The sequence below is a fragment of the Chrysochloris asiatica genome, unplaced genomic scaffold (genome assembly GCF_000296735.1).
Source record: "Chrysochloris asiatica unplaced genomic scaffold, ChrAsi1.0 scaffold00113, whole genome shotgun sequence".
Lineage (NCBI taxonomy): Eukaryota > Metazoa > Chordata > Mammalia > Afrosoricida > Chrysochloridae > Chrysochloris > Chrysochloris asiatica.
The window spans coordinates 1,972,113-2,043,570 of NW_006408631.1; the positions used below are offsets into that span (position 1 = coordinate 1,972,113).

Sequence of the window (71,458 nt, forward strand, 5' to 3'; positions counted from 1 at the left end):
TTGTATCAGATTACTCTTTTTTTCCTCTTCTTTCTTCTTCTAGTTGCGCTCTTATCATTCAATCATTGAAGCTAGGTCAAGTGGGTAGCCCCTTTAATTTTGAATGACCATTCCATCATTCACAGTAAGCATACCTTACTCGCATAAGTGTTCCCTTAATATACCTATCGACTGCTTAGCTGGAAGTTGTTCCCCCAGCATAGTAGGGATGGGTTGATCTTCAACTGGAGGGTATCAGTCCAATGGTGGCAGCCTTCTCACGGTGGCTTCATGGCCCATCTCTGGCCCCAGAGTGAAAAATATAAGTATTGTAGTATGATTTCACAAATCATGTTTTGATCATGAAATCATGACCATCCTAAAGTCTTTTCAAGAAGGAATTCCTTGGGTTCTAGGTGGTGATCAACAAATATGTTTCTAAATAGCTCTGTAGTTTTTCCTACATTAACAACAAAAGATCACTCCAAGGACATTTAGATCTGTCGAGTAAATCCAGTATTAGAAAATCTGAACACTAAAATCTCCCATCCCTATATCTTTGTATTCCAACATGTCAAAACTACGTTTTATTCACAGGTTGATCCCAATTTTTAAATGGAGCAATCTATGTTAGTTATTGGTGCCATTAGAAAAAAAAAAAAAAAGTGGCCAATAACTTATATGATTGCACCATTTCTATCAAGTCCTCCTGATCAGAGTCTGAAACACCTCAACACATGCAAAGTAACTTTTACTATTTACAGTAAGAAGCAGACAATATACAACAGACAAGCTTAGTCCCCACTGGCTTAAAAACTGTCCAGGTCAAGATGCCGACTTCTACTCAGATATGTATGACCTTGTGTTGTGGGTGAGAGACTTCAATGGCTTCTGGAAACTGTCCAGCGGATATAAAGAACTCTTTCATGCAAGCACAATGGCTTAGGGACACAATGGGAACCTACCTACTGCTGGTCTCCTTTGGCCAGGCAGGTTCATTTAAGTGGGCATGTAAGCTTTATACTATGGAGCTCTGGTAACATAGTGGTTATGAGTTGGGCTGATAACCTCAAGGTCAGCAGTTCAAAACTACTGGCCTTTACAGGAGAAAGAAGAGATTTACAGCCCTCAAAACCTTATACAGGGTCACTATGAGTCGGAATATGCCAACTCCATGGCATGGTATTTTTGATAACTTCATATGCATGTGAAAGCTGGACAGTGAATAAGGAAAACCATAGAAGAATTGATGCTTTTGCGTTGTGGTGTTGGAGAATATTGATGGGCTGCCATAAGAACCACCAGATATGTGTTGGAAGAAGTGCAGAGTGCTCCTTGGAGGCTAGGATGGCCAAACATAGTCTCTCATACTTTGCACATAACGTCAGGAGGGACCAGTCACTGGAGAAGGATATCATGTTTGGTAGGGTGGAGGGTCAGAGAAAAAGAGGAAGACACCCAACAAGATGGATTGGACAGGCTGCAGCATTGATGGATTCAAGTGTGGCAACAGTAGTGAGGTTGGCCCAGGAACGGGCAGTGTTTCATTCTGCTGTGCATAAGGTTGCTATGGGTCGGTACCAACTCGATGGCACTTAACAACAAGAACAAATGGCATATTAATGCTGGGAGTGCTGTGATTCTGTATGGTTAGCACTGGCCTGCGAACCACGTGGTCCGCTATTGGGAGTTTACCATCTGCTCTGTGGGGGAAAGATGAAGCTTTCTGCTCCTGCAAAAGATTTACAGCCTCGGAAACCCTTTACAGGATCGCTATGGGTTGGAACTGGCTTGATAGCACACAAGAAGCCCATGCAAAGTGGACTTTTATATATTTCCAAAGCCCATGGAGACGTTGTCATGCCTCCTCCCTTCCTGACACTTGTCAAGGAAATGAATTGGGCCCTTTCAATTCATTTATGGAGTCCAGGTGTGGTGCTGTGGGTTAATGCACTGGTGTGCAAAGTCAGTTTGAACCACAAGGGCAGTTTAAGCTCACCAGCTGCTCCTTGGAAACCCTATACAGGTCACTATGGGTCAGAATTGACTTGATGTCACGTAACAACAATTCATTTATGGACTCCTGGTGTGCTACTGCAGAATCAATGTTGGCATTTCAAACCCACCAGTTGTTCCTTGGAAACCCTATACGGGGTCACTATGAGTCAGAACCAACTCAACAGCACTTAACAACACAACAAATTCATTTGTATATGTTTAAGTATGGCCTAGAATCCTGATGTGGCGTTGTAGGGTAAGCACTGGATTGCTAATCACAAGGTCAGCAGTTCAAACCCACCAGCTGCTCCTTGGAAACCCTATACAGGGTTGCATGAGTTAGAACTGACTCAGTGGCACTCGATAATCAGTATGGCCTGGCTGTTTTATAATAGCAAAATGTACCTTGACTACTCAGATATTTTCAGAACCAGATGTCGCTGTTAAGTGCTGTTGACTTAGTTCCGACTCCTAGCAACCCTATATAGGATTTCCAAAGAGCAGCTGGTGGGTTTGAACTGCTGGCCTTGTGGTTCGCAATCCAGTCCTGTTCCTGAAGCCACACCAGGAGTCCCATTAACAGTATTTGTTTTTGTTGTTAAGTGATGTCAAGTCAGTTTCGACTAATAGCGACCCTATATAGGGTTTCCGAGGAGCAGCTAGTGGATTTGAACTGCTGACCTTGCAGTTCAATCTGACCTTGGAGTCCAGTGCATTACCTGCAGCACCACACCAGGACTCCATTAAAAACAAAGGGCCAGACGTAAAAAGCTAAATTTAAGTCTTTGTCCCACAATCTTTTCCATCTATTCTGTAAAGCAATTTGCCTTCTCCTCATGTCTCCTATTAGATCTAAAGAACTGGCTATTCTAACTATGGTGTTTGTCTTTATTCAGTATTTAAAACCCCTTTTTAAAAAAGCAAAAGCAGTTGCTGTTGAAGAGATTCTGACTCATGGTGATACACTGTGCATCACAGGATACTCAGTGGCTGATTTGGGGGAAGTAAGTAAATCATAAGACCTTTCTTCTGTAATGTCTCTGGGTGCTTGAACCCCAGCCTTTCAATGAGCAGATTAGAGTATTAACCATTTACACCACCCCCCTCAAATCTAAGTCGATTTCTACTCCTAGTAACCCTATGACCCTATAGAGCAGAGTAGAACTGCGTCCCCACCTAGGGTTTCCAAAGCTGTCAATCTTTATGGAAGCAGGCGTCTCCCAATTAGCAACTGGTGGGTTCAAATAGTTGACCTTTCAGTTAGCAGCCAAGTGCTTTAAATGATGTGCTACCAGGACTCCTTTCTGTACCATGCAGGGACTCCTGATGTGATACTGTAGGATCAGCACTGGACTGCAAATCACAAGGTCGGCAGCTCAAACCCACCAGCTGCTTCTTGGAAACCCTATATAGGATCACTATAAGTTGGAACAATTGGATGGCCCTTAACAACAGGGATTCCAAATATCTCTTAGAAGACCCATGTTTTAAGTGAGGTTTGTCTTGGCATGCATGTATACAACTCTTGGTAAGCTACTGGCAGTCTACTGTCTTGGGATTTCTCATAACCTTTAAAGTTTTCTATAAGCATTGGGAGTTGTCCAGATTTGTAATGCACTTTCTAATTACTGATTCTCATTAGAGCAACTTTCTCATGATTCTCCAATATAATTACTATTATTTTTACTATTTGTATTAGTTTCCTATTGCTGTTTTAACAAAATTACCACAAACTAAGTGGCTTAAAATAATACAATTTTATTATCTTAACAGTACTGGAGGTCAGAACTTCAGAACTAAGGTAAAGTTGGTTGTTGTTGTTAAGTGCCATCGAGTCGGTTCCGACCCATAGCGACCCTGTACAGGGTTTCCGGGGGTGTAAATCTTTACAGGAGTAGAAAACCTCATCTTTCTCCCGCAGAGCAGCTGCGGACCTTAAGGTTCGCCGCCCGAGTCGTAACCACTACGCTACCAGAGCTTCCTTAAGGTAAAGTTGGTAGCAGGACCATTTTCCTCTGTACACTCTAAAGGAGACTTTGTTTCCTTGCCTTTTCTATTTTCTGTCTGCATTCTTTGGTGTGTGATCCTATCCTCCATCTTCAAAACTCTTGTTGTTAGGTGCCGTTGAGTTGGTTCCAACTCAGAGCAACCCTGTATAGGGATTCTGAGGTTGTAAATCTTTATGGAAGCAGAAAGCATCTTTCTCCCACAGAGCAGCTGGTGGGTTTGAACTGCCAACCTTGTGGTTTACATCTCATCCTAACAGCACCACACCAGAACTTCTCTTCAAAGTTGTTGTTATGTGCCGTGGAGTTGGTTCCCACTCATAGCGACCCCACACAGGGTTTCCAAGGCTGTAAATCTTTATGGGACAGAAAGCCTCATCTTTCTCCCACAGAACAGCTGGTAGTTTTGAACTGCTGACCTTACGGTTCTCAGCCCGATTCGTAACAACTACGCTACCAGAGCTCTTCAAAGTTAGTAGCCTAGAATATTCCAATTTCCTCTGGTCCTTTGACCTCATTCTTATAAAGACACACCCAGATAATTCAGATAAGCTTTCCATATCAAGATCCATAATTTCATCACACTTGCAAAGTCCCTTTTGCTGAAGAAGGTAACATATACACAAATCCCGGGAATTAGGGCATGACATTTGGGGACAGGAGCTGTCTTATCCAGTGTTGCTATCATAAAAATACTACAAGTGTCTTTAAATAAATTTATTTTCTTATAGTTTGTTGTTGTTGTTGTTAGGTGCCATTGCGTCAGTTACAACAGAATGAAATACTGCCTGATCCTGTGCCATCCTCACAGTCTTTAATAAGCTTGTGCCCATTACTGCTGCCATTGTATCAATCCATCTCATTAGGGTCTTTTTCACTGACCCTCCACTTTAACTAGCATGATGTCCTTCTCCAGGGACTGGCTCATCCTAATAATGTGTCCAAAGTATGAGACATGAAGTCTTGTCATTCTGGCTTCTAAGGAGCATTCTGGCTATACATCTTACAGTAAAGATTTTTGTTCTTATAGCAGTCCATGGTACTTTTAATATTCTTTTCAAACACCATAACTCAAATGCATCAATTGTACTACGGTCTTCCTTATTCACTGTCCAACTTTCACATGCATATGAAGCTATTGAAAATACCATGGCTTAGGTCAAGCGCACCTTAGTCTTAAAACTGACATCTTTGCTCTTGAACACTTGAAAGAGGTCTTATGTCCTTTGGTTTCTTGACTGCTACTTTCTAAGTGTTGGTAGTGGATCCAAGCAAAGTGAAGTCTTTTGATAACTTCACACTTTTCTCCGTTTATCATGATGTTATTCATTGATCTATTTGTGAGGAATTTTGCTTTCTTTACATTAAGGTGCAACCCACACCAAAGGTTGTGATCTTTGATCTTCCTCTGTAAGTAATTTAAGTCCTCTTTGCTTTCAACAACCAAGGTTGTATCATCTCCATATCATAGGTTTTTAATGAGTCTTCCTCCAAGCCTGATGCCATGTTCTTCATATAATCCAGCTTCTTGGATTCTTTGTTCAGCATACAGATTGAATAAGCATGGTGAAAGAGAACAACCCTGTTACACACCTTTCCTAATTTTAAACCATTCAGTGTCCCCTTGTTCTGTTCAAACAACTGCATCTTGTTTCTTGATCTACACCCAAATTCCTCATGAGCACAAATAAGTGTAAGTGTTCTGGAACACTCATTCTTCACAATGTTGTCCATAACTTGTCATGATCCACACAGTCAAAAGCCTTTGCATAGTCAGTAAAGCACAGGTGAACATCTTTCTGGTATTCTCTGCTTTCAGCAAGGATCCATCTGACTTCAGCAATGGTATCTCCCTCATTCTACGCCCTTGTCTGAATCTGTCTTGAGCCACTGGTGTGACTCCCAACCACGTGGCTGCAAACTCCTAGAAAGCAGGGTCTGTACTTGGGGTAGCATCTGGTCACACCTCTAGTCACCAGGGTGGGATCTGGTCACACCTCTAGTTACCAGGGGAACATGGGAAAAAGGAAGGAATGGAACCTTCCAGTCACCTGTGAGAATCTGCTCTGCTAGGCCACATTCTGTTGCCAAAACTGCTCACAAAAGTCCAAGATGACTGCGCCAGGTGTGGCCTGTTGTTTACCAGTTTCCTTCTCTTGCCATTCCTGCTCAGCTTCTCCTAGGAAGCACTCAATCCACTTTTCTAAACTTTCCCCTGAAGTTACGGTTCCAGAATTTTCACGCACCTGTTTCCTTTGGGTTCTTGTATCTTTAGAGGGCCAGTGTAGTGCATCTGTCTAGTTTGCCATCTTGCCAGAAGTCTCCATTATCTTTCAGCTTCATTTTTCCGCAATCATTTTGGAACTCTCTTATAGACTATGGACCAAGGCACTCACTGTGTGAATTGCTTTGTGTTGAGTTTATCAATGAGTCCACACTAAGACTTGTGTGAAGAACTTGTGACTAAGCCATTGTTGTTGTTGCTAAATTCCGTCGAGTAGGTTCCAACTTAGTGACCCTGTATCAGGTTTCTGAGGAGTTGCTGGTGGGTTTGAAACACTAACCTGTGGTTAGCAGTCCAGTGCTTACAGCACACCAACATTTCAACTAAGCCATTTTTCTAACAAATGATGGGAACTTACCACAAAATTGAGTAATGATTCACAAAACCTTCTTGAGTCCTGTCTAGCACTGCCTTGTGCCTACAATTTAAATAAGGCTGCAAGCTTGTGTTTGAAGAATTTAGCCATAAATGTGGTTGCAGGGGAAACTTTTGCAATGAAAAATCATTGTTTTATTGGTTGGAACTAAAGCTTCTGGACATTTGATTCAATTACCTTATTGAGAGCAATGCCAGTTATAAAAACTAAGTCCTGGTATGGTGCTCTCAGATAAGCACTGGACTAGTAACCTACCAGCTGCTCCTTGGGAAACCTATCGAGTCATTATGCATCAGAATCAACTCTATGGCACTTACCACCACCACCCTTAAAAGGAACAGTTAACTGCACCCAGTTTAGAAATTATTAAGCCCTTGAGCAAGATACTATAAAGTGTATAACCTTCATCAATTTAGGAAGGCCTTACAAAAGTGTGGATTAATGCCCAAAATCTATCACGGCTGTTCCAAATACACTTCAAATTGATGCTTGTGCAAAAATTCCGTTTTAGTATTGAAGAGTAGCACATTATCGTGTAGCTGAGGAGCATCTGTTTAAATAAGTGTACTCTTGCCACTTAGATCTGTTAAATACAGTCCGTAATGTAGTGTGAAATATTGCAAAATGCAGCTTTAATGTGTCAAACATGAGAAATACAAAATGACAATTTGGTACCAAAGACTTGCTATGTGTTGAGTTAGAGGCTCTTGAACACTAGGCTGAGCTTCTTAAGCTATCTGATTTGATTACGGCTATTCTAAGATTGGATGCAATTTAAGAGATACACCAAGCTATAGAAGTATATTAAGCTTGAATAAAGATATAAATCTAGCTGCAGTTTCCCAACTGGTTGGCTATGGAACTCCAGCAGCAAATGGGAGTTACTGTAAGGCAATCTATTCATCCATTTGAGCACCAAATATTCTATATAAACTAAATATAACCCACATAGCAAATAGATAGGGTTGTGATGAAAAATAAGTTTGCTTGACATGATCAGTAAATTCAGTTGTTTTTCGTCATTCTCTATTTTATTAATCATTGAGTTGTTGTTGTTGAGTACCATGGAGTCGGTTCTGACTCATAGCGACCCTGCACAGGGTTTCCGAGGCTGTAAATCTTTACGGGAACAGAACGCTTCATCTTTCTCCCGCGGAACTGCTGGTAGTTTCGAACTGCTGACTTTGCAGTTCACAGCCCGATTCGTAACCACTATGCTACCAGAGCTGAGTTACTTAAATTAAGTACTATCCCATGGATTCATAAAATTCTGACATCCTTACAATGGTTAGGTATCTGTTCTAGTTTGAAGAATTTAGCAAGTATTCATTTAGAAGTGAAACACTTCTACTGTAAACATTTTTATTCATGTTAAGATTAAAATTTCACAAGAATTAATGGAGGTACAGTGGGTTCAAAATTGGGCTAACCAAAAGGTTGACAGTTCAAATCCACCATCCTCTCTGTGGGAAAAAGATATGTGATAGCTTTTGATACCCTATATGAAGCAGTCTACTCTGTCCTATATGGTCAAAATGTGTTACAATAGACTATGGGAGTAACTTTGGTTGATTTTGTAGACAGGAGCCTGTCTCCCAAAAGATGTGTTGAGGAGTGAGTTAAGCAAGGCAGCAAACCCACTAGTAATGCTGAAACCTTTCCAGGGTGGTGGCTGATGTTGATTATGTGCTTGAGTTGGTTCTAACTCATAGCAACCTGCATGGTGTTTGTTTCCAAAGCCTCATCTTTCTCCTGCTGACCTTTCAGTTAGCAGCCCAGCTCATCATCTACTACACTAGCAGCACTCCTGAAGCCTTTCCACAGTTGTTTTTTTTGTTTAACCTGTGATGGTAGCTTAAGTAACTAAGGTTAGCAAGCTAAAGAAGTTAAAACAAATGAATAAAGCAGTGCTTGCTTTTGTTTCATTGTGGCTAAGTGACTACTAGGCAGTTCCAACTCATAGTGACCTTGTATTGAGTTTTCCAGGAGCAGCTGGTGGGTTTGAACTACCAAGCTTGTGGTTAAAAGTCCAATCTTATCCTACAGGGTCACACTAGGACTCTAAAAGCCTACAGCTCCCGGTATTTCCAGATAGTCTCCCATCCAAGTACTAACCAGGCCCGATGCATCTTAGCTTCTGAGATCAGACTAGATTGAGTTCAACTTGCCTTAAATGAGTCCTGGTTGCTTAATGTCCATTTGGACAACATCTGACCACATACATGTTCTTAGTCCCATAAGGATTTTTTGTTTTTAAAGGGAAAACAGCTCTTTTTTTATTTTCCCTAGTGGTTTTAAGAAATCCTGGTGTGGCACTGCAGGATAATGGACTAGACTGCAAGGTCAGTTTGAGCCGCTAGGTTGGTTCAACCCCACCAGTCACTCCTTGGAAACGCTATACAGGGTTGCTATGAGTCGGAACCAAGTCGATGGCACTTGTTAAGACCCTAAACCCAGACTCTTGCAGCACTGGACCACAGGTGGGATACAGAAAGATGAGGCCTAGGACATGGAATTGGGTGCAGGCTCTCTGCTTTATTCAGTGGTGGTGGGGGCAGCAGGGACCTGGCTAGGCTGTTCTACAGCAGCTCCTGCAGGAAGCAGCAGCAGCAACAGTAAGACCCAGAAGCAGGCTCCCATAATGTGGTGTTCACTCAACATCCAAATCACATGTCCTACTTCACAGAATGTATTGTGGACATTAAACAACACGTTGTTCTTGTTATGTGCTGTCAAGTCAGTTCTGACTCAGTGACCCTGTATAGGGTTTCTGAAGAGAGCAGCTGGTGGGTTTTAACCACCAGCCTTGTGGTTCTCTCTCCAGTTCTAGTCCTACAGACCAGGACTCCAAACAACACAGTGTTGTTGTTAGGTGTCATCAAGTCAGTACCAACTCTTAGCAACCCTATGCACAACAGAACGAAACAATGCCTGGTGCTGAGCCAACCTCACAATCTTTGCTATGCCTGAGCCCATGGCTGCTGCCACTATGCCTATTTATATCACTGGGGAGGGGTCTTCCTCTTTTTCTCCGATCCTCCACTTTACCACTAAACATGATATCCTTTCTCCTGATAATATGTCCAAAGTATGAGAGATGAAGTCTGACCATCCTGGCTTCCAAGAAGCATTCTGGCTATACTTCTTCCAACACAGACTGGTTTGTTCTTTTGGCAGTCCATGGTACTTTTAATATTCTCCAACACCATAACTAAATGGTTATTAATTCTTCTAGTCTTCCTTATTCACAGTCCAACTTTCACATGCATATGAGGTTATTAAAAAATACCATGGCTTGGGTCAGGTGCACCTTAGTCCTCATACTGACATCTTTGATCTTCAGCACTTCAAAGGCTGTGGTCTTTGATCTTCATCAGTTAAGTATTTTAAGTCCTCTTTGTTTTCAACAAGCAAGGTTGTATCCTCTACATATCGCAAGTTGTTAATGAGCCTTACCCCTCCCTATCCTGATACCACATTTTTCTTCATATAATGCAGCTTCTTGAATTATTTGCTCTATATACAGACTAAGTATGGTGAAAGAATATAACTCTGGTGCACACTTTTCCTAATTTTAAACCATATGCCGTTCCTTTGTTCTGTTCGAACAACTGCCTCTAGGTCTATGTACAGGTTCTTCATGAAAACAATTAAGGTTATGGAATACTTATTCTCCAGTGTTGTCCATAGCTTGTCATGATCCACACAATCAAAACAACACATACCAGGACTTACAATCAATAAAACAGATGGGCCTATTCTAAGAATTCAGCACTGTTAATTTCTAAGAAAAATGTATCTGGTTTTTTAGTTTGTAAACACTGTCAGTTGTTTGTTCAGCACATTACAAAGTTTTCATTGTAGGGTTTCCAAATTGGAACATTCTCATCATGTATAGTCTTTCCAAAAGATGTTCATTTAGTAAAAAAAACCCTAATTGTCTTAAAGGTTAAGTGGTTTGTCCAAGATGATAGTATGGTAATTGTTGTGTGCCATCAAGTTGGTTCTGACTCATAGTGACTCTGTATAGGGTTTCCAAGAGCAGTTGGTGGGTTTGAACTGCTGACCTTGAAGTTAGCAGTCTAGTGTTTATCCAACAGTGCTACATTAGAGCTTATAGTATGGTTTTGTTGTTGTTAAGTGCCGTTGACTCGGTTTCAATTTATAGCAACCCTGTACAGGGGTTCTGAGGAGTCTAAGACCATGAGTCCATAGTATGGTTATAATACAAGAAAAAAAAATCATTAATCAGGTCCCAATTGGCACTGCAGGTTAATGCTCTGGACCACAAAGTTGTTCTGAACTGCAAGGTTGGTGGCTTGAACTCACCCAGGCATTCCTTGGAAACCCTATACCGGGTCACTATGAGTAGGGACCAACTAGACAGTACTTAACAACAACAATTAAGAATAACTAGAAATATTCTGTGGTCACTTTACCTTCCTTAAATGAAGGGAGAAAAGTACCAAACCAAACAATAAACAAAACCCCACCTCTGATTTAAACAGTATAGTACTGTTTAGGTGTTGAATACATTCTTTTTCAAGATTAGCATTTTAGGCTCTAATGATTATTTTTCATAACTAAATAATCATTTACTCAAACAAATGGGTTTGGTGCAAAAGACACAGTTCGGTTTTAGAACTTATAATTACAAGGGACCCAGTATTTATAAACATTATACACATTTAAGGGGAAAAAAAAAACAACAAAAAAAAAAACCTTCCTAAGTAGAGGATTATAGGATACTGGAATCTTTCACGAGTCTGCAGAGTTTCTTTCCCTGGAATCATAACCATAGTTAAAATTAAAAGTAAACTCCCGCAATCTGAATTTGTGTAAATTACAGCTGTGTTGGTAAACAGAAAGAATTTCAATATGTTTTAAATCCATAACGCCATTACAATATTTAGTCTGACTCTGTAATTCTTATTTAAAACATACAATATATAGGGATTTAAAAATATTACATTGAGGGGTAAGTACTGTCAGAGCTGCTCCCAATGACCAATCAGATGATTTTAAATTGGGGAAAGTTAAGACACTTGCAAGCTGGCACAATTTTACATTCTTTTTATATTTCCGTAAGCACCTGTGGAAGGGAGCCACTTGCTCATATTTTTCTCTCTGTAGCAGTGAGCTCATATAAAACTTGTTCCCCAATGGAAAGTAAAATACTCACTCTTCTTTTGTGGTTTGCAGTCAACTGCTAAATAATGCTTATTTCCAGAGCATGTTCTGGTTAGGTCTGTTGATTCAAGACATTCAATCACACAATCAACCATTTTAATCAACATTTACAGATCACCAACTATGTGCTGAATTCAGCTGTTTCAAATGGAACCAGAACAGCAAGAAGTTTTTAACGAATTACCAGAACTTTTATTTTTGCTTAATTTTATTAAAAAAATAAATATGTCATAAAGCTTTTTTTTTTTTTTTTTTTCCTTTAGGGAGAAAAAAGGAACACGTTTCATAAAATCAAATAAGCAACGGTAAGGTGTCTTAACTTTGAAAAAGATTGGGGACACTGGTTTTACAAGGTTATAATCAAATGAAAGAACAACTGACTCATATAACAGCCATAGTTGGCCGTTTCATGCCAAAGGCAGCAAACAACAGGATCAACTAGGGCAAAATAAATAACTGTGTGGAAGCCCTGATAAGTGCTTAAACAGACTGATTCACTGAGACACCAGTATAGATATATCTTGCTTTAAACAACATAGAAATTCCTGGAAAGTTATGTGTATATGAAAAAATTGCCAACATACTAGGAGAGCTTGATATCTGAAGGAATTCTGTGGTAAACTGTTTTGAATAACCACCTCCACTTTTATAAGCCCAAGTATTTGCTTTGCTAAAAGCGAAGTATACCTAGCTGCTACTTCTCTGAACTGAGCCATCAGCATATTCACCTAACGGTGTTCCAGCTGGGCCAGTGGCACAATTCTCAAGTTTGTGTTTCTATTATGTAAGTAGTGTAAGATACAGAGGCAGCCATGGAACCTAGCAGCATCTGGCAAAGCAGGCCTAGGGGTGGGATTATCACCCTTAACAGTAACTCCAAGTCAACAAATACTTTTGAGAGTCTACTTTGTACAAAGCACAGTAATAAACGGTGTCAATTCTATTGTAGATGTACTTCCTGTCTTTAAAACCTTTTATCAGGGGCCAGACCTGGAACCCCAAAAGAAAGTAATACTTTTAAAACCTCAAAACTGGCTTAAATTAGCTGTCTAACTCCTTCAAATGGGGATGGATGATAATGGAAGAGACTGAGCTTTTCAAGGCTCATGTTTAACAACATGGGAATTGTCTCTCAAAACTAGTAAATGAAAAATTTCGCTGGTGAGGAAAACTTTTCAGTTTTTTTTTCTTTAGTACCCTAAACAGAACTCTGGGTTCTCAGGCAAACTGTGTTAGACAGTTAATGTCAGTAATGCCTTCCTATGTGATACATTTCAGTCTTACTGATAGAAAATTTCTTTCTACCCACCAGAGTTTCATGAACTCATCCTACACCATAGCAGTAATGCTTTGGATAGGGAATATGCATGGTAGTACCAGTTCCAGTCAGTTTTATCATTGTAAATAAATGTAATGCTCACTTTGCTCAGAACCTCCATTTCACCTCACCTACCTTCTACCAGGCCCAAGCCACATTTTCTAGTTAGGATGATGTTCAGTGTCTTAAGAAAAAAAAAAAAAAAAATCTCTATTAACATTGCTGACTATATGTACAAGTGTGAATGGAAACAGTATGTAATCTGTAGTCTTTTCCACACTGAGTACACTAATGACAGTAAGTAAAGGATAAGTGGACATTTAAAAACTTGTGTTTTCTTAAAAACAAAACAAAACAAAAAAAATCATTCACTTTCTAGCACTTAAAAAATGGGTCTGAAAAGTGCCCTATTAATGTCCAATGCTGTTCCCCACCCATCCCCACCCATCCAAAACCTGCTACAAATGCTGGATTGAGTTCATATCAAATAATTTAGCAGTACCAAGATTTTTCAAATGGAAACAGTGTTACTGACTTCTTCATATTGAATAACAAAATAAGGGTAACTCTGGTCATCATTAAAAATGACAAAAATCTGAGGCTCAAAGAAATTATCCACACAGGAGTCATACAGGTCGCTGGTGACACTGCCAGGGCTGAGTGGAGGGGGCCTTCTCATGCCGTGACTGCCCATTGTGTATCTGCCAGTCAGTACTTTGGCCAGAAACATGAAATGAACTCCTTTGGAGGACTTCTTAGAAAAGTTATGAGAGTAGCTTGCCTTCTTTGCAAAATAACTGCCTTGTCCAAACATGGTAGCATGCTTTCCACAGACTCGAGGATCAAAGTTGTGCTTACAGATTCCATCTACCACATCTTGGGATGTTCCATGAAATAAATGTCTCTCGTTTATTATTCTGTCACGGCCAAACATTTTCCTGTTCATATATTCTTTTTTCCTAATGCAAAGAGGAGATACGGAATTTGAGAGACGTATAGATCAATTTAACAGTTGTAGACATAAACATTGAGGCAAAATGCCATCAAAGACCACAGTCAAAGCTTAAATTTTTGCTTTCTCTTACATTTCATATCTAGATCTTTTATCTTCCTTTCCTTAAGATCTCTGTCTTGTCTAACTTCATTGATTTGAGTATCTCTTAATTCTGACATTCTTCCAACATGCACAGACACCTTCTGCATCACACTAATGTGCTGACTTGGGAGACGGCATAAAGCGGTTACGAACCAAGAACAAGGCCTCTGATGCTAGACTGCCTGTGTTTAAATTCCATATCTAGGAGCTGTGTGACCTGTAGCAAATTACCAAATTTCTCTATAAAGTAAAGATGGCATAGACCTGTTGTGAGAATTACAACAGAGTTGATGTATATTCATTCCTATGCAAGTGTTTACTGGAGCCCTGGTGTGGCGCTGTGGGCTAATGTGTCAGACTGCAAAGTCGTCTGAACTGCAAGATCAGCGGTTCAAGCTCACCAGCTGCTCCTTGGAAACCCTATACAGGGTCGAAATGGGTTAGGATCGACTCGATGGCACTAACAAGTTTTTACTATCATGTTATGTATTTGTCATTGTTGTTGTTGTTATGTGCCATTGAGTCGGTTCCGACCCATAGCGACCCTGTATAGGGTTTCCGAGGGTGTAAATCTTTACGGGAGTAGAAGGCCTCATCTTTCTCTCGCGGAGCAGCTGGTAGTTTCGAACCGCTGACCTTAAGGTTCGCAGCCCGATTCGTAACCACTACGCTACCAGAGCTCCTTGTATTTGTCATTAGCTGAGTTAAAGATAAGCTCTCCTAAACTTTTCACACTATGGACTTACCTTTTATATTTTTCCCAAAGAAACTGGTTTTGAACTCTCAATATTTGCAAAATTCTGTATTTAAACTCAGGCACAGTCTTATGAAAGAGATTGTAAATGATTCGGTAACTTTTGTCCTCTGCAGAAACAGGCACTTGGATGAAGTCCTGAGATGGATGCATATAAACCCAAGTTTCAGGGTAAAAGTTTGCAGAGGTGACCCCATCTGGGCAGATGACTTGTGATGAAGAGGTTGCTTCAAGAGGCAGAGAAGCCTGTGTGGGAACACCACCAAGTGTCCTGGAAGGGAGAGGAAGGAATGTTATAATGTTCAATACTAGTCTCTAATATTATAATCTGTATAGTTTACATGCTTCTGTCTGAAAAACAAAGAAAAAATGCTATCTATTTGAGAGAGAAAAAAAACAACTTTTAAAGCAAATACTGCCTGTACATGGATAACCTATTATTAGCTTCTTCCTGACTTCCTCCCTGTGGAGAAAACTCTGGAATGTATTGCTGCAAGGCAAGCAAGAGCCAATTTATAAATATCTTTGCTTTCTGGACCCTGTATTCCTCTTTTACCTATATATTTAAAGAAACTCTGTTTCAAGGGAGCAATGATAATTTATAAACTTTCTTCAAACTTTGCTGCTACTAAACAGAAACGGTATCATTAAAGGCTCTGTGTGAAGGGGAAGAGTGAGAAGATACAATGTTATAACCTTTTTTTTTTTAAGTTTACTTTGATTTCTCCATAAAAGCAAACAAAATCTTGGAAAATCCAATGAAAGCTGGTAAGTATTTGCTTCATTTTCCAAGATTACATAAAATATCTAGGACATCACAATCCTACTCAAACATTATAGATCTGGGTGTGCTGAAGATGGAGCTAATCACTGGAAACTCTAGACACCAGGATGCATATCATATCCTAAACCTTTAGATTAAGGTCTGGCCTTTGATGAATATAAATGAGCAGCAGCTTTCATTAGTTACTTATTTCTGCCTGATTAAATACTTAAAAATCATACTCCTTGGTCATTTTCAAAACAGAAAAAGGGAAGAAGCTGAGAGAAAGGAAATCTTAGAGTACTATAATACTCATCAATACATAGTGGTGACAATGAAGCAGTGTTGTCTGCTTAACAGGAATTTTCAAGAGCTTTATGACAAAGAGGTTTCAACAATGTGTGGACAAACTTCTATCTCAAAAGAACATATCTCACCATCACCCTCATCATAAACTTATCCATCTCCTAACTAAACACACACTTCATATGAATTAACACAACTCATCACAATAGCTTTCTTTGCAAGATGGCTTAGTTCTCCCCACTTTTCAAACAAAGAAACTGAGGTGTTCAGAGACTCAGTTAAGTAATTTGCTCTAGCATAGCTAGCAAACAGCAGAAAGGGAGTTTGTATTCAGGGCTATGTAGATACTAGCACACACGCTCTCCATTTGTCACGTTCTTCACAATTTAAACACATTTTAAGACAGCTTCAAAGTGATGGTTGTAGGTTAGAATTCCAAGCCAGGCTTGTCTGACTCTTTCTACTGCATCACCAGTCTTTTATATTTTTAAAGACATGGCTTGATTAAGAAGCTACAAATTATGGGAACATAATTGCTTTCTATAGTCCCTGAACTTTTCTTTTTCAAGTGGCTGTACTCTAAGAGTTAAAGGGGTGCTGGATTCTCTAGCCTTCACAACAGGAGACACAAAGTTCTTGTCTTCACAGATCTTTTTCGAAATCAGAGCCCTGACATTCTTCTGGAGAGGTCTTTCATTAGGTTCTCAAAGTCCACAACTCCTTAAAAATCCATCACTACTCTGGAGAAGTGGCAAAGAAAGCATAGAGTACAGGCTCTTTATTTTAGTCTCCCTCTATCTCCATTCTGAAAAAAAGAGAGTAAGATCCAGCCCACTAGGTTTTCCAATAGCAGGGCAGGGTTTCTGGATTGAGAGAGTAAAGTTAACATTCTCCCTAATAATCTTTACCCCGAACAGGTTCTATGTTGTTTCAGTCCACACTGAAAACCTGACCTTGACAACAGAAGAGACCTTGTTCCTTTCTTCTTGACACTATGCCTACCTCAAAACCAGTTCTATTAAAGCTTCAAATATACCCTTCCCCTTTTTAGGGATGCAGGCGACGCAGTGGTCTATTATTCACTTACACATGCTTGAAGATGAGACTGTAAAAAACCCTATCTATCCCATAACACCAAATTAAATTATATACAGTACACCCATTCCCACCTAAATACCTTAACTTTGAACAAGTAAACATGTGAATTGGGCTAAAGCATAAAAATGCACTTATACATCTGTCTGGTGGACATCTACAATCTGGTTGCCATGGATTAAAAAAACAGATACATTTACAAATGTGCCTTTACTTTCTGAGAATTCACATTATGGGGATTCCAGTGACATAATGTATGCTTTAAAGCACTGTACCAACCCCATTAGGAGTCAAAGCCAAAGGCTCTCTCTCTATCACACCTGTACTCAAGATCTTTTGTAGAGTTTTCAGAAGCCAAGGTCACCTTTTATCACTTATGCGCCCCCCTCCAACACCATTGAAAGATGTTTCCTAATTTCCTAAGCAAACTTCAGTGATGAAGTAAAAATTAATCATTCTTTTTTAGGAGGAGCCAAAGAAACTCTATCAGGGCTTCTCATGATCATGAGGTGATCACATGGGATGGTTGTCCTTTCAGCTGAAAGAAATGAGTCAGCAAACCCCTAAATCTGAGATGTTTGCTTATGCAGACTCAGTTCTCAATTATTCCAAAAATATGAAAGAATACCTCCTCTTTCTATCAGCCCAATTAAAAAGCAGCAGGGAAAACCTCATTTTAAAAGTGCCAAATTTGTAGGCATGTTCATGAATTAAGTCAGCCTCCCACGGCCTCATCACCCCCTCTGGCATTCCAAATTCTTAGGCATCTCTGATTCCTTGACAATTGTGACCTCTTTACCCCCTACATTTCTCTTTGACCCTTTCATTTAATAACACTTCAGAACAAAACAAAAACAAAAACCTCTCTTCTTGGCTAAGACCACAGGCCCTCTGGAATCTACTTCTGAAATCTGATTTTGGAACCAAGCCCTTTTCTCTTTCTCCCTTCTGTGACCTAAGTGCCCCACAGTACAACAAAACTCTAGGGCAGATAGGATCTGAAGTGCTGCATTTACCACTGGACCCCGATGAACTTGCTGAGCTTTTCTAGTTGAAGTGTCTGCATAAACTCTTTGATTTGCTGAGCTCTTTATACCTGATTATCACTGTTCCAGACAGGAAGACAAAAACAGAAAAGTTTTAAAAGAAAATGGAAGAGGGAGTAGAATGACATGTTTGTTCTCTTTTAAGTCTAATAAATAGCAAGGTCCTACTTGTGACATTAATTCTACTGCTGCTTATGTTATACTTTTACAAAGTAAGCCTAAGGTTAATAAAAAAGGTTAAGAGAGGTTATTTCATAATTACTTGATTTAAGTTCTAAACAAATCCATTTTCACCATTAAAACTCCCCCAACAATGCAGCGCATGAATGAACATTCTTACCCTCACACAGAAGCTACATCTAGCTTGATTGGCTCAGCACGCCAAGTTGCCTATTTCACTAATGAGTTCTACCCACCTCAGTAGGAGGACAACATGTTCCTAACTACTGGACGCTGACACTATTTCCAGCTGTGCTAGTGAAATCACAGAAACGGCATTATTAGTTCTATTTAAAAACAAAAACAAAACCAAAAAAACAACCTATGAGGCAAACATTTTCATAATCAAGTCTTTGAAGAAAATATATACCTCTGTTGTTGAAGTTATATGCCATCAAGTCGGTTCCGATTCACAGTGACCCATATAGGGTTTCCAAGGAGCAGCTAGTGGGTTTGAACTGCTGAACTTGTGGTTTGCAGTTCAGTGCTTATTGTACAATGCCTCACCAGGAGTCCAATATATCTCTAGGAATGCTTTATTACTGATTACTTACAGATGCAGAGCATTTTGGGGATTTTTGCTTATATTTTATTCATGTTTCCCTTATAATCTCAGAAGAAGATTCAAGGTTCTGTCACAACAACCAGGGAGGGAATGCAGTTTGGGCTTGAAATTAAAAAACTACTAGTAAGGATTTAAAAACATCAGCTTCACCTCAAACATCACCAGAGACTAGTCACTTTTACTTGGAACCTTTCAAGTTTATAAGGCCAAGCAAGTCTAATATTTTCAAAATCAGGCTCTAAAAATGGTGTATCAGCCTAGAGTATATGATGATTTCCCTAGAGATACTTTCAATGGTAAGCCAAGCTAATGGTAATGCATCCCACTTTCTGGCATCTATGGAGAGGAAGGAAGGACTGGCACTTAGGAAAAAGGAAAAAGAAAAAGAGGTAGCCTACTTGAACTCAGTCTGACTTTTACTAAGAAAAAGTATTCTTACTGAGTATGGTGTCTTTTTGTGACTATCACAGGCTGAAGTGCCTAGGTTATTAACAAATGAAAATGCAAAGTATTTGAAAAGGTGGATTCTTCCCCAAACCTATGGAAGAAGAATGGACATCATCACCTCCTTACTGAACTGTCCCCACTTGTCACAGAAGTTTAGCGGGGCTGGAATGTCCTGTAACATGAAGGGTCTCATCAGAAAACATAACTTTCCATGCTAATTCTATTGCATCCCAGACAGAATTACTTTTAATTGTGGAAAACGTTAATTCTACTTTGTTGTTAGTTTTAAAACAAAAAACAAAACAATACAGGACCCTCTGTATTATTCACCTAGTGAGATGGTAGAATTCATTAGAGAAATAGTCAGCCAGGTATGCTGAGACAATCAAGTGAGATGGAGATGTAACAATAACTATAGCTTAGCTGAACTCGATTTGTTGAAGCAGTAAACTGGATGACTTCAGATTTTCACATTCTAGAGGTAACCATTTGCTCTCTGGCATTCAGTAGGACATTTACATAAATGAGAGTACCAAAGCGACTTTCCATTGGACACTTACTGTAAATACGGAAGCAGTATAAAACAGGAGCGGAAGAGTGGTCTCCTTTTTATTTCTCTCCTGAAGAAAGAGTTGTGGAGGATGTAGTGATTGTTCCACATCATAAATCGAACCTCTTTCAGACCCCGAGAGTTAGCTTCTTCAATCAATCGAATAACCGACTAAAACATTAGGTAAACAAAAAACAGTTAAAAAACAAAACAAAACACTATGAAAATATGAAAAACGTTAATATAACTAATAACTAACCAAAATAGCTAATCCTACCTCTTAATATCAGAGAAATCCCAATAGAGCAAGTCAAATTCATTCCCTTTAGTAAGTAGGGTTTTTTTTTTCCGGAGGGGGAGGAAGGCATGATGATACAGAGTGGAAAGATGCACCTAGTTTGGAAGAATATGTATGGACATCTTATGAAATATGAGGGCCAGGGAACTAGTCAATTTTAGTTGAGATTTTGACAATGTCCTAGAGATTTTTTTAGTCTGTATTTCTTAAGGAACTTTCTAGAAGAGGAATTAAAGATGATAGTGTATGAAGTTCAAATAAACCAATTAAGTTCTACGTCTAAGAAATATCTCTGAAGAGAAATACAGGGATAGTTCTGAAAAGACAAATAGCTTCTTATTTTTTTTGGAAGGCTGATACTGATTATTTAAAAGTCAAAATTTTAGTTTAAGAAAGTGTTTTATAGCAACTAACATACTAGGTTCTCTTCCTCTGCTATTTCCTTAAACCAAAAAAACAAACTATAAAGAAGTAAGATAGATAGGTAAGTTAGTTCTCCCTTTTTTGTAATTCTTGAAATGAATTTAATCAGAGAAGTCAGACTTTTGGGGTATAAAATCTTGAAAGTCCATTTCATTTAAGCCTTTTGCTTTATGCTTGATGAGCTGTTATTATTATACTAGACTAAGGATGTAAGCTCAAGTAAGACAAGAGTTTTGCATGACTGATTTTACTTGACCACCACTAATAAATATGTTCAAATCCTTCTCCCAGGGGACTGAGACAGACTTGTTTTCTACTAGACTTCTGAAATGCTCAGTGTAGCACACTCATCTGTCCCCAGCCAGAGCCTGAAGTGATCCCGGTGCTCATCTCATTACAATGGCTCCACAGGTAGCACTGAGTCTGAGGAGTATTTACCACTGGAAAGACTTGATCTCTACCTACAGTGGTGACATGAGAGTAGAAATCAACTCAATGGCAACTGGTTTTATAAGATGAAATTTGGGGGGAAACATTTTGTTCCGCTGATAATAAAGATATTCTATTATGGATACCGGCAGATTAATAGGAAGATACATTTTTTGGAAAATTAAGTATTATCAACAAGACTCAATTTTAATTCATAAGCTCTACAATTATGATTTATAGTTATCTACTCATAGTTCGAAAGAAATAACAAAAAAAAGGGCAGTGAATGACAAAGAAATTTAAATGCAGTTTTTTGAAAAAGAACCTATAAATACCTCGGGATATTCTCGCCATCCAAAGTGGTCCCTACAGAAGAATTTCCAAACTGTGTGGTAAATGGAGTTGACATTGCTACTGGGTGGTGTGGACAGCCTTCGTAGTTGGTCAAATTCAGTTGTTTCATAAACATTCATGGCATTTAAATCTGCCAAAAATTCTTGTCCACTAAAAGAGTCAAAAACAAACTGTTAATATTACTTTTGCACAGATATGACTCAGCATCTCATTGGACATTAAAAATAGGATAGCTTTCAAAGTTAGCTTACTTTGAATAAAAAGCACAACGTAGTGGATTACAAACTGGACTGCTAACCACAAGGTCAGCAGTTCGAATCCATCAGCGGCTCCATGGGAGAAAGATGAGGTTTTCTGTTCCCATAGGAAATCGTAAGTCAGTATGAGTAGAAACTAACTCTGTGGCAGATCACTACCACCACCCATCATCCACTGCCTATGTTCCCTTTTGAACAAGACCACAAATTTTCTAGCCATACAGTTTTGAAAGGATTGATTTTACCCCATAAATCACTGGCCTAAACCAATCAACATAATCCCATTCTCCAGTGGGGAAAGTCTCAGTCAAACTCAGGTCTCAATCAAATATGGAAAAGTGTTAGGATGGCGCTAACACTGAAAGTCACAGTGAAACAAAAGAAACTTCTATTGAAGCTTCCTTTTTTTTTTGGTCAGATACGTCACTACCTAAGTCAACACAAGACACACAATATTGCCTGATAAAAGACAGAGGTAAAGAAAAAGCCTCCAGATGAGGCCCAGTACTATTAATCCACCCAACATCAATGAACAACAGGTTTATGGCAATGTGAAATTTGGCAACCATAATGCATGGTGGTTAAAAAACATGATTAATACAATTAATATCACTAAACTGTACATGTGGAAAATGCTGTTACATATATATATGTAACAGCATTTTCCACATATACAATAGAGAGAGAGAGAGAGTGTGTATGTGTGTGCGTGAGTACTGGTGTGGTTCTGTGGGTTAATGCCCTGGACTTCAAAGTCAGTTTGAACTGCAAGGTCAGCAGTTCAAGCTCACAGGTTGCTCCTTGGAAACCCTATACAAGGTCACTATGGGTCAGAACTGACTCAACGACATGTAACAACTATATATATACACACATATATATACATACACACACAAATAATAAAAAGGGGGAAAGTTGGCAAACTATGAAGAGAGAAATAATTTGACTATGTGGTTTTGCTCTGAGAATATTCTGTCAATGTTCTGCTACTGTACAATGAAAACATCTGAATTTCTTGGAAACGGAACTTTATCCAGTGTTTGAAATATCTGAAGAATTATGTAAAATAAGCACATTTAAAATTATTTTAAGACTGGCAAAATGTTCATTATGCTCCTCTCTTTTCTTTTAGTGTATGCTCAAAAATTCCCCTATGAAAATATAAACAAACTAAATAGTTTATAAATTAACACCACAGATATTAACAGAGTGACTAAATTACAGAATACATTCCCCTCAACCCTGAAAAGGTCACCCTTTCTCACAGTTGGTTTCTAAATGGACATCTGTAGCACATGGAATTCTCCAGTCCAGCGAGCATTCAAAATGACTGGTACAGGTCAAATTCAGACTTTCCCAACAATTACTATTTCCTTGCTATAAATCAAGATTCTGAAGAATACTAATTTTAGCCTATGTATTTTGTTGATTTCCAAACTCTGTTCCTGGGACATTTGTTTTAAGAATGGTTAGTAGGTATTCTGTGCAAAAGAAGATTCCTTTGGTGATGTTTGAAAACTACCTCTTTACATATATTTAAATAATTTACATACTATAGCCTCTCCTCAGCACTTTTAATATGCTATCAAAAATACTGAAACAGCATGAAGAGGGATGTATAGTGTCCTTCCAAACTCAATAAACACTCTGGCAAATATCTTTCTGACTCTCCCATTAAGAAGGATAACTCTGGGGGGCACAGTGGGTTAAAAGTGTTGGCTAGTGGTTCAAACCCACTGGCCTGTCTATGGGATAAGAAGGCAATCTGCTGCCATAAAGATTTAAAGGCTCAGAAACCTTTTAGTGAGTTCTACTCTGTCCTATAGGGCTCACTATGAATCAGAAGCCACTCAGGTTTGATTTCTGACACTGGTATTTTAAACTCAGGTTCTATTCTTTGGGGGAAGCCAACTCAAGTTACATACCAAATCTGTGCCAAGAAGCACAAAACTTGTAAAAACAAACAAACAGCAAAAACAAACAAACACCCAGTTGTTGCTAAATGCCGTCAAGTCAGTTCTGACTTACAGCGACCCTGTATAGGATTTCTGAGGAGCAGCTGGTGGGTTTGAACCATCAACCACGTGGTTCGCATTCCTGTGCTCATCCTATAGCATCACACCAGATATTAGAGCTTTCTTACTTAATAAAGATCTTTCTCTAATAAAGACATTAGAGCTTTCTTACCTAAAAATAAAAAAAAGTACTAAATGGCACATGGAGTCCTGGTGTGGTGCTGTAGGATAAGCACTGAAATGGTAATCACAAGGTTCAATCACAAGGTTCAAGCCCACACCTGCTACTATCTGTGCAAGGTAACTATGCATCAAAACTAACTCAATGGCACTTAACAACAACTGACAGAGGTAGGATTTTTTTTTTTTTTTTAATTGTATTTTTCGTGAAAGTGTGTATGTAGTTTTAAAAAGAACATAATTTCAATCCAGGATAAATGAGAATAAGATAATAAAATTTATTTTAAAACCACATTTAATCACTGCTTTGTATGGTAAAAAGTATGTTTAATTCAAGTGGGAAAACTTCCTATGAAGTCCTTAAAAACCATAAACAAATACAACAAAAATACACAAAACTGTAACTCTTTAAACTTTGTATGAGGGATGCCTTAGATAACTTTCATTTAACTTTAGGAGAATGTGATGTTAACATTGGGAAGACAGGTATTAACTTCTTTCTCCCTCTTAAGATCATTTCTAGTTTTAAAAGCAGATTTCCCCCTTTTAAAACTATCTTCCTAGCAACTCTTCCCAATTATAAGTTAACAAATCCTCAGTATTTCCTTTTAGGAGTTCTTAGAACAGCAATCATTAATTACATGAACATTCATTATAATTTACACAGCCAATGTTTTTTGCTGTTAAAAGTGTCAGATTTTATTCTGGACATTACTCAAGCAATTTCTATTTAAGCCTGTGTCATTATGACTCAGTAGATAATGATTTACAAGACAAAGACATCTACAACTGCCGCTTTTGCTACATTCTCTGTATATTTCAATCCCTAGGGCATTATGAAATTCCAATGACAAATCCTAATTTACTACAATCAATCTTCTTTGGATTGATGTATCAAAGTACTGTTTTAGCTCTATCTGAGTCTTAATAGCTTTTCTAGACTTGAGAGACAAATCAACAAATTTGAAAAACATTAAATTATCTTTTTATAAGATTAATCTTACCACCTGCTCTCTCTTAAACAGAGAATGAATTAAGAATTTAAAGCCAAGTGTTTCCCTCCGCCTCAATCTGCATCAGGATAAATGCATGTAATACCAATGCCAAGTGTTCAACATCTATCATTCTTTCTTCATCAAACCATTACTTCCTATTATCAGAAAGCAGTTATGAGTCATCTATGTGTGGTAATGGTGCTGGTGGGTTGTATTAGGCAACATACAAAGAATTAAACAGATGCAGTCCCCAGTTTCTAGGGGCTTCTAAAAGAGGAAAAATCAACAAGATGAAAAACAAAAAAGCTGTACATCTGTCTAACTAAAGTTATCAGTAGCAAGTACATTCCAGGAATGAGAAAACAAATAATAGACATGAAGTATTATGAAAGAGGAGGTGGCTACTGGAACCCAGGAATGGAAAAAAGTCAGAAAAGTAAGAGGCTTTATTATAATTCAGGATAGTTTGTGTAAGATAAAGAATTTTAGAAGCATTTTAAATAATGGGAACTATCACCACATGTGAAGGGCTGTGTAGAAACTAAAAAAGAAAAAGAGCTCTTCAAGCACTTTACTTCTTGGAAGGAAAGTGGGAACACGAGTGGGATAATTGGAAAAGGAGACTTTCTAAACAGGGGTACATGTGGTTGATGTTGTTAAGTAGCTGTCAAGTCAGTTCTGACTCATAGCGACCCTCTATAGGATTTCCGAGGAGCCGCTGGTGAGCTAGAACCGCCAACCTTGCAGTTCAAACCAACTTTGCAGTCAAGGGCATTAATCCACAGTGCCACACTAGGACTCCAAACGGATGCATAGAGATGAGGAAAATGAGCTAAGGTATAACATACAATGTGAGACAGATCAGACCATGAGCTGAGGAGATAAGCGCAGGTTCATAGTGTCTTAAGGTGTAAGGGTGGTGCTTTACAGTATTAAACAAATAAAAATAAAAGAGTCTAATAAATCCACCAGTCATCTGTCAAGTTTGTTGCACGATAGTGGCAGGTATGTAGCTGTGGTAATAGACGCTATGCCACTGGTATTTTAAATATCAGCAGATTAACTCATGGTAGACATGCTTTAGCCAAACTAAGACTAGGCAAAGAGATGGACCAGTTCTGCGTAGTTTATTGTTGCTGTTGTTAGGTGCCATAGAGTTTGTACCAACTTATAGCAACCCTCTGCATAACAGAACGAAACACTGTCCAGTCCTGCACCAACCTCAATTGTTGCTATGTTTGAGCCCGTTGCTGCTGCCACTGTATAAATCCATCTCTGACCCTCCACTTTACCAAACATGATATCCTTTCTCCTGTTATGTCCAAAGTATGAGAGATGAAGTCTGGCCCTTCTGGCTTCCAAGGAGCATTCTGGCTGTACTTCTTCTAATACAGATCTATTTGTTCTTTTGGCAGTCCATGGTACTTGTAACATTTCCCACCAACACCATAACTCAAATGCATCAATTCTCCTACGGTCTTCCTTATTCATTGTCCAACTTTCACATGCATATGAAGTTACTGAAGGCTATGGGTTGGGTCAGGTGCATCTTATTCCACAAATTGACATCTTTGCTCTTCAACACTTTAAAGAGGTCTTGTGCAGCATGCATATCTGCCTAATGAAATACGTCCTTTGGTTTCTTAACTGCTAATGATTGATCTGAGCAAAACTGTCTTTGACAACTTCAATCTCTTCTCTATTATGATGTCGTTTTTATTGGTGCAGTGGTGACAATGTTTTTCTTTACATTGAGGTGCAACCCATACCAAAGGCTAGTAAGGCTAGTGGTCTTTGATTTTCATCAGTAAGTATTTTAAGTCCTCTTCACTTTCAGGATGCAAAGTTGTATCATCTGAATATCTCAGACTGTTAATGAGTCTTCCTCCAGTCTTGATACCATGTTTTTCTTCATATAACCCAGCTTCTTAGATTATTTGCTCAGCACACAGACTGAATAAGTATGGTGAGAGAACACAACCCTGGAACACACCTTTCCTAATTTTACACCACTCAGTATTCCGTTGTTCTGTTCGAACAACTGCCTCTTGGTATCAAGTTCTCATGCGCTCAATTAAGTGTTCCAGAATACTCATTCTCTGCAATGCTGTCATGATCCATACAACTGAAAGCCTTTGCCTAGTTGATAAAGCACAGGTAAACATCTTGCTGGTATTCTCTGCTTTCAGCCAAGATCCATCTGACGTCAGCAATGATATTCCTTTGTTTCACGTCCTCTTCTGAATCAAGATTGAACCTCTGGAAGTTCTGTGTCAAATGTATGGTTACAGCTGTTTTTTTCTATTACCTTTAGCAAAAATTTACCTGTATGTGATATTAATATTGCCCCATGATTTCCGCATTCTACAGGGTCACCTATCTTTGGAATGGGCACACGTATGGATCTCTTCTAGTCAGTTCTACATGGTTAGCTACTGAAAACCTTATGAACAGCAGTGGAACACTGTCTGATATAGTGCCAGAAGATGAGCCCCTCAGGTTGGAAGGCACTCAAAATACAACTGGGGAAGAGCTGCCTCCTCAAAATGATTGACCATGATGACGTGAATGGAGTAAAGCTCTTGAGACCTATATTTTGCTGATGGGCACAACTCAAAATGGTAAGAACAGCTGCAAACATTCATTACTAATCAGAATGTAAAATGTACAAAGTATGAACCCAGGGAAATTGGAAGTTGTCAAAAATGTAATGGCACACAAAAACAACAACAATATCCTAGGCATTAATGAGTTCAAATGGACTAGACTGGTATTGGCCATTTTGAATTAGACAATTATATGATTTACGATGCTGGGGGGAATGACAAATTGAAGAGAAAAAGTATCACATTCATTATCAAACAGAGCATTTTAAGATCTACCTTGAAGTACAATGCTGTCTGTGATAGGCTAATAACCATATGCCTACAAGAAAAACCAGAGTCCTGGTGTGGCACTGTGGATAAATGCACTGAACTACAAGGTTGTTGAAACCGCAAGATCAGCGGCTCATACTCATCAGCCCAACTGTTCCTCAGAAACCCTACACAGGGTCGTTAGGAGTCAGAAGGACCCGAACACTAACAGAAGGCACTAACAACAACAACAAGGAAAACCACTTAATACCAAACACTATTATTCAAATAGACTCAACAACCATTGAAAGCCAGTGAGGCTGAAACAAAAGAATTCTATCACCTTCTTTAGTTTGAAACTGATCAAACATATAATCAAGATGCAATGATAATTACTGGTGATTAGAATGTGAAAATCGTAAACAAACAGGGAGGGATCAATAGTTGGAAAATACGGCCTTGATGACAGACATAATACAGGAAATGACAAGATTTTGCAAAACCAATGACTTATTCATTGCAAATGCCTTTTTCCAACATCAGACACAACTATTATAATAGGATAGGCTACACAGGAATGAAATTGACTACATATGTAGGAGGTGACTTGAGAAACTCAATAACAGCAGTCAAAACAAGGTTGGGGTAGACTATGTAACAGACCATTAATTGCTCATATGCAAGTTGAGGCTGAAGCTAAAGAAAATTAAAATAAGTTCACCAGAGTCAAAATATGATGAATAATAATAAACCAAAAACCAGAAGAAATGTGGGATGTCATCAAGAACATCATTCATAAATTAAGCAAAAAGGTCATTAAAAAGACAGGAAATGAAATAAAAGACCAAAATGGATGTCAGAAAAGACTGAAACTTGCTCTTGAGCTTAAAGAAGCTAAAGCAACTGTTAACAAAAGAGGAAGTAAAGAACTGAACAAAAGATTTCAAAGGGCAGTTGGAGAAGGCAGGATTATAAAGAAATGTGCAAAAATCTGGATTTAGAAAACCAAAAGGGAAGAACACACTCAGCATTTCTTAAACTGAAAGAACTGAAGGTACAGTTCTATGGGCAAAAATATTGAATGATGTAGGAAGATGGAAGGAACAACAGAGCCACTGTAGCAAAAAGAACTGTTGATGCTCAACCATTTCAGGAGACAGCATATGATCAAGAACCAACAGTAATGAAGCAGTCCAGGTTGCATTGCAGGCATTGGTGGAAAACAAGGCTGCAGAAATTGACAGAATACAAATTAAAATGTTTCAACAAGCTGATGCAGTGCTGGAGGCACTAACTCACCTAAACCAAGAAATCTGGAAGACAGTCACCTGGTTAACTGACTGGAAGAGATCCATTCCAAATAGAGGTGACCCAATGGAATATGAAGATGAGACTTTCTGCTCCCATAAAGATTTATAGCCTCGGAAACCCTGTACAGGGTCGCTATGAGTCAGAACTGACTCCATGGCACATAACAACAACAATAATGGAATATGAAACCATCGAATAATCTCATCAATATCACATGAATAATTTAAAAACTATTACAGTAGTACAATGACAGGGAGCTGCCAGAAGAGCTGGATTCAGAAGAGGATGTGTAATGAAAGATATCACTACAGATGTCAGATTGTTGTTGTTAGGTCAAATCTCTTCCAACCTACAGAGACCCTATGCACAACAGAATGAAGCACCAGCTGGTCGGTCATGTGCTATCCTCACAATTGCTGCCATGATTGAGCCCACTGCTGTCACCACCGTGCCAACCTATCTTGTTGGGGATTTCCTTCTTTTTTGCTGTCCTTCTATATTACAAAACATCATGTCCTTCTCCAAGGATTGGACCCTCTTGATAGGATGTTTCAAGTAATGAGAGACAAAGTCTGGCCATGGTGCCTTCCAAGGAGCATTCCGGTTGTACTTCTTCCAACACAGATGTGTTTGTCCTTCTGTCAGTCCATGGTACCTTCAATATTTTTCTCTAACACCATAAACTCAAATGCATCAATTCTTCTGTGGTTTTCCTTACATATTGTCTAACTTCCACATGCATGAAAATATCATGACTGTCAAGCGCACTTTAGTCCTCAAACTGACATGTTTGCTCTTGAACATTTTAAAGAGGTCTTGTGCAGATTTCTTGACTGCTGCTTCCACGAGTGTTGATGGTGGATCCAAGCAAAATGAAGTCTGTGACCACACTTTGATCTTTTCTCCATTTATCATAATGTCATTTATTGGTCCAGTGGTGAAGAATTTTGTATTCTTTACATTAAGGTGCAACCCATATTGAAGGCTGTGGTCTCTGATCTTCATCAGTAAGTATTTTAAGTCTTCTTCACTTCAGATAGATCTTGGCTAAAAGCACATAGCAGAAAGATGTTTACTTGTGCTTTACTGACTACGTAAAGGCATTCCACTGTGTGGATCGTAATACACTATATATGATACTGTGAAGAACACTTAAATTTTTCTTGTCAGGAACTCATACTCAGACCAAGAAGTAGTTATTCAAACAGAACAAGGGAAAACTGAATGGTTAAAAATATGGAACGGTTTATGTCAGCGTTATATCCTTTAACCTTATTTATTCAATCTATATGCTGAGCATACTGGAGAAGCTGAATTATATGAAGAAGAATGTGACATCAGGATTGGAGGAAGACTCATCAACAAACTTCGATATGTAGATGGCACAATCTTGCTCAATGGAAGCGAAGAGGACTTGAAATATAGATGAATATCAAAGATTATTAAAAGACACTGCATTAGGCAAATCTGCTGCAAAAATCTATAAAAAATATTCAAGTGCAAAGATATCAGTTAGAGGACTAAAGGTGTACCTGACCCAAGTCATGGTATTTTCAACTGCCTCATATGCATGTGAGAGTTGGACAAAGAGTAAGGAAGACTGGAGAAGAATTGAAAATAACATGGACTGACAAAACAACAAATCCATCTGCCTTAGAAGCACAGTCAGAGTGCTCCTTCAAGGATGGCCAGACTTCCGTCTCTCATTCTTTGGACGTATCTCATGAAGGATCAGTCCCTGGATAAGGAGATCATGTCTGGCAAAGCTGGTGGTCAGCAAAAAAGACAAAGACTTCCACACTAGACTGATACGTGACAGCAACAATGAGACCAAACATAACAATTGTGAAGATGGTGCAAGATCAAGAAGTGTTTCATTTTATTGTATATAGTTGTCACTATGAGTTGGAACTGACTTGACTGCACCAAACAATGACAACAACAACAAAAATAACAGTAAGTACAGTAAAGAGAGACAGTGTTAGAGATGGCAGTAGTTTCTATGGGAATGTGTTGGGGTTTTTTTTTTGTAAAAGCAGGATGCATTAATCCTGATAAGACAAGAACTCTGTCTGGCTTATAGGTATTCCAACTGATGGATGCCCAGAAGGAAATAAGTATGGAAGATAACCATTGTGCAGCAAGATTTAGGTTTTGCTAAATACATTAATATATGAGGGTGCTTCAAAAAAATTTCTTAAAAAAAAAATCTTAACAGGTTGCTCATTTTTACTGTAAGGGAAGAACAATCTTGAATAACTGAAATATTATTAACAATTCAATTTCTACATAATCTGCTAATAAACACACAGACATACCACTATAAAAATTCAGATTTAAGAATTTAAAATTCTGAAAATGTTACTCAAAATTTAGATACCGTATCATTGTTCTCCTCTTAACAAATACCTTGACATGCTAATTAAATTCAACAGTTTCTAGTATACATTATCAGTGCATCAGAACACCAACACCAAATCAAAAAGTATGCTTCCATATTTCAGCCACTATACACATGCAAGTAAAAAGGCCTACAATATAAATGATAAACAGAGCTGAATAAAATGAAAATAAGAACATAATGTTTTTTTCAAATTAATAGTTCTTGAGTTTATACAAGAGAAGAAGGTAACCATTTTAGGTAATTTATCTATTTATAAATTGCTTAGAATAAACAAACATGAAGGTGACAATTTAAAAAGGTACTTTGGGAACAATCCAGAGGCAGAGAGGCCTAACAATGATGAGAAAAGGGTTAGGCAAAGTGGTCAAGTGAGGTGTCCTAGAGTAGATGAAATGGGAGCCAGGTCTGGCCAGCCACCAAAGCAGACAAGAGGAGGCAGGCAGGATACTACACACAGAGAGACGATTATAGAACCTAACCTACCAAGGCTCCAGAGACTTGAGAACGTGTGGAAAGCACATGCAGTTCATGTGAGAGGTCAGGGTGTATGTGTGTGTGAGGGAGATGATATGACTGGACTGGGGTAGGGTGGTTGGGGTCAGATAATGAAGAGCTTTGTAAACTGGATTAAGAAGTTAGGGCTTTTGTGGGCAGTAGGAATCACTGATGGATTCTGAACAAGGTCCAAACTTATCTTTTATAAAGATCACTCTGATAGCAGTATTATAGAAGATTGATTTGTTTATTTATTTTTTGAAAGAGAGGGTGAGAAAAGGTGGAGGAAGGATGGAAAGTCACTCATTTGTTAAATATTTATAAGAACTTGAGCATTCTACACTTACCCATTTTTGGCTATTGGAACTGAGAGAGACAGATGATGGGAAGGACCAAAAGAGGCAACAGTGCAGATGACTTGACAAGTATTTAAGGATGAGAATCTAATTGGGTGGTGGATTATTATTTGTACTGCTGGGGCAGAAGTAGTACAAAGTAGACAGCCCAAGATATGTTCCAGGTTTCTGATCTGGATGACTGGATAGACAATCGTGTCATTAAATGAGGCAGGACTTATGGGAGGTGAAAGATGTCTCAGTGGGAAGAAAATGATGTCAATAAAATAAAAAACTCAGACCTAAATATAAAAATTTCTGGACTCTACTCTGTACAGTTTTAACCAGATAGGCTAGACTTCAGAACCTTGGCTTCCTGCTTGTAAGAGCTAACTTGGTTTCTATAGGGATTAACCTATGACCTCAAACTAATTAACACTTATTCTGATTAAGTGAACTAACTATACAATTAATAGGCCCTCTTATTTTATTACTATGATATAAAGTAAAAATGCCTCCCCAAACTGAGGGTAATAATGATAAAAGATATAGATTAAGCACAGTATATGCAGGTTCTTTTGCTACCAACTCAAGACAGACATGACAGTTGGGGCATGTTTGCTGCTGCTAAAGAAATTTCACAGGCACACAAAATATAGCTGGCTTTTGATACCTGGCTTTGATGTTTCCAGGAACTCATTTAGCAATGCTGGAATATCTGGCAGCTTACACATGCCTTTAAATATGTTACAAGGTGATGAGAATCAAAGCCATGGCCACACAATTCCAACATACTTTGCAATAGCAGTGTAGTTTATCCAACTTCAGAGAACTATGTACTCTAACATTCGGTTTTAGAAGCACAGTAACTGTCATTTCTTCTGTTACTATTTAACATTTTTTCTAACATTGCCTCAAATAAATAGCACACAGCTATTGAGGGGAGGCAATAAAAATTATCTAGAAATGCTTACACCCAAAACAACACTTTCTGATATTTACTAGAGGTTAAAATTCTATATTTAACTCTCACAATGGGACACTGAATCTTAGTAACAACTGGATTTTTCCCTTTTGTATCTAGAAGTAACACAAACATATGTTATGTATACACAAACATACCCACAAATCACAACTGGGAGTTTGCATTATTATGCAGTGGCCTTGAGTGGTTATGGGTAGGCTAAGAGCCAAATGTTGACTCTGAACTAAATTTGCCCACAAATCTGGTATCTGGCAGCGCTTGGTCAATCCAAACATCAGCAAGCATAAAAACAAGTAAAGTTCCTTCTGTTTCACATCCCACACCCACCCGATGTGGCACTGTAGAGTTAATGCGCCAGACTGCAAAGCCATTTGAACTGCAAGGTCGGTGGTTCAAGCTCACCAGCTGCTCCTTCAGAAACCCTATACAATACAGGGTCGCTATGGGTCAGAATTGACTCGACGGCACTTTACATCAACAACCCCTATTTAAGCGTCTTCTTTTAGCCAGGTGACAGACAGAAACCAAGGTCCAAGTACAGGAGGAAATTATAGAGTATTTTGTGTCTTTTGCTCTCACTAAGCTGTGGGATCAGCACTGGACTGTGAACCACAAGGTCAGCAGTTCAAACCCACCAGCTGCTCCTTGGAACCCCTATACAGGGTCACTATATAAGTCAGAACTGACTCAATGACACTTCACAACACCACCACCACCACTTTGATCAGCTGCAGGAGTTGTGAAGATCACAGGGTACAAGCAAAACTCTGAAAGCAAATACTACTGTAAGTAAAGTTCTTCTTTGACCACTTCCACCACTTTCAACCATTATTCACTGGCTATTCAGTGCTAGTAAAAATTTGAAGTCCTGGATGGCGCTGTAAAATAAGCACCAGACAGTCAACCCCAATTTGACAGTTCTAACCCATCAGTCGCTCCTTAGAACCCCTGGTACAGGGGCACTATGAGTCAGAACTGACTTGATAGAACTTAACAACAACAAATTCAGTACTGGTAAAAAATTAAGAGTAGAGAAGGACTTAATGTCAAATAAGAAGTAACAGTTCAAGAATTGCTTAATCTCCCAAAAGGTAATGTAATAAAGAAAAATTCCTACAATGTGGCTACACATACTTTTCAATCAACATGAAAAATGCTAAGTTTCAATGTGAAACTATTTACACAAATCCATGAGGAATACAAATTTACTTAACTTTTTTCTCAGCTAACTAAATCACAGGGTAGTCTAACACACTCCCTACACAACATTTTGTGACACACATACTTTCAAGTCACTGGTTATTGTGGAACAATTACTCTAGGCATTCCTACTCTCCCAAGAGCTTATTTATCCTTTCATTATTATGCAAAGGTTCTTTACTGGTCAAGTGGGTGTTACCAGTAAGTAAACAGCACAGGGCAGAGATAGAATGAGGAGACACATTTTGTTGCACAGAAACCGCAAATAGGAATGCTTAGTTAACTCCCTTCTGTGCTTGTTTTAGCAACAGTTACTGGCTAGGGTCAGCAAGGAAAATTGGAAATTTTACATTCAATATATATGATAACTTCTAAAATTTGAGTTAAAGTGTTAGGGATTGGGATGAATTAGGTTTAAGGTTTGCAGGAAGAAATTTCAAATAGGGGTGAGTCTATGTGCAAAATAACTTCTAGTTCATAGGAAGTATTGTCATATAAACAATCGAAAAATCTGAAAAATAAGAAATGTTTCATTAAGGAAGTTTCCTCAAATCTAAAATGTGCCTTGTCTGCTGGTAGGGATGGTGAACTTTAGAAGTATATTCTTTTGAGCAGTATACATGTGTATGGTATTACAAGATACAGTTTGACCCATGATCTTGGACTATTAGTTTACTGCACACTCAGAATGAAACAGAAAGTGGCTCAACTCTCAGTACTTGGCTGCCTTTCAAAACTACAAAATCACTAATATAAGCTACCTTAAAACTCCCAGATTTATTACAAGAAAGATCCCACTAATTTTACAAAGTTTCTTTTAAAACCTACCAGTGTTCAATTTCAGTCAGTCTTGCAGAAAGTTCGTGCCAAAACATCCAAAAATTATCCGGTAACTCAAAATATTTTTATTTTTTCCTTTTCAAGTGATATATATATGCACTTTAGTTTTTCCTCCACAAAAAGGCAACTGAAATTCACAATAGGAGACTAGTAATTATTAACTAAAAGTCGTGACTGAGGCTTAGCGCCTCTGAGGTCCAAATTAAAAGTGACTTAGAATCATCAGCAGCAAAGGATGCAAAATCAAGCAGTCTTGAATCAAGAGGTTAAAAATAAAAGAGGGCATAGGAAAATTCACAATCTTAAATGGAAGGATTTTAGGAGCATTCTCTGAGTCGTCAAGATTTGGTTGAGCTATTCACTGTTCCATTCCATTCACAACAAAGTAAAAGCTATGGATTCAACTCAATTAAAAACTGCATAATATACCATGCAATTCTTTTGCGGTGATTGCCAGATAGTCTTATAAGCTACTTTGTCTTTCTGACTTAAAAGTTATAAATCTTTGCTTTTTGCAAGGTTCATTTCATTACCATAAATACATCAGAAAACACTGACCCTAACCTGAAGCCAGGTGACAGCTGCTTCAAAAACTCTAATCTGCTTATTGATGAAAAGCTAGCAAGGGAATAAATGAATGATTGCTATTGATTCCCATGATAGCTCTACACAGGCCTAGTAACTTCTCTGGATTAGTATAGATAGAAGCCAATTAGTTTTATTTCATATGTAAATAGCAGCATAAAGAGGCACAAAAAATAATTCATTGGTTTGCTTTATCCTAAGCACAAGGCACACATTCTGAAAGTCACTTCAAACATACTTCTTGCTTATGGAGCTCTCTTTCTCTTAGGCAGGAATTTTGAAAATAAATTCAAACTCATCCAGCTGTGTATATTCAAGACATACCAAAAAGTCACAAGGCATAGTAAGTTTCAGCTGTTCTCCACTCTCCACTGTTATCAATAACATATAATGAGTTAGTTCAAACATCATCACAGCTGTGCAGTCCAGAGTTAGCTTGACTAATTTAACTATTCCAGTAGGGTTTAGTCAGGAACCTTTCAAAAGGGTAAACACAAGCTTGTGTATGTCTAGTTTAAAAAATTCACTTTGCAGGTTATACAGATTAACAGTATATGTTCTTTATTATTATTAGTCTGTATTTATCTCCTAAACTTCTTACATAGCTTCAGTGGTATCATCTAATGGTATTGTTGCTTGAATAGATTTTTTTAAATCCTTCTAGGAACAATTAGTAATCAAAATCACTCAGAAACTAAGATTGTGCCAACACTCCAGGAACAAACCTAAGCACGTAAAATCACACACTCATCACTGAGTCAATCCCAACTCAATGTGAACCATAGTTCAGAAAAGAACTATGCTCCGTTTTCAATGACTAATTTTGCCAAAATAGAATAATGCTTCTGGATTCACTAGGAACCTTTCTATTAGCAGCAAAGCAAATTAACTGTTTGTACTACCAAGGACTCCTGAATGTACCACCCTGTAAAATAACCTATTGTGTAAATAAACTTTACTTCCAAAAAGAGAACAGAACCCTCTCCTCTGAGAAAAATGAATCATGGAGTCAAAGTTTGCAACTTTTTTCTTCACCCTCACCCTCTGTGATAAATTATGACATAATCGAGTAACGTCACCTGTAGGTAACCTCCAAAATTAGATTGCGATGTGACCCTTCTTAATAGGTGGCAATAACTAACTAGAAGAATATTCTGGCACATGCTAAAATCAATACAATGTGAAAACCAATGGTGAAATCAGCCGCTAAAGTTAAGATATAACAGTCATAATTTCAATTACACACAACAGTATTCTGCACATATGTAGTGAGGCTCTTTTAAAACTGGTTAATTTTGACACCCAATATCAATATCCACTAAGGATGAGTGCTTAAACTGTGTTCTTTTAATTGTAAACACAACATTCAATGTTGTTTTCACAAGTGCAATATTTGGAAATTCTCCAAGGATAATCCCGTTTGCAAAAAGCCTCTGCATCTAAATCTGGAGGGTTCATATGTACAGCTAGTTTCTAGGTGAGGCTGGCAATAAACATCTGCAGATGTACAAAAGCAGAGTGGGATTATATCATTATTTGTGCTGATGGCAAAATTGGAAATAAGTTAAAATAATTTCATTACTATGAACCAAATAAGCATAATTATTGATATCCTCTTTTAAAAATGAGCTTTTAGTATTTAAGCACCTTGACTAAAGAGTAGGAAAGGACCCATGAATGTATCTAATCTAGTTCAACTTCCTTTCTAATTTCATTCTTGGGAATAAAATGAATACAGAACATCTATCTAATTTGGATTAATTTAGATGTTAACTTCAGTACATCAAAGCAAAATTAAGGAGTTTTACCTGTGCAGTTTGAAACTTCCCCCAAGTTTCACACAAAGACATTATACAGCATATAATAATGATTTACTAAATCACACAAACTGCCGAAAACAAGTGGAATAAACAACTGCCATTCATTATTCCTGAATCCTAAGACTGCTGAGTCTGTCTTGGACATACACACAGCTGAACACACACTTCCTGGTTATGTGCAATCTGCATAGATAGACCAGCTTTACAGGCCTGACCACAAGAGATTAATAGCTGTAGCCAAATAATGTGGTAACCATGTGAACCTGGGCTGCTTCAGCTTGTTTGTGAATCTCTCAGCAAGGCTCAACATGCCGTTATCTGCATCTTGTTGCCAGGAAACACATCGTTTTGGAATACAAGGAAAGCCAGGTTGCAATGATCATAGGTCAACTTCCCAAAAGCCAATTTTTGACACTTCATGATCTTCAATCTTAAAACATTTCTTCCTGTAATCCATGGAGAACTTCACTTTACTAGTAATTAAGAGTTACGTATTTTGCTGTTTTTATCAGGGCAGGACCAGATGCTAGCACCTATTACCATAAAAAATGTAGTAGAAGTAATTCTAATAATTCATTCATGTTTTTCCTATTCCAAGTTCAGATAAACGTTAGTTTACTTCATTACAACATCTGGAAATTAAGCACCCACTGCAACTTCTTTAAAATTGATCTAATGATGGAGGCTTATGGATTGATGTCTGTTCTTCAGCACAGTGATCTTACCAGAGCATTGTTGTTGTTAAGTGCCATGGAGTCGGTTCTGACTCACAGCGATTTGTACAGGGTTTCCAGGAACATCTAGTGAGTTTGAACTGACTATCTTGTGGTTCAAACTGACCCTGTGGTCCAGTGCTTTATCCTACAGCTCGACACCAGGACTCCTAATATGCTGCTCACCTAAGAGTCCCTGAATTTTCTGTGATCAAGTGCCTCTCTTGCCTAGCTCACATTTGTTACAGAATATAATGTGTTGACAATAATCTTACTAGTTTCTTCCTGACCAATTTAAACAGATAGAAACTTAATGTACCAAGAAGCTGAAGTACTCAACAGACTGGAAATTTGCTTCATAAGAGTGAAATGGGAGACCAGTGTTCTGCACAGTTTTGCAATTTGGAGAAAGAAGGATTTTGAGAATTTAAAAAATTAATTACCCTTGACATAGCAATTAGAAGTGCTAGCTAATGAGCAACAGAAGAGACACTGGACAATAATTCACTTAAGAGATTTTTAAAGATAAAATGGGAAGCATTTTCTCTCTTCCAATACAAATCAGGCTGTGAACCTTAAGGTCAGCAGTTCGAAACTACCAGCCAAGCTGCAGGATAAAGATGAGGCGTTCTGCTCCTGTAAACATTTACAGCCTTGGAAACCCTGTACAGGGTCGCTATGGACTGGAACCGACTTGACGGCACTTAACAACAACAATGCTGACTTAATGAGTTGGTTCTGAATCACAGCTACTCTGTAAAGGATTTCTAAGGCTATAAATGTTTACAGGAGCAGAAAGCCTCATCTTTCTCCCATGGAACCGTGGGTAAATTGGAACTGCTGACCTTGTGGTGAGCAGCCCAACTCATAAACCAGTATGTTACCAGGGCTCCTTAGGTTTACTATGTTGGTTCCGATTCATATCGACTCTGTAAGGGTTTCCAAGGAGCAGCTAGTGGGTTTGAACTGCTGACCTTGTGGTTTTGCAGTCCAGTGCTGATCCTACAGGAGTCCTAGAACTTAAGTTTTTGCTACTCGAGAAAAGTAGGATCTTCAATTCATTATACTATCAAGAAAACACATTTATAATCAGTTAGCTACATTCTTGATATGACCTTACTTTTTTCCACGGGATCTGTATAATTCCTTTGAACCTGGGTTTTATTCTGTTTTTTCATCATGTTCCACGCTTCCCTTTTTAGTCACAAGATGCAAAGTTCATGACAATTAACACTGCTAAAATGATACGCAGAGTCCCTGGGTGATGGTGCAAATGGTTAATATGTTTTTAGCTGCTAACCAAAAGGTTGGAGACAGCAACTGGATTTTTAAAGGCACACAAAAATTGGCAAATGCTTTGCTACATATTCCACACACACAAGATAGATTAGTGGAAAATCATGGAAAGCTGGACAAATTTGTGATAACATACATATAGCATAATGTTGTAGAACCTAACAGTGGATACATGGGTGCTCAATGTACAATTCAATGTATAATTCTTCCTATTTTTTACATAATGGAAATTTTTTTATTCCTGGAAAAACGGAATTAAAAGACAATGGAATTTTTTCATGAACTTTTTGACGCCTCCTAGTATACAACTAAAAATCACTTTCCCAATACTAAACTGAGCAAGAGGAGGTAAGAAGTTTCAAACCTACCAGCTGCTACACAGAAACCCTTTACAGGGTCACTATGAGTCATAACCAACTCAAAGCCACTTAGTAACTCATGGTCATACACAAACAGCTATTAACATCACACATTTTAACTGTTTTACGTTATACGAGGAACAACTGAGATATATAGACTATTGTTGCTATTAAGTGCCTTTGAGTCAGTTCTGACTCTTAGCAACCCTGTATAGGGTTTCTGAAGACACTGTGGTAGCATAGGGGTAACAAGTCAGGCTGCTAATCTCAAGGTCAGCAGTTCTAAACTACCAACTGTTCCATGGGAGAAAGATGAGGCTTTCTGCTGCCATAAAGATTACAGCCTCGGAAACCCTATGCAGGGTCGCTATGAGTCGAACCAACTCCACAGCACACCACCACCACCAGAGGGTTTCTGAGGGACAGATGGTGTGTTTGAATTGCTGACCTAGTGATTAGCAGTCCAGTGCTTATCCTACAGTGCCACACAAGGACTCCATACAAAGATTAATACTTGGTAGATAGCATTTTGCACTAGCACGAAAGGAGCCTAGTGATACAGTAATTCAGTGCTCAGTTGTTAACTGTTCAAATCCACAAGCCTCTCTGTGGGAAACAAATGTGGCAGTCTGTAAAGATTGTTGCTATTGTTGTTAAGTGCAGTCTAGTCGGTTCCTATCCATAGTGACTCTGTAAAGGGTTTCCAAGGAGTGGCTGGTGAGCTTGCTGTTCAAACCTATTTTGCAGTTCAGCACATTAACTTACCACTGTGCCACACCAAGGTTCCTGGTAAAGATTTCAGCCTTGGAAACCCTATGAGGCAGTTCTTCTACCCTGTTCTATAGCATTGCTGTGCATGGTAATCAACTTGACAGCAACGGGTTTGTGGTTTTGGTTTTTTGGAACCTTAAATGTTGTAGTTGTCTTATTTTTTTTTCTTTATTTGAATTTGAAGAATTTTTATTTCCTATTAGAAAATACTGATTAGACAGCTTCATGAAAAATGATTTATAGATATATGTCATGCATAAAAAATCATAATGATATGTACCTTTTAGGTAAGTGATACATACACCCATAAACTAACCTTTCCCTTTCACTAATTGTTGTAAGACTATTCCAGGTAAAAACCAAAAACCAAATTTCCACCCTGAACTGTGCAACCATTTACTGGTAAAATAAACAGATTAATAAGCTTAATGACAGTAAGCTTCAAGGAAATTAATAAGAGTTTTAATATGTTTGGGCACGACTCAGAAGTTTGGGAGAAACTTCTGAATTATCCATATAAACACTTTTTTTTTTTTTTTACTATTCAAATGAAAAGAAAGCTAAAAACAAAACCTCCAAATGATATTGCTTTCCATTAAAAAATAGCAACTACCCAATATGCAAACCTTTGATAATATACAACTTAGGTGGTTGTTACTGTTAAGTGCAGTCGAGTCAGTTCTGACTTATAGTGACCCTGTATAGGGTTACCGAGGAGCGCGGCTGGTGGGTTTGAACTGCTACACAAGGACTCCATAAATTAGCTATTTATTATTAAGGTTCTAATATGCTCCATGAATTTTCTTTCGTGAGCAAGTACTCTTGCATAATGTTTGATTCACAAGATTCAATTTATATGCAACTTTGTGTTCACACATATGTATACTGCAGAGTGTTGAACTGTTATAACAAGACCTTCACTGTTTGGGTAGGGAGAGTATTATGCCTAAAGAACAGTGGGCAAAAAAGGCTAAAATCTGTTACTTTTGAAAGAAACCACTCCAATAAGTGTCTAGCCTCTTTACCGTCTCAATAGCGTTTAATAAAAGTCTTATAAGTTGTTATAAATACATACCCATACTTCATCCTCATTCTATCGTTTTCCGGATTGCAATAAAATCTTTCCAAGTGCTCCTGGGAATCATTGGAAACACTCTGCCATTTTTGAGTAATTGTCCTCTTGATCTGCCAGTGATATGGCAATACTGTATGGTGTTTCAAACAATCCCTGCCATAAATACAAGTGCCTTGCAAAAAGTCCATGCAAATTTCAATTCCATTTTCTTGATGAGTGTGGTACTGCAACTGGTTCACAAGCTCAAACACGAGGTCAAGGGAAGCCTCTTCACTTTTGTCCTGGAAGAGTTCAGTATTCAGTTTATCACTGGTGTCCAAAATGTACTGGATTGTAAAACTGTTGTCTTGGAAAATCCCGGGAACATAATCCATGACTTTGTCTATGCAGTCAGGACTAGCAGGAACATCACTTGAAACAGGGTGCAACAGATCAGCTTGGAAGTGTCCTGCAGTAGAATCTGTCACTGGCCCACTGATGGTTTCTGGTGGAAAACTGTGATCCTGGATTGGAACCACTTGTTCTGGAGCATCAGTGGGAGGATGAGCTTCTGGTATTTGCCTCCTAACATTTGTCCCATCAGGAATCAGGACAGACATACTGTTTTCTGCTGGGGGACACGGTGTACTCATTTCTAGGGGCTTTTTCACAATAGAGTCGTGTAAGCTGCTCTCATCTGCACTCTGGTTTCTAGGTCTAAAAACTTCATCCAACGATCCAGATTCTAACAAAGTATTTAATATTGGCCTCAAAGACCGTAGAGTTCCAGTTCCCAATCTTTTCTGATCTGGTTTTTTCTTGAAACAAGTCTTCAAGGGAGTGATCTTCTCAGAGAGTCTCATTTGGCATGAAAAATCATCAGTAGGAGAGGGAGGCTGTACTACACAGTCTGGCTCAGATTCAATGGTTTCCACTTCCATGATGGGTATTAGCTCCAACTGCTCTGCTTGCTCCTCAAAGTCAAAAATTCCTAACAGGGAAGGAAGAAAGATGAGTATTTACTAACTAATAACTAGACCTCATTAATTTATCAAAATGTTTTGTTTTGGTCTATGACTGAGTCCCTGACATCATGCCTCTTACACTACAGTCTTTACTGAACAGTTTTCAATGATATTGAGAAATCAGGGTCCCAAAGCATCCTAAGTGATTTAAAAGCTCACAGCAGATAAAGGTGAAAGAAAAATGGTGTTATCCAACAGACCCCTGGCAGTTATTTGTAGACATAATATAAAACAATTCGTAATTCTGCTGGGGTATGGACTTTATTGTTAAGGCTGGGGCAAGGCAGGACAAGAATAGGTATAGAAATAAATGTGCCTAGCTGATGACAGTGGGTAAATCACATCTCCACTCAGTTTTGCCATTCTTTTCATTGTCTCATGAGGTGACAGTGAGTGAATCTGGTGTATTTATACAGGAAACAGGCTCTCAACTGAACTATCATATGATAGAAAACTAGAGCCTGTAGAAAGAAGCATTTTCAGATTCAGAAGATTCCAGTATGTTCCCCAAGAATGTAACCCCCAAAACAGTACCACAATCAGGGCCTGTTAACAACACAAGTCACAGCAACAGCACACTGTTAGAAGCCAAAGAAAATTTCTTAATACAGAAAAGGCCTCATTAAAATTACATATATATACATTAAAAAGACCTGTGAATGCAAATGAAAAAGAAACACACCAAAACAGAACATGAAGAATATGAAGCACATATTCTTTCAGATTCTTAATAAACTATTGGAAGAGATTTCTAAAAACATGCTTTAAGGGACATTTCAGACCCCTCTTTTTTAAACAACTGGAACTTCAGTAAAAAGCAAAGGAAGCTTTACAAATAAAATACAGTGTGTCTCCTCCACCATCTAGCATCCATTCATTAGTTCTGAAAATACTTTGTGGACAAGAGAGAACAAGGGTGATGCCATGCATTTATAATTCTCTTCTCTTGTCCAATAGCCTGAAAGAGCTATTTGATGTAAAGACCTATGGTTTATACAAATCCACCTCCCAGGAGCCAGTACAGTGTATAGTGCTCATACTGAGTGCTCAATAAATACTGATGGACTCCAAAAAAAAAACAAAAACTAGTGGTTGGAAGAAGCATTGTTGTTATTAACAGCCATTGAGTAGGTTCCAACCTTGTACAGTTTCCAAAGAGCGGCTGGTGGGTTCGAACCACCAATCTTGTGGTTAACAATCTACTGCTTAACCAACCACCCCACACCACTAAACATGTATTAAATGACTAATTCTCTGTTACACTTTATAGGTTAACTGTAACAACCAAAAAGATAAAATAGTGCCCCCCCAATTTAATTGAGAAGATCACAAAATCTACATGTGTAATATGGAAAGTGCTTAATGATCAAACTGAGAAAAAATACATAAAAAGGGCAGTATATGTGTTGATGTACATTACATGACAAATGCAAAAGGAAAAGGTGAAAAAGGAGAGTTCCGTGTGAGCTGGCATTGTTAGGGAAAGCTTCATGAAGGAGGGACTTGACATGAGACATAAATCAACTGGAAGGCAGCCAACCCAGGCGTTATTATTCATCACTTGGTGCTCTTGCCTCAAGGCACAATTGGCACAGATTGTGGTATTCCCTTCTCCACCATAGCAAACCAGCCTGTGCCTTTCCCCACGCACACACACACTAACCACTCCTATCACACCCAATCAAAGCTAAACAGACACAAAATCAATTTCATGTATGCGTGTGCGTACGTGCGTGCGTGCGTGCGTGTGTGTGTGTGTGTGTGTACGCGTGCGCGTGTAAAACAAGTCTTCCTATCACTCTCGGAAACAAAACTGAGGAGGAAGAGACAGAAAACTGGGGGGGAGGGGGGAGTGGTTGTAGTGAGGAAGCCACTTGAACCTAGTTCCTCAGTACAGTTTGCATAACAGGAAAATAAAGACTGGAGGCACACTTCCTCCGCTGCAGAGACCCTCTGCGCCACCCTCACCCCGCGACGCCCCTGTCCCGTCCCGTCCCCCCCCCCACACACACCCCGGCACTTTCCTGGGAGTCGCCCGCCTCATTCTCTCCCGGGGCCGGGCGACGTCTCCTGTCGACCCCGGCGGTTTGCGCTCGGCCGCGCCACCTCGACGGAGCCAGGCGGAGGCGCCGCCCGGACCAGCCCATCCCCGGGGCTCAGAGCATCCCCACCCCCGCCTTCCATTCGGCGGACGCCCCTCGAACCCTCGGTCCCGCCAGCCTCCAACGAACGACCCCGTGACCTAGGTTTCCCTCCATCCTGTCAGACCAGGCGCCTCGGCATTCGACCTTCCTGAGAAACGTCCTGCACAGCTTCAGAGGCTCGCAGAACTGAGCCGCGAAGCTCCGGGGAGACGCGGTGGGCGCTGCTTCGGGTGGTGAGGAAGGAGGAGACTTCTAAGCCCTTCAAAGTTCCTCGGAAAACAGCCTGCAAACTTCTGGGCTGCAGCCCGGAACGCCGGGTCTCCGGAAGCCTCCCCTGCAGGCACCGTGCCCTCCCCTCAACCGGCGAAGCGCACCCCCGCGCCTCAATGCGCCCGGGGGGTCTGCGCTCCGGGAGTGGCCGCATAGACGCGGCCCCGTGCCCGCCCAGAGGGAAGGGATCGGCAGCTGCCGGCGACTCTGACTAAATCTCTTCACTTATTCATCTGATGTATACACCTGCCAGCAGCACTAAGTGAGGAGGAAGTGTAAAACAAGCCCATTCTAATATTGATGGGAGCCGAGTGAATTCGGTACACAAAAGCACACAGCAAAAATCAATCGCCCTGGATCCCTCAGAGCCGGACACACTCCGGCGCGGGAGACTAGGAGTGCGGGGACCGCGAGCCCGACGCCCCCTCTTCGCTTCCATCCCGGCTGGGGACCCTCGTCGCCCCTCAGTGTCCTCGCCGAGTCCTTTACCTGAACTGGCAGTCTGAGAGAACGGACCACAGGAGTCGCGGCGCCGTTGGCTCGCGGGCAGCGTCCACGCCGGAGGTCGGCACCGAGGACAAGCGCCAGGGTCTAGGGATCGCAGCCCGGCGACGCTGCGAGCAGCGCACGGGCCATTTCGCGGCTGCGAGCGCAGGAAGCTCCGAGCATAGGAAGCCGCAAGCGCGCTCCCAGTCCTACTAGCTTGCTGTCACCTCGAGCTCTGCTTTAAAGTGGCTTCCGGTTGCCTCCTCCCGATTACCCGGTCGCGGAGGCGGGTCCTGGGCGGCGGAGGGTGGGGCTATCTGAGGGGGCCGAACGCTCAGTGGGTGCCGGAAAGAAGACCCGCCCCCCACGCGCGCGCCTGCGCTCTGACGCGCTTGGCTCGGAGGCGCGCGGGCAGAGCGTGCGCTTGTGGAGCGTTCCCGCGAGGGGGCGTGTCCTTCCGCGGGCCGGCTGCGTCCCTGAGGGTCCGCGTCTACGCGCTTTGGGGAGCGCGCCTGTGTGAAGAGAAGGGCGCGAGACGTGGGGCGGGCTCCACCTACCTGCCGACAGATGGAGGGTCACTTTGTTCCGAGAAGACCTAGGCACCCAAAGGACGAGATGAAACAGGTCGACGCGTTTCGATGCGGTTGGCTTGTTTATTTGCCTCCTAACACGCCTCCAGTTCCTGGTGACACTGGACCCCGAGAGGAAGGAAACGACTGCTGCTGCTGCTGCCGCTGCCACCAGACGGGGTCGCCCGCCCCTCGCTGGACGGGCCGGACAGGCTGCGCACTGTGCTGGCTGCCTCCCCAACCCGGTTGCTGGCATTCCTGTTTCACAAGAAATGTACTCTGCTTTGCAAAAGGGAAATTTAACTTTGAGGTTTTGACATTAGAAGCGCGTAGATGTGTGTATTAAAGCTTGCTAACACTGTAGTGGTTTCTTTATTCAACGAATAATTTTTGAGTGTCAAATATGTGCTAGACAAGTACTTGACTTGAGGCTATACGCTTGTTGTTAAGTGCCATCAAGTCAGTTCTGACCCATAGCGACCCTGTATAGGGTTTCCGAGGAGTGACTGGTGAGCTTGAACCACCGACCTTGTAGTTCAAACGACTTTGCAGTCCAGCACATTAACCCACAGCGCCACACCAGGACTCCTTGTAGTCACCTCTAAAATGTACATCACTTGTGGAATTGCCTTCTCTTCCTGGATTTTAAATTTCCTTGGCCCATATGTTAAATAAACTACTCATGGTGACCATGTTTGTCTAGGATAAGCAGAAGTGAGGGGGAAAACAGCAATGAAGCTGGGAGCTAAGTCCTACAACATTCAATAGGCTCCTGTGAACCCAAGTGGAGACCCGGTTGACCAGCAGTGTGGCAAGACCTGGGGATTCCTGGGCCCAGAGTCAGTGACATAGCTACAGAGGACTAGAGTGGAAAGTGAAGCGTCAGGCTGATAATAAGAAGAGGGTATATGCACAAGAACACCCACACTTGCAGATAATACCCACTTGACCTGGCTTCAATGACCGTATGATCAGAGCTCAACTAGAAGAAAGAAGAAGGAAAAAAGAGTAATCTCATACAATTTGATGAACCTGATCTACACCTATGGATACAGTAGCTCAAAAGAGGGAAAAAAATCTTTACAGTGAGGATCATTCCCACCCCCTCCATACACAGAGTAGACAGGGATGGGCAACTTGGACATTGGTTACCCAAAATGGGGGGGGAGGGGGCGGGGATGGGCTACAAATGCAAGAAGTTACTGTCGGACCCTAGATCCAGAGGGCGCAGAGGAAGGTAGAATCTCCACTGAGTAGTATCCAATCAGTCTGGGCGGGGATGATGAAAGGAGATGCAGATAGGTCTCTTGTGATACAATAGTAAATAATTGTTATCAGGACTGATTGTGAGGGTTGGAAATGTAAAGGTAGACATTTTGTAGCAAAAGAAGAGGAGTGATTGACTTTGCAGTCTAGGATTGGAGGTCCCAGGGATCAAGGGAAAAGAGCCAAGAGTGGGACCCTACCCAGAGAAGCAGTGATGCCAGAGATGAAGGCAGAGACGATGACATGCAGAGATGGAGCGGCTGGGGACTTTAGACCCAGAGAGGGAGAGGGGCTGTGTGCTGACGACTTTGCAGGGTATGCCCTTTGGTTGGTTGATGATGCATGGAGGGGATTGTAACCATGGCAGTGAAACAATATACAATAGGATGAATGTAAAGCTAATGTTCTCCCATATAAACTATCACATAATTCACAATAAAACATTTAATAAATAAATAAATAAAAACTACTCAGTGGTAGGAGAAAGATCCATGTAACATTAAATTCATGTAACAAAAACAAATATCTATGGATAATATAAAAAAGGTTTTGGTCAGAATCAAAGAAAATTAATTGTGTCTCTCAAACTTATGAATGATAAACAAAAACATTTTGAAAGGAGGCATGTTCCATAGATAATCAAGAATTGCTCACTGGATAGGAAACTGAGGAAATCTTGAAAGAATGAAAGCAGATAGATCCAAATGAAGATACAAATGATAGAGCTGGATAAGCTTGAGTTCCCCAACCCTCTCCAAAAAAGATTGCAATCATGAACAGTGGAAGCTACAGCCAGAGGAAGGAACCCATGAGCATCCAATGGGGTTTGAGAGAGTCTTTAGACCATTGCACATCTACACAACTCCAAGAAGGACTCATAATGACCCTATGTACAACAGAAGGAAACACTGACTGATCCTGGGCCAACCTCACAATTGTTGCCACACTTGAACCCATTGATGCTGCCACTTTGCTAACTCATCTTGCTGGGGGGTCTTCCTCTTTTTCTCTGACCCACCAGCTTACTAAACATGACAATATAGCCTAAGTATGAGAGGAAGTTTAGCCATCCTGGCCACCAAGGAGCACTCTGGCTGCACTTCTTCCAACACAGATCTGCTGGTTCCTTTGGCAGCCCATGGCACTTTCAATATTCTCCAACATTATAACTCAAAAGCCATCAATTCTTCTACGGTCTTCCTTCTTCACTGTCCAGCTTTCACATGCATATGAGGTTATTGAAAATACCGTGGCTTGGGTCAGGTTCACCTTAGTCCTCAAGCTGACATCTTTGCTCTTCAACACTTTAAAAAGGTCTTGTGGATGGAAGAACAAGGCGGATGGGAAAACAATTAGGCAGGTTTGCATGGGCTAAGTGGGACTGAGGTAAATAACAATGTATGCACAACTTTGGAACAACAGGTCTCTGGGATACAGGGATTTTGAATTGGCAAGGGCAAAAGGGGGGAAATGATGTTACGATGCTTGGCTGTCTTTTGAATCTTGGTTTCCCTGGCATGCCATTATAAAATAGACACTTGAAGGGGAGAGAAAGGAGTAGCCAGAAATATCACCATAGAGAGCATGTAAGTCTGTCTTCTACCTATAACTGATTGGAATACCTAAAATGGGACTACAACATGCCCAGTGAAGGAGGCTTCCTGCAACGCCTCTGCATTACATAAGACCATAGGTGGAATCTTGAACTCCATCCAGAATCTTCTGAGGTGGGAAATTTCCACTTGAGAGGACAAGCAGACCAGCCTGGAGCGGCTAGAAGAACAGAAGATAATTCTTGAAAGAAAGACCAACAGGAAAAATACAAAACAATAACGGCAGTCTGATTGACTACTATAAAAACAAGCAAGTTGCTCACCCAGAAGATATCAAGGCAAGTGATCGGGTCCCCTGAGGACAAATCCCCTTCCAAGACTGAGACTCAATGGTAATGCATGAGCAGACTTGTGATCTGACTAGTGACCACACTGGTCACCAATAAGGGTAAGTGAGGGAAAAACAGCAATGAAGCTGAGAGCTAAGTCCAACCATGTTCAAAACACTCCTGTGAACCTGGGTGGAGACCTGGTTGGCCAGCAGTTTGGCAAGACCTGGGGACTCCTGGGTGCAGAGTCAGTGACATAGCCACAGAGGACTATAGTGGAGAATGAAGTGTCCAGCTGACAAGAAGAGAGGGCATATGCACAAGAACACCCACACTTAAAGATAATACCCACTTGACATGGTTTCAATGACTGGATGATCAGAGCTCAACTAGAAGAAGAAGAGGAAAAAAAGAGTAATCTGATAACAATTTGATGAACTTGACATATACCTATGAATGCAGTAGCTCAAAACAAGGAACAAATCTTTACAGTGAGGATCATTCCCACCCCCTCCATACATAGAGTAGACAGGGATGAGCAACTTGGACATTGGCTACCCAAAATGGAGGGTGGGGGGAGGGAGCTACAAAGGCAGGAAGTGACTGGCTTACAAGCTTTCAAGAGGGGGACTAGATGCAGAGGGCACAGAGGAAGGTAGAATCTCCACTGAGTAGTATCCAATCTGTCTGGGCAGGGCTGATGAAAGGAGATGCAGATAGCATTCATGTGGTACAATACTATAGTGAATAATTACTATCAGGACTGACTATGAGGGTTAGAAATGTAAAGGTAGACATTTTATAGCAAAAGGAGGGGAGTGGTTGACTTTGCAATCCATGAGTGGCGGGCTCTGGGACCATCATGGGAGACAAGCGGAGTGCAGGACCCTACCCAGAGAGACAGTGACTCCAGAGATGGAGGCAGAGATGATGACGTAGAGAGATGGAGCAGCTGGGAACTCTAGACACACAGAGAGAGAGGGGCTGTATGCTGACGACCAGGGGGCAGGCTTGCAGGGTGCACCAGTTGGTTGGTTGATGATGCATGGAGGGGATTGTAACCAAGGCAATGTAACAATATACGATAGGATGAATGTAAAGCTAATGTTCTCCCTAAACTATCACAAAATTCACAGTAAAACATTTAAAAAACAAAAAAAGGTCTTGTGCAACAGATTTGCCTAATGCAATGCATTGTTTGATTTCTCTTGACTGCTGATTCCATGAGTGTTTGTTGATCATTGATCCAAGAAGAATGAAGTCCTTGACAACTTCGATCTTTTCTCCATCGATAAGTTTAGGCAGCAGAAAAGGAGTGTCTGTCCAAAGGCACGAGTACTGCTTGATAGGGCAGTATCTTTAGGTAGTTGGTACCATCAGGTGGGAACAGGCAATCATTGAGCCGAGCCCTGAGGAGCAGCCACAGGGATACTTGGGCATGCCCTGCATATCACTGACTCTTACCACAAACAGTGATGAACATAAATAGTGGAAGCTGATTCTGCTCCTCCCTCCAATGGATCAACCAGGGAGAGGTATCTAGTGACAGATAAATTCACAAGATTCATTTAGTGAAGAACACTAAATGGTGTGGCACTGTAGTGTAGGCACTCAATCAACTCAATCACAAGGGCAGCTTGAACAACAAGGTCAGCTGTTCAAACTCATCAGCTGCTCCTCAGAAACCCTATACTAGGTCCCAACTCAATGGCACTTAGCAGCAACAACAACAACAAATGACATAGACTAAAGAATTTACCTTGAAGAAAAGAGAACTGATTATGTAATCATAACAGGAATGGACTGCTAACCACAAGGTTGGTGGTTCAAACCCGGCAGCCACTCCTTGGAAACCCTATACAGTGTTGCTATGAGTTGGAAAGTACTCTGCCTCTACTATGGCACTTAACAGCAACAACAGCAAAAAGACTTTATAAGTCTAATTAACATCTTCACTGATGACATACATGGAACAGCAGTTATGAAAAAGAAATGATTACGGCTTTTTGAAATGAAAGCCAAAAGGCTGAATTTCAATAGAGATACCATTAAAGATTGAGTGAGCTGGAAGACTAGACTGAGGAATTCTCTCATTACACAGCACTAAAGCATGAAAAATAGAAGTTAAAAAGTGAAGAGATGTGTAAAATAGATTTAGAAATTCTACTATTCATCTTGGGTCCTGAGGGATGCTGTAGGATAAGTATTGGACTGCTAACCATAAGGTCAGTGGTTCAAACTTATCAGCTGCTTCTTGGAAACCCTATACAGGATCACTATGATTCAGAACTGACTTGATGGCACATAACAGCAACGATCCATTTATTAGGATTTGTCTGAAAGGGATAACAGAATTAATGTAGTAGAAGCCAAACTTCATTCAACAATAACAATTTTCCATTTATTAGAATTTGACAGAAAGAGAGAACAGAATTAATGTAGTGGAGGTCAAACCAAACCCATTGTCAAAACCAAACCCACTGCCATTGAATCAATTCTAACCAAAGTGACCCTATATAGGGTTTCTAAGACTGTAAATCTTTACTGGAACAGAGAACCTCATCTTTCTCCCAAGGAGCAGCCAGTGGATTTAAACCAGGGACCTTGCAACTAGCCGCCCAATGTCTAGCCTACAGCGCCACTTCCTAAAACTGAAAAAAAAAAACAAATCTTTGTACAGAAAAGGCCCTTCAGGTGCTTGACAGAATAAACTAAAACAAACAGACAACAACAAAAAGAGCTCTTCACTCTATCAAATATTCAGAATAAAATAAAAAATTTGGAAATTTGCTCAAGAAAGAAAGTCACCAACAAAGGAATGAAAATCCTTTTATAACATTAGCTTTCTTATCATTGATACTCTTGCAAGACAGTATAACAAAAAGCTTCAAAGAAATGAACAAGAAAAACATGTAAGGCATGATAAGTACAACAGGATTGCCTTTTACATGCCAAGTAATGCAACCAAAAACAAAAGAAATTACCATTAGCGTATCTCTCCGGAATAAAGAAGTTTCAAAAGCACTAACAGGCTTGTTTGGGGTCCTGCTGTGGCGCTGTTGGTTAATGTGCTGGACTGTAAAGTCGGATTGAGCCGCAAGGCCGGCAGTTTACCAGCTGCTCCTCAGAAACCCTATACAGGGTTGCTATGGGTCGGAACTGACTCTATGGCACATAACAACAACAAAGAGACTTGTTTGACCAGGCCTTGTTTTGCATTTGAGAAGGGAATCATCCTTACTATTGTCTGGAAGCTTTCCTTACTATTATTATTGTTGTTAGGTGACTTCAAGTCAGTTCTGACTCATAGCAACCCAATGCATAACACAACAAAGAAGTACTGCCCACTCCTGGACCATCCTCACAATTGCTTGAGCCCATTGCTGCTGCCACTGTGCCAATCCATCTCTTTGAGGTGTTCCTTTTTTTCCTGAGTCTCCACTTTACGTGATGTCCTTCTCCAGGGACTGGTCCCTCCTGATAACATGAAAGTATGAAAGACAAAGTTTCATCATCCTGGCTTCTAAGGAGCATCTAGCAGTCTTTCTCTCACATATTTGCTTGTTCTTCTGGAAGTCCATGGTATATACAATATTCTTCTCCAACACCATAGTTCAAATCCATCAAATCTTCTGCAGTCTTCCCTATTCACTATCCATATTCAATGTTCAATAGCACATGAAGCTATTGAAAATACCATAGCTTGAGTCAGGTGTACTTTAGTACTCAAACTGATACCTTTGCTCTTGAACACTTTTAAAAAGTCTTATGTAGCATATTTGCCTAATGAAATACATCATTTGATTTTTTGACTGCTGCTTCCATGAGTGTTGATTGTAGAGCTAAGCAAAATGAAGTCTTTGACATTTTCAGGTTTTTTTTCTCCATTTATCATAATGCTATTTATTGGACCAGCTGTAAGGATTTTTTTGAGGCTGTAGTTTTTGATATTCATCAGCTAAGTATTTTAAGTCCTCTTCGCTTTCAGTGAGTGAGCAAGGTTGTATCTACCACAGGTTGTTAATGAATCTTCCTCCAATCATGATGTCAAGGTCTTCTTCATGTAAACTAACTTCTCGAATTATTTGCTCAGCAGACAGAATAATTATGGTGAAAGAATACAACCCCAGTGCATGCTTTTCCAGACTTAAAACCATTCATTATACCCTTGTTCTGTTCAAATGACTGACTGCTTGTTGGTATATGTACAGGTTCCTCATGAGCACAATTGAGTTTTCCAGAATACTCATTCTTTGCAGTGTTATCCATAGCTTTCATGATCCACATAGTCAAAAGCCTTTGCATAGTCAATAAAACACAAGTAAACATCTTTCTGGTATTCTCTGCTTTCAGCCAAGATTCATCAGACAACAGCAATAATATCCCCTGTTCCAAGTCCTTGTGTGAATCTGACTTGAGCCTCTGGCAGTTCCTGTCGATGTACTGTAACAAAGTACCAACCTTAAAACTTGCAGAATGGGTTCCGGCAGTTTGGAAAAAGTTGCAAAGACAATAAAGAGTTGTTACTACTATTGTTAAGTGCCATTCAGTTAGTTCTGACTCATAGTAACCCTGTATAGGGTATCCGAGGTATTTCCAATCTTTGTGGGAGCAGAAAGCCTCATCTTTCTGCTGAGAAGTGGCTGGTGGGCTCAAACGTCTGACCTTGTAGTTCTCAGTCCAGTGCTTATCCTACAAAGCCACCACATTCCCACAATAAATAGTAGCGGAATCTAATGGTATGTGCTAAATTGGCAACTTATGGCACAAAGAATGATACTGCTTACAGTAACATTTCTATCAATGATTATAACATGAAAAGTGATTCAATAAGACTGAATGTAAAGAAATTTAAGGAATACCTTAAATTTATTTCACTCAAATTTTCTTTTTTCTGTATAAGATTAACACACATTAAAATATATGTCTAAATCAATCTATAAGAACTCTTTCAGTAAGTAAAAAACAATTATAAGTAATCAGGAAGCATTGTGTCTTACTTGATTTGGTAGCATTGTTTCTTTCCTAATGTTGTAGTTGTTATTGTTAAGTTCTGTTGAGTCAGTTACGACCCATAGCACCTGTATAGGGTTTTCTAGGAGCAGCTGGTGAGCTTTAACTGCCAACCTTGTGGTTCAAAGCAACTTTGCAGTCCAGCACATTAACCCACAGCACCACACTAGGACCTACTCATGGTGACTACAAGTATAAAAAGTAGACCTGCACTCCATAGTGTTTTCACAACTATGACCCTTTGGAAGCAGATTATCAGGACTTTGTTCCAAGGCACCTCTCTCTGGCTGACTCTAACCCAAGGTTTCACACTTACTTTGACTGCTTCAGGCATGACCAACAAACAAGGGCAATATACACACTATGTAGCAACCAAATCCTTTGCACTTCAGATTTTGACTTGTAGGAAGCAGGCAGTGGTGCCTCACTCCAAGAGAGTGACACCTATTCAAAGTGGCATGGTGGGCTGCCATCTTTGAGAGGGACTCTGCTGCCTATTCCTACCCAAACCAAACTTAACTATGGTGGAGTAGATTCTAACTCATAGTGACCTTACTCATGGAGTAGAACCAACCGGCCCATAGGGTTTCCAAGTCTACTGTAATCTTTATGGGAGCAGATGGCCACATCTTTCTCTGGAAGAGCAGCTGGTGGATTCTAACTGCATCTTTCCAGTTAGCAGCCAAGCACTTTAACCACTGCACCACCAGGACTTTTTGCCTGTTTCCTACTCCAGCCAAAATCCTAGGCAAAAGATTTGGTTGTTATGCAAAGTATATACTGCCCTTACTTCCACCAGCCATGACTGAATTGTTTCAAATCAATTTGAAGCCATGTGGACAATAAAGAAGACCGTAGAAAAATTGATACATTTGAGTTACCATGTTGAAGGAAAATATTAAACAGGAGAACGTTAAAAGTACCATGGACCACCAAAAGAACAAACAAATCTATGTTAGAAGAAATACAACCAGAACGCTTGGGGAACAGGATGGCCAGACTTTGTGTCTCATACTTAGGATATATTATCAGGAGGGACCAGTCCCTGGAGAAGGACATCATGCTTGGTAAAGTGGAGGGTAGGAGAAAAAGAGGAAAACCCCCAATGGGATGGATTGGCACAGTGGCAGCAGCAATGGGCTCAAGCATAGCAACGACTGTGAGGTTAGTGCAGGATCAGGCAGTGCTTTGTTCTGTTGTGCATAAGGTTGCTGTAAGTCGGTACCAACCTAACAACAACAGCCAATTAACAACAGTTAGTTGTCCTGTGCTTAACCATTTGTACCACCCAGGGAGTCCTTCTTTCCTACAGAAAATAATAATTTATCTTGAAATCTATAGAGACTTAAATGCAATAAAATATGGTAATTGTTATAAAATTGGTGTTAGAAATAAAATACTAAAAGTAACTAAACTAAATTGAGAAATTGAATCAGAGGAGGAACTAGGAAGGCAAGTAATAGGGACCAATTATTCTAGACTAAAATGCTGGTTACCTCGCTATGGAGACTTGAAATGTTTGGTCAAATTGTTGTCTGCTATTCCTTGAGCTGTGTCATTTAAGGTATAATGATGGTGCAAATGGTTGAAAATGTTCAACAGGTTGCTGCTGCTTATTGCTTCTTTCAGCAAAGCTCTACAGCGAGAAAAGAGTTTTCCAGTCATCTGGCAAAAGAGGAGGAGAAAACAGCTTTGCCAAAATGTTCTCTGCCTATGGTCTGAAATCTAAATGAACTGTGAATGCCATAATTTGGAGGCTTTATCCCAGATGTTGTTGTTGTTTACTGACATCAAGTCAGTTCCAGTTCATGGTGACCATGTACATGGTGTCCAAGGAGCAGCTGTTGAGTTTGAATCGCTGACTTTGTGGCTCAACCTGATCTTGCAGCCTAGTGCTAAAGCACCACACCAGGACTCCACATAAGAGCCTGTAAAAATAGCAGTTAAGAGGTGTAGTAATAGATATGATTATGACTCCAAGCCTTTAGAAATTTGTTTTAAACCAGATTGGGTGAGCACACTAGTAAAAATAGAGTAAGGTGGCATCTGCCAGTAGCTTTGTCATTTCAAATCACATCAAGGCACAGCCATTAAGCTAAGGTGGGAATGATTTGGGCAGAATTCAGAGACCAATAACTGAAGACAAAAATCTTCAGACTTAAAAACTATATTAAGGGAAGAGCTTTTTCTATGCCTACTCATTTACAAAAGTAAATGTTTGTTTAAATACAGCATGTTACTATTTTCTATTTTTTATGATCTGCCCTATCATTCTTTTTTCTTTCCTTTCATGCCTTCTTTTGGATTGTTGTTAAATGCCATTGAGTTGGTTCTGACCCATAGTGACCCTGTACAGGGTTTCTGAGGAACGGCTGGAGAGCTTGAATTCCAGACTTTGAGGTTCAAACCGACCTTGCAGTCCAATACATTAACTCACAATGCCACACCAGGACTTTTGGATTAATTATATCTAAATTTAATACTCACCTAACAATTAGGTTATTTGTTATACTTATTTAAATCGTGAATTAAACACCCATTGTTTTATCATTATTTTTATTGTGTTTTCAGTAAAAGTTTTCACAGCAAATTAGGTTCCTATTTGACAATTTCTAAAACTGGTTGTTCAAGGAGCTCTGGTGTAGTGGTTATGAGTCAGGCCTCAAGATCAGCAGTTCGAAACTACCAGCTGTTCCATGGGAGAAAGATGAAGTTTTCTGTTCTCATAAAGAGCTACAGCTTCAGAAACTAGGGTCACTATGAGTTGGAACCAACTCCACAGCACACCCACCACCATCACCACCATACTAGTTGTTCATTGACAAGAGTTAATGTTTTCTACAATGTGTCAAATATTCTCATAATTCTATTCTGGTAGTTCTATTTATAGTACTCTAGTTTCCCTGTCTTTCTTGTCTTCTCATATTTACTTTGAGTAATTATTGATACAGATGTTGTGGGTTTTTTTAAATGGATCTCCCTACTCACAGGTAATACTATTGGTTTGCTAAAATATGATCTTAGAGGATAATTTCTCAGGGTGATAGTCTTAGGAAGTCCTCCACTCTTAACTGATCCAGTAAGGATTTGAGTTCTATTTCATGTTTTTCTCCCATTCTATCCAGGTCCATCTATTGTGGACCTGATTCAAACAATTAGTGATAGTAGCTGGGCACCATCTACTTCTTCTGATCTCAGGGTAGATGAGACTGTGGTTCATGTAGACTAGTTTTTTTTGAGATGTTGGTTCCCTTCTTTCTCTTTTGCTCCTAATAAATAGAGACTAATAATATCTTAGCGTAGTGGTTACGAATCGGGCTGTGAACCACAAGGTCAGCAGTTCGAAACTATCAGCTGTTCCGTGGGAGAAAGATGGGACATTCTGCTCCTGTAAAGATTTACAGCCTTGGAAACCCTGTACAGGGTCGTTATGAGTCAGAACTGACTCCACGGCACATAAAAACAATAATATCTTAGATGGCTGCTCATAAGTTGTTTTTTTGTTTTGTTTTGTTTCTAATTTTTAAAGGATTTATTTATACCACCTTGGTCTTTAAGAGTTATAACATTCTGGCCTAATAGCCAGAGCTATGTGCAGGTTATGCTCTATACAAAAACACCAGTCAAGAGGGCAAGTGGGGATGAAACCAGCTCACATTCCGACAGCTAAACTTTGTGTTCTAGCATGGGGCTACATCTGCCAAAGGAAGGGATGCTTTCATTTAATCTGTACAAAGGTAGAAATCAACTTTAAAATCATGGGGTTCAATGCCTATACTTCTTGTCTGCATGGCTGCATATCTAAACCAAGGATTATTCATTCTTAATTAAAATCAAAGTCCTAAGATTCTGGATCACACCTACAAAAATACAAATGCGAACAGTATTAAATCCAATAAGCATAAGTTTGATGCTGAAATCTCAAAGGATAGCCAATTTATTATACGTGTAGCCACCTTTTATTAAACTATTTCACAGAAAGTCATATTGCCTTTCTGATAGAGTCGGTAACTGCCTGTTCCATCCATTGCAATAGTCCATCCTGTAGTCTTTCATTTTCCATAACAATAAGTAAAAGTAACAAAACAGCCACTGACTTATGTTCCCAAGTATTCCAATTACTTCTTTCAGTCTTCAGATTGTTTAGTGCCTTCTCTTGCTAATCGATCAGCTTGTTCATTGCTCACAAACCCCGAACGACCAGGAACATGCATCCACTGAATATCTATGCCCTGGGTAAGTTTGTCAAGCTCAACAAAACCCTCTTTGTTAATTACGACTTTCCCTGTGCTTGTTCTCCATCCATTTTTCTTCCAACCTTGAACCCAATTAGTTATACCATTTATAATAAACATGCTAGCTGTATACAGAACCAACTTATTGATGTTTTGAGCCTTTGTTTGTTCAATGGCTTGGCAGGCTGCATGAATTTCTGCTCTTTGGTTTGTTTGTCGCCCAGGAAGTCCAAAGCCTACATTTAGAGGGTGACCTGGCCCCCAATAAACACCTATTCCTGCTCTTGCCCTTCTCTGCCCGTTACTGGAGCTGCAGCCATCAGTGTAAAGCACTACAAATTCTCCCATATAAGAAAATTTGTCTTTGCTAACTGAAGGCTTTTTTGTTTGTTTGTTTTACAAGGTTCTCCACTTTCATCTTCCTCTTCATCCAATGACTCATGGAGTCACTTGTTTGCTTTAACTTGAGAGTCTTGCTCATGTTTCCTTTTCTGTCCTTCTGAACCATCAGGGCTCACAGAGTTCCTGACAAAGGCCCAGGCCTCATCTTCAGTAGCAAACTTCTTAAATCTGGCAGCAGGATACTGGTCCACCTGTGTTCTACATTCATTCCAAGTAAGAAAAACCCCAGTCTTGAGGCCTCTTCTCACTGCATATAACATTCCGAACCCCCCACAGCTGCAGCGCCTGTAGCTCACAGTGGCCAAAGCAACTCTGTGTGCAAGAGAGAAAATCTTCATCATTTCTCACTCCAATGTTGGAAGAAGCATTTTGGCTCCTCATAAGTTTTTAAGACCCTGGATGCTAGCCACCTCACTAGAATACATAATGAGAATTTTGTGGTGTCAATTGACTGAGTTGTCACATGAGACTAAGTACCTAAGCCTTCAAACTCAGGAAGTCATTCTCAAAAAGTATTTGGTTATATCTGAGAAGGAACTTTATCTGTGTCTTCTGTGAACATATATGCATGCACACACCTATCTGGACGCACATGTACATATAGATACCTTGGTTATAATTCCTCAACTATTATTTTCAGAATGTTTCTGCTATGTATTGCTATATACAACAAACCACCCCAAAACTTACTGACAACACAACAAATATTTGCTTAAGCTTCCCAGTTCTCTAGCTCAGGAATTTAGCCAGCTAGGGGTAACCACCAGATAGATGTAGTTCTAGACATAAACTAAAATTTTTAAGAAAAATTTTTTCTTTGCTATTATAGAGTTAAGGAGCTCTGGTAGCGTAGTGGTTACGAATCGGGCTGTGAACCGCAAGGTCAGCAGCTCAAAACTACCAGCTGTTCCGCGGGAGAAAGATGAGGCATTCTGCTCCCGTAAAGATTTAAAGCCTCGGAAACCCTGTACAGGGTCGCTATGAGTTGGAACCAACTCCACAGCACATAACAACAACAACAACAATTATAGAGTTATCCCTTCAATTTGTCTGCTCTTTTTCTTCCATCTAGAATGTCGACTTGAGGCTAAAGAAGGAACCTCAGAACAACAACAACAAAGTGAACATGATGTAAAAAACATGATGATAAAATCAAACCCTAAGAATACTTAGTAGAAAGATAGAAAGAGTCTACGTAATTCAAGATGGCTTAAAGTTGCTACATCAGTCCTATACTTGATTTATTCTCATGTCTGAAACATTTTGTTGAACTGTTTTATGTATAGTTGAACATATTCTTGGTTAGTACATAGACTATCATAAGTTGTCTATTAACTAGTCCTTCTGCCTAAAGACTTTACCAGTTAGATAGTATTATGGATTGAGTTATGTGTCCTAAACTGTGGGAAAATAAATTTCTGTTTGTTAAAGCCATCCACTGTGGCATTTCTGTTACAGAAGCACTAGATAACTCGGAATTTGGTAATGAGAAGGGTGAGTGCTGTTCTAACAGAGACCTAAAATGTAGACGTGGTTTTGAAATTGTGTAGAGGCTGGAAGATTTTTAAGGTACTGACAGAACTTAACCACAAATAGTTAAAAGTCTAGATTGCCTTGAAGAGACTGATGGTAGAATTATGGACGTCAACAGCAATTCTGGTGACAGCTAAGAAGGAAGCAAGGTGAGCCAGAGAGCAAATTGCTATTGTCTTAGAGAATACATATGGTGCCAGCAAGAGAACGCTGCTTAAAATGTGGATGTTAAATGCGCTCTGGTGAGTCTTTAAAAGAAAGTGATGATGATGTGGTCAGACCCTGGGACAAGGGTGATGCTATTTATGCCATGGCAAAGAACTTGTCTGAATTATTGTCAACTGTTTGGAGGAAGATAGAATTTGTAACTGATAAACTTCAATATTTGACTGATGAGACTTCTAATCAAGGTCCTAACGGGGGAGTGTGGGATCTACTCGATACTTCTGCTAAAATGTGAAAGGAAAGAGAAGGGCTTAAAAATGAACTGTGAAAATGAAAACAAAACTTAAATATTTTGAAAATTCTTTGTGCAAACTAAGGACATGTGCCCTAGAATGTTCAACAAGGACATGAACAAGCAATCTTTTGTTAAAGAGATTAAGCCTGTGACTAATGGAGCTAACCAAGTATCCAGTAGAAAATCCACCAGCTTAGACTGAAGGGGACAGAAAAAGACGGAAAGAAAAGAACTCTAACTGCTAGTCAGAATTCTACAGGCAGGAAACAGGCCAAAAGAGCTATCTATATCTGTTGTCCTCCAAGGAAAGAAAAGGACCATCTTTGGAGCAGCTCTGAGATCAGCAGAACTGTCTAGATGATGTGATGGGTTGCATGTGTTTTACATGTGGCAAGGACATGAATTTTGGGGGCTCAAAGGGTGGAATAGATTTGATACATTAAGCACTAGTGACTGAAGACCACAGAATGTGCAGGGTGAATGACATCAAGGATATTATATATGAAGAAAGCAAAAAGTCATTGTTGTTGTTGTTGTTAGGTGCCATCGAGTCAGTACCAACTCATAGAGACCCTATACATAACAGAACAAAACACTGCCCAGTCCTGGGCTAACCTCACAATTGTTGCCACACTTGAGCCCATTGATGCGAACACTTTGCCAATATATCTTGCTGGGGGGTTTCCTCTTTTTCTTTGACCCTCCACCTTACCAAACATGATCTCCTTCTCCAGTGACTGCTCTTGACAACATGTCCGAAGTATGAGAGATGAATTCTGGCCATTCTAGCCTCCCAGGAGCACTTAGGCTGCAATTCTTCCAACACAAATTTGTTTATTCTTTTGGCAGCCCATGGCACTGGCAATATTCTCCTGCAACACCATAACTCAAAAGCATCAATTCTTCTACGGTCTTCCTTATTCACTGTCCAAATTTCACATGCATATGAGGTTATTGAAAATACCATAGCTTGGGTCAGGCGCACCTTAGTCCTCAAGCTGACATCTTTGCTCTTCAACACTTTAAAAAGGTCTTGTACAACAGATTTGCCTAATGCAATATGTCATTTGATTTCTTGACTGCTGCTTCCATGAGTGTTGATAGTTGATCCAAGAAGAAGTCCTTGACAACTTCAGTCTTTTCTCCATTGATAAAAATGTTCTTTATCCGTTCAGTGGTGAGGATTTTTGTTTTCTTTACATTGAGATGCAATCCACAGCAATGGATCCTTCATCTTCATCAATAAGTATCAGTTTCAGCAGGCAAGGTTGTATCTTCTGCATATCCATCTCCAATCCAGATGCCATGTTTTTCTTCATTTAACCCAGCTTCTCAGATTACTTGCTCAGCATACAGGTTGAATAAGTATGGTGAAAGAATAGAATCCTGTCGTACATCTTTCTTAATTTTAAACTATTCAGTGTTCCCATGTTCTGTTCGAACAACTGCCTCTTGATCCATAACTTGTCATGATCTACACAATCGAAAGACTTTGCATAGTCAATAAAGCACAGGTAAACATCTTTCTGGTATTCTCTGCTTTTAGCCAGGATCCATCGGACATCAGCAATGATATCCCTTGTTCTACATCCTCTTCTAAATCTGGGTTGAACTTCTGGAAGTTCTCTGTCAATGTATGCTTGCAGCCATTTCTGTTTCACCTTTAGTAAAACTTTACTCACACGGGATATCAAAGATATTGTCTGATGACTTCTGCATTCTGTTGGGTCATTTCTCTTTGGAATGGTCACATAAACGGATCTCTTCCAATTGTTTGGCCAGATAGTTGTCTTCCAAATTTCTTGGCATAGATGAGTGAGTGCCTCTAGTGCCACTTCACTTTCTTGAAAGATTTCAATTTTTATTCCATCAATTCCTGGTGCTTTATTCATTAAAAACATCATTAAAAAGACAAAAATGAAAAGAGAGATTGAAGTATAAATGAGAAGAGACTGTGAACCATGTTTTTAAATGCAGAATAGCTAAAGCAAATGGAAGAAATGATGAAGTAAAAGTACTAAACAGAAGAATTCAAAGGGCTGCTTGAAAACATAAAGTAAGTTATTATCATATAAAGGGGTTAGAAAATCAAAAGCAAAGAACATGCTTGACATTTCTCAAGCTGAAAGAATTGAATACAAAATTCAAGCCTCAAGTTCAATATTAAAAGATTGTATGAGCAAAAATATGAATGACAGGAAGCATCCAAAGAAAATGAAAAGTATACACAGAGTTACTGTACCAAAAGAATTGCTTGACGTTCAACCATTTTAGTAGGTATCATATGATCAGAACCAATGGTATTGAAGGAGGAAATTCAAACTTCACTAAAGGCACTGGCAAAAGACAAGATTCCAGGAATGGAGAGAATACCAATTGAGATGTTTCAACAAACTGATGCAATACTGAAGGTGCTCATTCCTCTATGCCAAGAAATTTGCAAAACAGCTACTGGAAGAGATCCACATGCAAGCTGACTCCAAAAACCAGTGTGCGTACTGCATCCAACAGAATTCAGAAATGATTGAACTGTATCATTAATATTATATTCAAGTAAAATTATGCTAAAGACAATTTAAAAACGGCTTCAGTAGTACATCAACATGGAACTGCCAGAAATTCAAGCCAGACTCAGAAGAGGACATGGAATGAGGAATATTATTACTGATACCAGATGGATCTGACTGAAAACCAACAGAATAACAGAAGGATGTTTACTTGTGTTTTATTGACTATGCAAAGGCATTCCAATGTATGGATCATAACAAATTATGGATAACATTACAAAGAATGGGAATTCCAGAACACTTAATTATGCTCATATGGAACCTGTACATAGACCAAGAAACAGTTGTTCAGAGGATACTGAGTGGTTTAAAATCAGGGAAAGTGTGTGCAAGGGTTGTATTCTTTAACCATACTTATTCAATCTGTATGTTGAGCAAATAATACATGAAGCTGGACTATATGAAGAAAAACGTGGCAACAGGATTAGGCAGGCTCATTAGCAACCTGTGATATGCAGATGACACTAGTTGCTTGCTGAAAGTGAAGAATACTTGAAGCACTTACTGATGAAGATCAAAACCTTCAGTGCAGATTACAACTCAATGTAAAGAAAACAAAAATCCTCACAACTGGACCAAAAAACAATATCATGATAAATGGAAGAAAAATTGAAATTGTCTAGGATTTCATTTTACTTGGTTCCATAATCAAAAGCCATGGAAGTAGCAGTTGAGAAATCAAATGATGTCTTGCATTGGGAAAATCTGTTGCAAAAGTCTTCTTGAAAGGGGTAAGGAGCAAAGATGTCACTTTGAGGATTAAGCTGTATGTGACCAAAGCCATGGTATTTTCAATAGCCTCATAGAAAAGCTGAACAATGAAAAAGGAAGACCATAGAAAAATCAATGTCTTTAAATTATGGTGCTGGCAAAGAATACTAAATATACCATGCACTGCCAGAGATGAAGAAATCTTTCTTGAAAGAGGTATAGCCAGAATAATGATTAGAGGAGAGAATGGTGATACCTTGTTTGACTTACTTTGGACATGTTATCATGAGTTACCAGTCTCTGGTGTCATCATGCTTGATAAAGTAGAGGGTCATGAAAATGAGGAAGACCCTCAAGGAGATGGACTGACACATTGCTGCAACAATGAGCTCAAACTCATCAAAAAATTGTGAGAATGGTTTAGGACTGAGCAGTATTTCACTCTGTTGTACACATGGTAACTATGAGTTGGAATCACCTTGACAACACCTAACAACAAGAATAGAGTGTTATGGATTGGATTCTGTCCCTCAAAAAGATGTGTTAAAAAATTGTTGTTTTTGTTGTTATGTGCCATGGCGTCGGTTCCAATTCATAGTGACCCTGCACAGGTTTTCCGAGGCTATAAATCTTTATGGGAGCAGAAAGCCTCATCTTTCTCCCGCAGAACAGCTGGTAGTTTCGAACTGCTGACCTTGCGGTTCGCATCCTGATTCGTAACCACTACGCTACCAGAAAATATGTTTTATAAATTCTAAACTCTATGCCCCTGTTTATAATTCCATTTGGGAATGGGTTGTCTTTATTATGTTAATAGGTCAGATTAGAGTAGGATGTGTTTTGAGTCAATCTCTTTTTTGCTCTAAAGGAGATTAAACAAGTGACCAAAGGAGAGTTGGGGTAAGATAGATGCTAAGAGACATGGAGATCTTCAAGGAATCAGGAAGCAGAAGCTGAGACATCAAGGACCTTCCTCCAGAGCTAACAGAGAGAGAGAAAGCGTTCCTCTAGAGTCAGTGCTCTGAATTTTGACTTCTAGCCTCCTAAAGTGTGAGAAAATAAATTTCTGTTATATTATGTTTCTGTCATTGCAGCACTGGATAGCTAAAACAGATAGCAATATTACTTAGTAAGTCAGAAATACAAGAGCTATTACAAATAAATACATCAACAGCTATGGCATTCCCTACCAGCTTCATCAACTCACTCACTGCCATCGAGTTGATATCCACTCATAGAGGCCCTATACAGGGTTTCCACAGCTATAAATCTATAGGAGCAGAAGGCATTTCCTTTCACCCAAGGAGTGGCTGGTGGGTTTGAACTGCCAACCTTAGGGTTAGCAGTCCAGTGCATATCCTACAGTGCTACACCAGGGCACCTTCCAGCTTCATAGATTTATTGATTATTATATTATTAAGGAACTATGTGCTTATTGTTTAGGACTGCTTATTCAAGAACTCAAAATAGAAAGTAGAAAAAAATAACAATGCCCTCAGTCCAATCTCCTAAAATCCCATTTTAACGTTTTGATGTAGTTACGTTCTCTTATTTTATCCATTTGCATTGGGCAAGCGTGCTTCAGAGGACCTCTTTAAAATGTTCAAGAGCAAAGATGTCAGTTTAAGGACTAAGGTGCATCTGACCCAAGTCTTGGCATTTTCAATAACCTCATATGCATGTGAAAGTTGGACAGTGAATAAGGAGGACCGTAGAAGAATTGATGCATTTGAGTTATAGTGTTGGAAGAGAATGTTAAAGGTACCACAGACTGCCAAAAGTTCAAACAAATCTGTGTTTGAAGAAGTACAGAGTGCTCCTTGGAAGCCAGGATGGTGAGGCTTCATCTCTCATACTTCAGACATATTATCAGGAGGGGCCAGTCCCTGGAGAAGGGTATCATGTTTGGTAAAGTGGAGGGTCGGAGAAAAAGAGGAGGCCCCTCAAGAAGGTGGATTTGCACAGTGGCAGCAGCAATGGGCTCAAGTCCAGCAATGATTGGGAGGTTGGCCAGGACGGGGCAGTGATTCCTTCCATTGGGTACTATGAGGGTTGCTATGAGGTGGTACTGACTCAATGGCACCTAACAACAACCACAACATTTTACCTAAAGGCTTTCCCTGTTGTATACATTATTGTATATTTACACTATTTTATCTAACATTATATGAGCAATGAGAGTGTGGTGACTCTGTTATTTTATCTAACATTATATGATAAATGGGAGTGTGGTGACAAGGTCAGTGGTTCAAGTCCACCAACTACTCTGACTGTGAAAGATGAGTCATTCTGCTTCCACAAAGATTTACAACCTCAGAAACACTATACAGGGTCACTATGAATAGGAACCCACTGGACAGTACTTAGCACAGCAACAATAATATGATAAACAGCTTTCCATGTTAACACTGTCTCCTAAACAGGGTCACTGTGAGTCAGAATGGACTAGATGGCAGTGAGTGAGTAGATGAAGTATGCTTAAAGAATAAATTGCTCTTCTATACATGGTAATGGAAAATATTGTAGCTTGGACTTAACGTTCATAGATAAGGTATCTGTCCACCTGGTGTGGAGCTGTGGGTTAATGCGCAGGATTGCAAAATCGGTGTCAAACTTAAGGTCGGCAGTTCAAGCTTACCAATTCCTCCTCAGAAACCCCATACAGTGTTGTTATGGGTCAGAACCAACTCGACAGCACTTAACAACAACAACAACTCATCATTGATACGAGGTGGCTGTCTTCTCCATGTAATCTCAGCATAACATTGGCTAGTCAGATAGGCAATAGGTATTCATTGAGTAACCCATTCAAGTCACTGGACTAAATATATTAAGTATTCCTCCATGAATAAGACATGCCCCCTCTCTGAATTTTTTTTAACTGCAAAAGACACACATATATACATGCAACATAGATGGCATGTACGTATGATTTTAATGTATACCCTATTTAATTCTTTATAGTTACTTAATTATTATACTTATTTAATTCAATATATTAATGATTATACAATGAAACTATTCTAATTTCCAGTATTCCTTTGATCACTAACTTCTGTTATCCTTGTCTTCTGAATTTTTCTTGTCATGACTAGTCAGTAGGGTACTTCCAAGGAACAATTTATTAATGTGACAGCCAAAACTTCCAACTCGAAACTTCAAGTGACCCAAGACTGCCAGTTTTCATTTTCAAAAATAGTAAACGTTATCAAATGTAAATATCAATATTCAGTTGCTTTCTGCTTTCGCAATTATTAGTAATAGTTAATTCCCCAGCAACCTTCTGGTGAAAAAGATAATCATTTCTGGTTAGCACACTAAAAAGGAAACCATGACTAACGTGACTCAGCCAGCACACTGAAAGATCTGAGATTTGAAAACAAGGTTTGGCTTTATGCAGTGCTGTGCCAAGATTACATGGAGAAGACAACTAACTCATTTAAATGGTGGGTAGACACCTCCTTATCTATGTGTGCTAAGTCCAAGCCATAATATTTTCCATGGTTATGTATATAAGGGCAATTTATTCCTTAACTCAGAAGAAATTGACACGTACATGCATCTAATATAACTAAAGTGAAAGAAAAGTCTAACAAGTATTATCTAGGCAACTGTATTACTATAGGTTTTAAATATATCAATCTATTATTGAGAAATTCTGCCTTGATGTTGTTACTAAAGGACGAACTCCTGGAACTTATTCAAAGGAAGGTTTCCATTTCTTTGTAAGTAAGTTTGTCATTCTTGAGATTCTAGAGCAAGACAGGATTTTGGCTGAAGTTGATTTACCTCAAAAACTCATTGCCATCAAGTCAATTCCAACTTTTAGCAACCCTATACAGCAGAGTAGAACGGCTCCTTAGGGTTTTCAAGGATATAAATCTTGACGAAAGCAGGCAGCCTCATCTTCCTCTGGAGGAGCAACTAGTGGGTTCCATCCACCGACTTTACAGGTAGTCTCCCAATGCTTAAACCACTGGACCACCAGGGCTCCTTATTTACCTCAGGTGAGCTTTAAATATAGTGTTGGTGGGTAAAGACTCGGAAATGCTTCCAGGGAACAAGTCAGAACAGCTAACGGTACAGAATTTTATCAACATAAATTAAGGGTGAATTAATTCAATGCTGAGAGGTAAATTGGTTTAGAACCTCACATGAACTCACTTTACTAAATGTAAATGTAAATTTTATATTTTCATAAAGGAATGGGCCATTCACTTTGCAGGATTCCCACATTAAAAAAAAATGATCAGTTATAATCTGTCTCTTGAAACTTGTAATTTTTTTTTTTTTTCATATGGCACTGTAGGATCAGCACTGGACTGGGAATCACAAGGTCAACAGGTCAAACCCACCAGCCACTCCTCGGAAACCCTATACAGGTTTGCTATGAGTCAGAACCTACTTGACAGCATTTAACAACAGCACTAACAATCTTAGACAACCAGGATTGTTTGCATCTTGCTTAAGCGTTTTAGAACTCATCCTATTCATATTTTATCTGTTTCATTTTTTACCAGTCCTTGTCTGTCACCTTTCCCAAAAGTACCCTGATGCCTCATTGTTGTTGTTGTTAAGTGCTGTCTAATCAGTTTCGACTCATAGCTACTAGAGGAATGCCTGATGAATTAGGATTTGTAAATTGCCTAATCATGTGCTCAACTGTTCTTATGTTCCCAGAAGCCATGTACGTTTGATCCCCTTATGTTTTTGAGCCTGTTGAGCAATTCCTTCACCACATACTGAAAGTGCTGCCTGATCTAATTGTTTTGGGGTCTGTAAGGAGCTCTGATAGTGGAGTGGTTACGAATTGGGCTGCGAACCACAACGTCAGCAGTTTGAAACTACCAGCTGTTCCACAAGAGACAGATGAGATTTTCTGCTCCCATAAAGATTTACAGCCTCGGAAACCCTGTACAGGGTCGCTATGAGTTTGGAACCAACTCCATGGCACATCACCACCACCACCACAAGAGACCTTTAGAGAAATACCCTAGATGTTTTCCAGACCATTCACTCAATTGACTCAATTCACATTTATGGACATGTACATGCTGCGAGTCCTGGTGTGGTGTTGTAGGATAAGCAGTGGAATACTAACCCAAAGGGTGGCAGTTCAAACTCCCCAGCTGCTTCTTGGATACCCTATACAGGGTCACTTTGAATTGGAACCAACTCAACTGTATTTAACAACAACAACAACAAATATGCTGCGTACTGGTATGGTGCTGCAGGATAATGCACTGGACTGCCAGGTCGGTTTGAACCTCAAGGTCAGTGGTTCAAACTCACCAACTGCTCCACGGAAACTCTATACAGCATTGCTGTGAGTCAGAACTGACTTGATGGCACTTAGCAACAACAGCTATGCAATGATGATTAAAATGTCCCCATTCTGTGTCAGTTTCTAGAAGCCTATGAAATGACCACCCAGAATCACCTGGAAAAGCCTGCTAGATTCCCTAGCCCCACCCTAGACCTCCGGAATCAGAATCTCTGAAAGCAGAACAGGGGCCTGCACTTTGAAGATGTTCATAAATTACTGCTGTTCTAAGAGCTCATTTGTTGTTGTTAAGTGCTGTTGAGTCAGTTCTGACTCACAGTGACCCAGTATAGGGTTTCCAAGGAGTGACTGGTGAGTTTGAATTGCCCCATGAGACTCTGGTATGTTTAAAGCAGATTTTCTGGTTAGCAAATGAACAATTAACCACTATGACACCAGGGCTTCTATAACTCCACTGCTTTTGAGTCTTTTCCATCGGATCCAACTTACAGTCCACCCTGTATAGGGTTTCTGAGGAGCCGGCTGGTGGGATTTGAACCACTGATCTTGTGGTTCAAACAGACCTTTCAGTCCAGCTTACCCTATAGTGCCACACCAGGACACCCTGTGGACTCCCAGAGGACTCTTTAAAACCCCCAAACCAAACCTTCTGCCAATGAGTCAATTTCACCTCATAGCAACTCTAAATGACAGAGTAGAACTGCCCCTTTGGGTTTCTAAAACTGTAAATCTTTACAGAGGCTGCCTCGTCTTTCACCCACAGCCCAATGCGTGACCCACTATATATAACCTGGGCCCCTAATAGGACTCCTTGATGTTGTTATGTGCTGTCGTGCCGATTCCTACTCATAGAGAACCTTGTCTAGGGTTTCCAATGAGCAACTGATGGGTTTGAACTGCTAACCTTGTGGTTCACGGTCCAGTGCTGATTCTACAGTGCCACACCAGAAGTTCAATAGGACTCGTTATGAGAGCTTAAAAGTGCATTATTTAAAAGAGAAGGAGTGGGCCTATGTTCTGTATTTGCAGAGGAATGGAGATTTATTTTTCACAAACTCTGGAAGTGAGGTGTTGTTCTGTGTGCCCATCATTTCATATTTGTCCACCAGAGGCAAACTGTACTCCCTATATACAGGAGTTAATTCAAAGTTTCCATTAGCTTATTTAAAGAGCTCCGGTGGCCCTGTAGGATAACTTGTTTTTGTTAAGTGCCATTGAGTCTGTTCTGACCCATAATGACCCTGTATAGGATTTCCAAGGCATGGCTGGTGAGTTTGAATCGTCAACCTTGTGGTTCAATCCAACTTTGCAGTCCAGCACATTAACCCACAATACAAGTATTGGACTGTTAATCACAAAGTATGTAATCCAAAGCCACCAGCTGCTCTGTGGGTGAAAGATGAGGCTTTGGGCTTTCTGCTCCTGTAACGATTTACAGCATTGGAAATCCTGTACAGAGTCACTATGAGATCATAAATAACTTGAGGGCAGTAGGCTGAGTTTGACTTTTTGGTTTACTACCCAATTCAGGCTAATAGGACTCTATTCTACTACAAAATAGACTGAATAAGAAATTACTCTGAGGCAATAGAAGTGAAACAATTAGCTTTTGTAGGTCCTGTTGTTGTTAGGTGCCTTCCATTTG

General features: G+C 39.7%; 2 protein-coding genes and 1 pseudogene across 2 annotated transcripts; 1 reads left to right on the plus strand and 2 right to left on the minus strand.

Annotated features, from left to right (window-relative positions):
- Window positions 1–12,002: 12,002 nt before the first annotated feature.
- TIPARP (TCDD-inducible poly(ADP-ribose) polymerase) lies at window positions 12,003–42,953 on the minus strand. The gene is made up of 5 exons (XM_006867944.1): window positions 41,988–42,953; window positions 21,478–21,646; window positions 20,003–20,163; window positions 14,994–15,272; window positions 12,003–14,110 (listed from the first exon to the last, which is right to left on the minus strand). The coding sequence occupies exons 1-5, from the start codon at window positions 42,905–42,907 to the stop codon at window positions 13,663–13,665; spliced, it is 1,977 nt and encodes a 658-aa protein (XP_006868006.1). The 5' UTR covers window positions 42,908–42,953; the 3' UTR covers window positions 12,003–13,662.
- A 957-nt stretch (window positions 42,954–43,910) lies between these two features.
- On the plus strand, window positions 43,911–45,237 carry LOC102834325 (formin-like protein 5-like). The gene is made up of 2 exons (XM_006867993.1): window positions 43,911–44,009; window positions 44,938–45,237. Exons 1-2 carry the CDS (start codon window positions 43,911–43,913, stop codon window positions 45,235–45,237), a joined length of 399 nt encoding a protein of 132 aa, XP_006868055.1.
- A 13,511-nt stretch (window positions 45,238–58,748) lies between these two features.
- Window positions 58,749–59,581, minus strand: LOC102813704 (annotated as a pseudogene).
- Window positions 59,582–71,458: the final 11,877 nt, after the last annotated feature.

What these genes read in the sequence shown, in the direction of transcription:
- TIPARP (XM_006867944.1), bottom strand. Translation starts at nt 42,907, where the DNA reads ATGGAAGTGGAAACCATTGAATCTGAGCCAGACTGTGTAGTACAGCCT. An exon ending in AGAATGAGGATGAAGTATGG is followed by an intron (nt 21,647 to 41,987) that starts GTATGTATTTAT and finishes TGACTCTTTTAG; the next exon opens with TGGACAAGAATTTTTGGCAG. An exon ending in GATGGCGAGAATATCCCGAG is followed by an intron (nt 20,164 to 21,477) that starts GTATTTATAGGT and finishes CTAATGTTTTAG; the next exon opens with TCGGTTATTCGATTGATTGA.
- LOC102834325 (XM_006867993.1), top strand. Translation starts at nt 43,911, where the DNA reads ATGCCATGCATTTATAATTCTCTTCTCTTGTCCAATAGCCTGAAAGAG. An exon ending in AATCCACCTCCCAGGAGCCA is followed by an intron (nt 44,010 to 44,937) that starts GTACAGTGTATA and finishes CCTCCGCTGCAG; the next exon opens with AGACCCTCTGCGCCACCCTC.